General features: G+C 34.7%; 1 protein-coding gene and 1 non-coding gene across 2 annotated transcripts; both read left to right on the top strand.

Moving 5' to 3' along the window:
- The first annotated feature begins 15,932 nt into the window (after nucleotides 1-15,932).
- LOC124365720 lies at nucleotides 15,933-31,485 on the top strand. The gene is made up of 2 exons (XM_046821670.1): nucleotides 15,933-16,103; nucleotides 29,784-31,485. The coding sequence occupies exons 1-2, from the start codon at nucleotides 16,099-16,101 to the stop codon at nucleotides 30,835-30,837; spliced, it is 1,059 nt and encodes a 352-aa protein (XP_046677626.1). The 5' UTR covers nucleotides 15,933-16,098; the 3' UTR covers nucleotides 30,838-31,485.
- Nucleotides 31,486-68,365: 36,880 nt separating this feature from the next.
- Nucleotides 68,366-68,468, top strand: LOC124367034. Its single transcript, XR_006922854.1, has one exon. It is a non-coding gene; the product is annotated as a U6atac minor spliceosomal RNA (small nuclear RNA).
- Nucleotides 68,469-72,089: the final 3,621 nt, after the last annotated feature.

Genomic DNA, 72,089 nt, shown 5'->3' with positions numbered 1-72,089 from the left:
AAACAAATTTAAATGAATATTGGAAGATATATTTTTATTTTAAGTGATAGTTTTAGGTACAAAACAGAAGTCAGACCTAGTTTTTAAGATTTATAAAAAAAGGAAACATTTTAAATTAATTAGTCTTATATTTATGTAAAGATTTTGTTGTTAAATTTCAAATCTCGACAAAGCAATTTTTTGTAAAGAAAGAACATTTTGGTCTTATAAACAGATCTGGAGTTTGGTATAAACTTTTCAAGTTGGTAAGAGTGCAATAACAATATATTAGGCTACTTATAATGACACCACCAAATGGGATGAATGAATGATTTAAAAATAAAAATTTTGAATTGATTGCTAAAGTATACTTTAATATAAAACAATATTTGAGGTCAAAAATATAATGTTAAAACTTTATTTTATGTGTTAAATTTTTTATGAATGTGTGATATTATGTACATTGTGTCAATCACTGTGTACAGAAGTTACGTTCCACATCTGGCAATTGTGATTTTAATTGGAGATCACATAGCTTTCAATAGCCCAGTATGTTTTTATGAATACTGCCCTTAATCCACCCACAACAGTTCTCTCCAAAAGTAATCAATCCATTTTTGAAATTCTATGAAAAGTTACAAATAATGTAAAGTTTCCTATCATGTGGTAACCAATTGTCTTGCCGATGTTTACAGATGACCTGGTCAACCAGAAGGAACGGTACAAACAGATCTCCGACGAAATGGTGGAAACATTTGCAGACCTTTCCAGTTATTAAATTTCCTTTCAAAACTCATTTTCACGCCACTCCTGTGATCGCAATTTGCATTAGGTATATGAATATTTATTTTCATTTGAGTTACCGTACTGTAACACATAATTTAAATTATTTTCCAACATTAATGTAATTGTGATGAGAGCATTTTATAGAATGAGTGATTTTATATTTTAGTACATCATTGTTATTTTTGGGTAGATTGTTAGACGATGCCCCTTCTCCTTCCCTCTTTTACTAAATCAATAATGACTTAATCAAACTAAATCATGTAATGATAAGATTTTTAGATTTTGAATTTTATTTAACGGATTTTTGAAGTGCCCAACCTGTTAGAGGTGTTTATTACATACACTTCAAAGTGTAAGTATGTTGACAAAGTCAACTCGTTTTTAAAAATTTCTCAAAAAGTGTTACGTTGAAGAATGTTTGAGAGCAAATTTGAAATTCACACTGTAAAATAAGTTTTTCTGAAACAGTGCAAATAGTACATTCAATACATATAAATTAGTCAATATATTTACAGACAATAAAGTATTGATGTTCAAATTAACAAAAACAATATTTATTTTTATTTATGTTTTAGCGTTTTCATGCTTTTTTTGCAGTTTGGAATACATTACCCAACTGTTGACTTGGTTGCTAAATTCACGTTAATAAGACAAATGATACACCACTGCCTTGACTAGTTGTCAAATAAAATTTAAGTGCTGTTTCTTTGAACTTGAAAATCTTTGCTTTATAAAGAGATTATATGCTTGTGTGATAAATATATTATTAAAATAAGCTTCTTATAAACCGTCTTGTTCATTTATTCACCTTTTCTGCAGTGTCCTTGATAGAATTATTGTGTAATAAATTGCAAACATACTGTAGTTTTTTATATATATATAAATATATTTCATAGATGTCTGCCTATTTCAATTGCCTTCATGACGGAATTTCCGAGAAAGTTTTTTATTTTCTCCGATCATGACTCACAGAATTTTAAAACCACTATAATCTAAAAATGTATGGGCTTATGAAAAATTACACGAGTTTTTGAACACGATAACTGCCGTAATTTTTTTAATATACTCGTACTTACAAATTGGTACAAAGGCAGTACTTGCAAATAGCTTGGATGAGTTTGTTAGTCTCAACCAATGAAAAGTTTAAAGGTGGTGGCCATTCAGACTCAAGCAAAATCTTAGCTTAACTAATTCCCAATGTAGACCCAAACCGATACATTTTTACATATACATAATCACAACAAGGAGTTTTCCCAGCTCAATTTAAAATCGCCAAAGTATATCAAGTACAAAAAGGGGCTGGAAACTAATGTTTCCGACCTATTTCTCTTATACCTACTTTCTCGTAAGTTATTGAAAAGATTGTCTTGGAACAGCTTCTACACTACTTTGAGCAACATAACCTGCTACTCATCAACAGCATGGATTTTTGAAAGGCAGATCAACTGCAACTGCTCTAGTACAACTTGTAGAACATATCATAGACAAACTAGAAGAGAGCTGTGTTGTTACCAGTCTGTTTTTAGACCTCAGTAAAGCATTTGACTGCCTCAATCACAGCTGTTTAATAGAAAAACTGAAAGCACTAGGTATAGTAGGAGAATCAGCAAAGTGGTTTCATAGCTATTTGAGTGATAGAGAACAACTCGTAGAGCTGCAGCACCCAACCAATAACATAACACAAAATGTACAATCAAAGCCACTCCATGTAAAATGAGGAGTACCACAAGAATCAGTGTTGGGACCAGTATTATTCCATCTCTACCAACTCATATACAAGGAATCTGTCAAACAATAATGTATGCAGATGACACTATCATTACAACCGCAGGAAAAAATAAAGAGCAAACATTAATTGACACAGACAAAGCCTTAACTGCTACTAAAGAATACTGTGTTCCTAATCACTTGGTTCTTAACAAAGAAAAAACTGTCCAAGTAATCTTTAAAACCAAAGGCAAGGATGTAGATATAGGAATAACTGGTATTGACCTTAAAACTAACACAAAGTACCTTGGCATTGTGATTGACTCCAATCTATCTTGGAAGCCACATGTAGACCAGCTGAGCAGGAAACTCTGTTCGGGAACCTATCTTCTGCGTAGACTCAATGAAGTATGTACTCCAGGGGTAACAAGAACTGCCTACTTTGCCTTTTTTGAGTCTCACATAAGATATGGTATAACATCTTGGGGTGGAACGACTTCTGCAAATTTAGAAAGAGTCCTCATATAACAAAAGCGTGCTGTTAGATGTCTTGCGAGTCTTGGATACAGAGAAAGCTGCCGAACAGCATTTACCGAACTTACAATTCTAACAGTGGTGGCACTGTACATATATACAAGAAGTTATCCTACACACATCCTTTACTTGTCTACAACAAGACATCAAGATATACACCACCATAACACGAGACATGCCTCCAATTTCCAGGAAAGGGTCAGGGTGGGTAAGGTAAAATGCCCTCACAAAATTCAAAAAATTCTTCTACACTGTAGAAACAATTTAAGACTAAAAAGTTCTTTAGCTCACGCTTGAATTTTTTTATAGAATTTAAATCTTTTACACTAGAAGGCAGAACTTGAAAAATTTTGTTTCCAGAATAATAAGGGTTTTTTTTTAAAATAGTAAGCCTATGGTATACAGCAAAATTGTTTCTATGCCTAGTGTTATACGAGTGAACATCATTTTGGTATTCAAGGTTTTGTGTTTTAATATACACTGCACACTCATAGACATACAAACATGGTACTGTTAGGATATTTAAATCAATAAAAAGATTTCTACAGTGAGTCAGAGGCGGTAAACCCAGCATAGCTCTGACTGCTCTTTTTTGCAAGGTAAAAATCTGTTTGATATTTGTTGTTTTGCCACCCCAGAGGATGATTGAATAGGATATGTGTGACTCAAGCAGGCAGTGGTATACGCTTTTGACTAGGTCTAAGTTATTGAGTCCTAAATATATAAAGAAATAAATAAAGAACTCGTCTGTTGTCTATAATATATTATGTAATTACATACAAAATATTCTTTGAATATCTCTTAAAGTTTCTAGATCATGGTATAATACATGAAGTCATACTCGATATAGTATAACAAGCAACAAATTACCAATATTTACTTTGGTTATACTGCTAAGCCATCTCTCGAGGTACTTTATTATCTAAATGTTGCTAACAGTTCTGGGAAGGCAAGGCAAAAGTTACATTTATTTAAAAGATTTTCATAGGTAAACTATATTTTTTTTAAACTTTATGTACAAATAAGAAATGTTTTCTTGATTTGAATGCAAAATTCATTTTTTTAGAATAAGATTATCAACAATTGTAAATCTTTAATTAAGAGAAATTATCATAATCCAGTCTGCTATACACTGACAAAAATTACAAAAAGCAGAAATTCTTTATATGGACAAAGCCCTTTTAGTTGTAAAAATGTATTATTTATATCACGATGCATATCATAATTGATTTGTTTTTGAATATATGTATGTAACAATAACTTAACTGTCGATTTATAATAATCCCCAAGCAATTAAAACTTTCTCAAGGGCAGCCCAAGATAGAAATTTTACTCTTGCAAAACGTTACTTACTTCGGCAGCCTCCCTCCAGATCTGCTACCCCCGCCACTGCTAGATTGATTTTTGCAATTTTTTACTTCTACAAATTCTTATGATACTTGCAGAATTTACTTATGATACGTTTATAACAAACAGAAATTGGGTTCTAGTCGAGTAACTAAATTTAAGTGCGCAAGTTGAGTTCCAAATATCACAATACGACCAAGAGCGTGTCTGCCTTACCGTATCTGTGACGTCGCTGAAGTTTCATTCTCTAGAACGGGAGAGGAAAGTAAAGTAGTGCTTGTAACACAGGAGCTGTCCAGAATCTATTTGATAGTAACACTATAAATGGTATAAACTTTTTTATAGATTCAATTTAAAGTGGAATCAGCAGTATATATGTTGGTATTTCTTTCGAATAAGCACCCTACTCTAAACAGTGCCCTGTGCAGGATCATGGATCCTGCTCATATTTAATTTCTCATACAATTTTACTGAAGAACTCTGTATACTTATATCTCACTGATTTTTTCAAGGGAATGAGACGGTTGTCTCCGCAAGGTAGTCCTGAAAGGACCTTTACTCTCCTCCCTTACTTAAGTTTTAGACCCTCAGAATCTTTTTTAGAGAAACTTATGAGATTTGAAGGCTCCTGTTCTCTGATATCCTTTGAGCTGAGGAGATAATAGCAGAGTCTACATTCATCAGTTTGGCTTAGACCCACCTTCATCAGATGCTTCCTAAGAGGACCATGTCCTGTCAGCATCTCAAGTACTAGTCGTGTATCTTCCTTGCTTAGGATGTAGGAGGTTTTACCGTCTTTTGCATATGGAGAGATAAACATTTTTGATTGCCTGAGACCTTTTCCAAGTCTTAGATTTTATCCTCTTTTCCCAATCATTTACTAGAGCTTTGCTGTAGGAAAAGGCTACCCCACAGCCCGGCTCTGGTCCTGCCATAAGGTTGACAAAAGTGTTTATATTATAACAAAGTACAAAATAATTTTCAATTAAACACCAATTTCTGCTACTAGATGAACAATTTCAGTCCAAAATTCAACAACCTCTGTTCAATATTCCTACAGCCAGAGAGATTGGACATCTTGAACCATATCAGTAAAGTGTGTCCCAAATTGAAGTTTCTTCTTTTTTATTAAAAATCTTAAGGATTTATTAGCAGCTTTATTTAAATACAGTTATTTTTTAGATTATAAACATTTTTATCTTCTTGTGTTTTAATCAATAGAAACCTAAATGCTGCATTAGTTCAGGATATTATGACCATATTTCAACAATGTAATGTTATAATCAGCTGATTGGAGCAGCTAAAATTAAAACAGCTGATTGCTGTGGCTCACAAACAGTGTTGTCACATAATAACAGTGGATATTGTTTGGTACTGGTTTTTTTTAAAACACTAATATGGGAGGCTTTTAAATTTAAAAAAATACAACTCTGTTATTTATGGACCTAGAGAAAGTAAAAAGAGTGCTTTGGAATGCATATAAATTTCCTAAACTTTTTGTTGTAAACAATTTCTTGTGTCTCAAAAGATTTTTGAAAACAATATTAAGTACATGTAAATCCTTTGAGAAATAAATTATTAATATTTCAGTTGTCACAAAATCTACCTACTTCTGACTGAGCTTATTTTCATAGTTGTGTATAATATTTACAGTTTAGATCTATTTCACTGCTGATTATAAAGCTAAACACAGTTGTAAAGAAATTAAATTCCCCTTAAGAAGGTTTATTGTAATGCTGATAGATTGTTAGATACAATTAAATACTTTGGAATTACGTATATTTTTCGAATGAACTCAATTTTAAAGGTTTTATCTCAGACAAATAATGAGGAAGTATTTGTGTAAAATTCCTTGAGATAACAAGTATTACTCCATCAATTTGATAGACAGCGCTTTTTCTATTACGCCTTCCGAATCTAAATGCAATACTCTGTGAAAAATACGCTGACCAGCAACTTACACGATCTATTAATATTGTCCTGTATAAAATAATTCAAGATTATTACAAATATGACTGAAATATTATTTGATATTAACTAACCTTTGTTACTTTTCCTCCTAAATAAAAATAACAGTGTTGGTATGACCATTTATTGTGTGGTAGCATATTTACATTTTACATCCTGTAATGTTGTACAAAGCAAAATACATCCGTATCGTTTCCCTATACACATTAGTAACAAAATGTTGTTTTATTTAGTTAGAAAATTTTGTTTTTAAATTCCCTTAAATATGAAAAAAATCATTAAGCCGATTTTGTGAAATGCTACCACATGGGTATTTCTAATTGTGTACATAACTTAACTCTGAGCTCAAGCGTATAAAAAGGTCCTTCCTCAGACAGGGTTTTTCAGACAATTTTACCAGACCCCACCACAAGTCTACTCGTGACGACGGACGAGATGGCTCAATAGATGTTTTCACTGATAAAATGTCTCAGGTGTTGGATAGTATCTCTAGTTTGTCTAAAATGGTGAACTGCAAGATAATAATTTCTAGTGATCTGAATCTTGATCCTAGACACTCTGACCGTAAGACTGTCAATTTTTTAAACATGCTTAGGTCATATGACTGTTACTGTTTAAACTTAGAGCCAACTAGATTTAACTCTTGTATAGATAATTTTATCTCTAATATTGGAAATAATGCAGTAGTTTGTCAGGTTGATCACCACCATTTGTCTGACCACTCTGGTCTTATTTTAAATGTTGACTTAAACAAATTGTATTTAATTACTGACCTTCCAAATTTTACTGATGCTACCACATCAAATATTAGCTACACTTATAGGGTGCTCAATGAAAAAGCTGTATCTGCCCTACTTAATGGTCTGGGTAGTTCTGATTGGGAAACATTTTTCTCATACTGTAAAAATACAAATGAAGCATTTGAACTTTTTATTAACGATTTAGTGGTTAAGTTTAATGACTGTTGTCCTTTAAGGAAAAAAAAAATTGTAAAAATAAGGAAAAACCTTCAGTAGCCCAAAAAAACTGGTACACTCCGTACTTAGGAAAAATTAAATCTTTTCTTGTAAAATGTCATGAAAAATACAAAGCTAGACCCTGTTCTAAATATAAGGAATATTATTCTAGGCTAAAAAAATTGTACAGATCAGAAATAGTAAAAGCCAAGAAACAATCTAATGCAGATTTCATTCTGAAATCTCAAAATAAATGTAAAGCAGCCTGGAAGATAATCAATAAGGAAACTGGTCGTTTAATTAAACAAAGCACTCCAAATTTACCCATCAGTGCTACTGAGTTTAACAATTATTTTGTTAATATTGGTAATAACAACCAACAAGGTTTTCCTATTGATAAAATTGCAACCCCACTTGAAATTTTACTGTCTGTTAAACCTGTAAAGGATCCTAAACTGTATTTTAAATTTAACTTTGTAGATTGTGTAACTGTGAATAAATGTATAAGTAGTCTAAGTAATTCAAAGGTAGAAGATGTTTATGGGCTTTCAAATTACGTTCTCAAGAAGTTAGGTTTAGTTTTGCTCATTCCTTTAATGATTCTAGTCAACTGGAGTTTTTCGGAAGGTATTTTCCCCAATTGTTTAAAGGTAACAGCTGTAAGTCCCATTTTCAAAAAAGGTGACAGGCTCAGTGTAAATAATTACCGTCCGATTGCTCTTGTGCCAGTAATATCCAAGCTGATAGAGTCCATTGTTAAGGATTAGTTAGAAACCTATTTTGAAACAAACCATTTTCTCACTTCCGCTCAGTTTGGATTTAGAAGAGGATTATCTACTATTAAGGCGGTAGAAAATCTGGTTTTCAATGTTATGGAGGGTTTTGAACACAACGAAGAAACTAGAACATTACTTTTAGACCTTAGTAAAGCTTTTGACCTTGTTCCGCATAAAGAACTTCTAGAAAAGCTTAATTTCTATGGCTTGGAGAATGTTGAATTATCTTTTATGAAATCTTATTTGGTATACAGGTCACAATTTGTAAAACTTGGAGACCAAAGATCGGACCTGAGGATGATGACAAGGGGGGTTCCACAGGGCTCTGTCCTTGGTCCCTTCCTTTTCATAATTTTTGTAAATGATTTACCTAATTTTCTTCCAGAAAAGTGCTTTCTTTATGCCGATGGCACCACACTTTATACATCTAGTCCTGATCGAGAACGTAATGAATTGGTCATTAATTATATGAAGGAGCGTTGTGATCTTTGGTTTTCATCCAATAAGCTTATCTTAAGGGGAGCACTTCGCCCTATCTTCGTAATGTTAACATAGGTACACTTATCTCAAGAACTACTTGAGGTATCTTCATAATTCTTTTTTTTTCATTTAAAGAGGGCTTCTAGGGGAACACGTGGAACCAAAAAAAAAAATTTTTTTCTTTTTTGGCATATACCCCTAAAAGTTATATATTTTTGTTTTAACGCTTGTCAAAAACCTATATAAATATGTGTATATGTATGTATATAAATATTGAACTCAGTGAAATGTGATGTTTTTAGTGGTTCCACATATGTAAAAACAGTGCTACAAACATACAAAAAAAATTTCATATTCCTACCATTTGTAGTTTTTGAGAAACATGTACTTTTGTATTGAAAACCGCAACTTTCGGAAAAAAACACAAAAAACGGAAAAAATACTGCTTTATTACCTTTTTCAGTACATTCCAGGTGCATAGGCTGGCTGATCTCCTTCCTGCTCCTCATATTCATCCTCCAGACTTCTTTTTAGTAAGTTTTTCTTCTGTCTAATTTTTTTCTCTATATCTTCTTGAGCTTTCTCTGCCTTCCCAAATTCGCCGCCGGTCAAGCTTTTTTCATTGCTGTAATAAAATGCTGCCCTGGTGACACTCCTATTTCTTGAAATACTTTTGCATTTGCCAATGTAGCCATCATTAAAAGCTGTAACAGCTTCATATATGCCAAATTTCAAAGTTTTAATCTCCACAAATGTTCTTTTAGGTATGTAGGTCCAAATGACATTGTTGAGGGACTCATTGGGATTTTGAGTTTTTCCCTTAGTACATTTGCCCAGTAGAGTTGGATTGGCTAGATCTTGAAAATAGGTTTAATAAATGTCATTAGGTTTTCAGGCAAGTGAAAATGGCTGCCATGATCATAGTTTTTCATTGGATTTTACGGCTTTGCGGTACTTACACCAGGTTTCTTCATCATCTGGACATAGTCCATGTTGAGGCCTTTCATTAGAAGACATCACATGGAAAAACTCTGCCCAAATGGCTTTTTTCATGTCTTCAACAGAGTTTGTGTTGCGTCTAATTGCCAATCCGTAGTATTTTTTTGGAGCTGAATAATGGCAGAATCTGTTAGCTTGTTCTTGCCGCCAAGTCGTGAGCCGTTCAGGGAGTGTGTTTTAGTCTTAGCTTTTAGATTTTTTAATCTCGATCCCATCCGTTTCTGGACATGGCCTATGCATTCTATCTTTGTTATGGCAGTATCACCATAGGGCTTGGCTTCGCATACACTGGAGTACGCCTTGCTGTCTCCATCACCAAGGTATTCAAGGTAACGAGCCTCATACAATGCCTGCGAGCGCTGAAAAAATTGCGACTGCTCCAGCAACTTCCATGGCTCCACTAGAACCTTCAAAGTTTGCGATACAGCCATCACCATGCGTGTTGTTTAGTCTATTAGTGCATCTGCAATATTTAGATAAAATCTCGATGTCTAGGACCTTACCGGTTGATAAAGATGTCACTGATACCACTCCATTTAGTGAAAGGTGACCCCGCTTCTGCCATGAGCCATCAGCAGCTATAGCGAGGTCTCTGCAACCATCATTATCCGATACAGCTTCTTGCACAGCACTTTGCATTGACTTCTTACACACTAACTCAGCAATTGAACCCAAGTAATGCTCATGTTCATGATATCTCAAAGGCGGAGGTGTAAGATTCATAAAAGCGCAAATTTTCTCCGCAGCCACTCTACCTTTGCCTATGTTACGCATAGCATAAACCAAACGAAGATTTAGGTCATAAAATGTGTTAGGCCTATCAGACTTTGCTTCATTCTGATTAGTGTTAGGCCTGACTAATTCAGAGTTTGTCACAGTAATAGTGTTTTCACAATCAGAACAGCTGACTATAATATTTTTTGATGCTAGGCCTACAATGTGTTTTACTTTGTAAACAAGTTGGCCATGGCAATTTTTACACACTGAAACGTTACTAAGAGCCTCATTCAACAATCCTATATTAACTATACAGTTTTCAGACTCATCATTTTCATTCAATTGGTACTGTTTCAAAAAAGGACTGACCTTCTTAGAAGATGCACTTTGAGGTCTTGGCCTATCCACATTTGGAGTATTGGTACCTCGATTGTTACTTGATCCTGAGAAACTAGGCCTAGGACTAGTTGGAGGGTTATGTTGATTTCCTTTGAAAACGCGTTTCTTGAAAGCAGGCTTTGAACGTGGCATTATAAAATTCACTACACTTATAAACAAAAAATACTCAGAACTCTCCACTAAACTCACAAAAAAACCATAATCATTTACGTAATTTTTCACTCTCTAAAACAGAAATGTCAGTAACCAAAACATGTATGCTACCCTAGGTTATAAGCAATGGTTATTAAAACAGATGTTTTGTTGGTTAGTGTAAGTTGTTGACATAACAAACTGTCACTGCCAACCAAATCATGAACATGACTGCAACGAAGTAGTACTATAACAGCACCATTCAAAGTGTGACTGCTACAGGCCCGAAACTGCCTGCAGGCCTATTTAAAAAAAAATATTTTCGGACACTTCTAGTCATCATAAAAAAAAATTTAATACCACCATTGTTTATCGGGAAATTCCAAACTTTAATAAAAAAAAAAAAAAAAAAAATTTGTAATTTTTGAGATTTTTTACGAAGTGCTCCCCTTAAATAATGATAAAAATTGAAGAAATCATCTTTAGTTTAAGTAAATCTACTCTTCATAAGACAGTTAAACTTCTTGGAATTAATTTGGATTCTAAATTGATGTGGGACATTCATACAAAGCATTTATGTACTTGCCTTTTCTAGAGTTTTATTTCTGATCCGTAAATTAAAAATGTGTACTCATTTAGATTTAGTGACCCAAACTTATTATGCATTTTTTCATTCACGTTTACTTTATGGTATTACTCTTTGGGGTAATTCCAGTGGAGCTCAAGAAGTTTTCACGTGGCAAAAAAAAGTGGTCAGGTGTATAAAAGGTCTGGGGGATAGAGATTCATGTCGAACTATATTTCCTGAGCTTAAAATACTCACATTACCTAGTCTATTTATCTTCTACAGTCTCACCCATGTCAAGGAAAACTTAATAGTTTTGTTTCAAGAGGTTCAATCCACTGTTACAATACCAGAGGTCAAGATCTATTGGATGTAAGATATGCTAGGCTGTGTAAAACCCAAAAGTCTTTTAGCTTTGTTTGTATAAAACTTTTTAATAAATTGCACTTGAATATTAGAAATCTTCCAATTAACGCTTTTAAAACAAAAATTAAAAATTGGCTGATTAATCAAGCATTTTATAGTGTAGCTGAATTTGAAAATAGGAATTTCTATTCTATAAAATTTTAATCCAAGATATTATGTAAATATGTGTTTTTTACTTGAATCTTTGTATTTATTTGTGTGTTTAATTTATTTATAGGTTTTATTCATTTATATGTTTTTAACTTATTACACTTATTGTTATACATTTTAAATGTAGATTTACCATATCTTATTCACTTTTGTTGACTATAGATGTATTCTATTTGACCCATATAATTTGACATGTAACCTTTAATATCTAAGATTAAGGAAGGCTACACTAAGGCTTATAAGTTTGACTATGTCTATTGCAACTATTGTTGATTAATGACAATAAACATATTTCATTTCATTTCAAATATTAATGTTTAACTGTAAGTTAAGTAAGAGTTTAACTGTAACGCAATCAATTTCTAAGAAACTGTGACTATTATTTTTGAAATAATATTACTTTTGATTTAACAATCTCGATAGCGTTTATTTATATCGTGCATTGAAGTGGATAAGTCAATAATGGTTACTGCGATAAAACAACATTTGTTTGACCCGATGAATCATAACTGAAATGTTTATACAAATGAATTATCTTAAACTGTGAATAAAAATAAAATTAAAAACACACATCTTTTAAAGATTTGTCACTAACATTAATGTATAAAAATAATTTGATTCGGACAACTAATAGATACGTTATTATACATGTTTAGAGTTCACTAAATGAATTAAAAACCATATTTAAAATGGTCCGATAGTAAGATTTTTTCGTACTTACTTTTAACAATATACCAATATAAATATATATATATATATATATATTTATATATATATATATATATATATATATATATATATATATATATATATATATATATTGAATCTTACTGTGATTAACAAAATAATAAAATGTTGTCAATAGGATAATGTAGGAGGGGGGGATCGGCCGAATATTTCTTTCCGGGGCTCGCCAAAGCTGAGTACGGCCCTGAGTATAAAGTCATACAGTATTTATAATCATACTCGTACATACAAAGATATACCACAGTTTTAACAATGTTATTATATTCTTGCGTTCCTTTTTAAAAACGCCTTTGCTTCTTTTAGAGACACTAAAATTAGAGACAAAGGCAATTTTGCAACATAATTGGTTCTAAAATCTATAGGCTTACAAGAAACAGGCATTTGATGTAAAAATGTTTGGTTATAGAATGAAACTAATTTTCTTTTCGAGTTTCTCTGTGAATTATTTAGAAATTTATAGGACTATAAGTACGATTTTACTATCCAAAGTTATACATTTCTGGGTTATAGGCTAAGAAACTTAGATAAAACATTCACATGTTCATGCCTCAAATAGAACCTGAGTACATACACACTGCAAATCTAACAGAAAACATAGACATAACTTAATCCCTTAATCTAAATACTTATTTCGTTTTTGTACTTAGTTCTTATGTAATTTTATATTCTTATTTACACAGGTTAAGGGTAAGGACGAGCCTTAGGTCTAAATTTGTTAGGAAATAAAACATTTTCGTTTTTATCTTAAACAGGTTGTTCATTAAAAGTGTTCCAATACTTTGGGATTTTTGTCTACACATAAAAACAAGCAAAAAAGTTCACATGAAGGTATGTCCTAAAGCCATTTTGTGTAATTTTCAAAGCCGGAAGGACAGGAGGGCAATCATTAAAAAGAAGGACATGTCCTCCTAAAACTGGACGTCTGGCCACCATAGCCGGGAGCAACTAAGATTTTATCTTATGACAGGCATCAGCTGTTTTAAATAGGTTATACAAATTTTACAAGATACCGACTATTTAGAAAATTTTATATGACAATTCCAACGGTACTTTTTCCAAGGAAATCCGTCAACGCATAAGCGAGCACGGCCACTTTAAAGATACGCTTGAAGTATCAGTTGTTTGTTGCTCCTGGCTTGTGCAAGCGTATCTTTGTGGTTGTGCTCGCTTTTGCGTTGACGGATTTCTTTGAAAAATGTATCGTTGGAATTGGTATAAAAATGACTAAATTGTTGGCATTCTATGCATTTTTTTATAACTATATAGGGCCTACCGTTTTTTTTTGTTGTTTTTTTTTTGCCATTTTGAAACGAGTATAAGCATTTTGTTAATATTTTATTTTCAATAAGGTCATCCAAAGCTTAATACGATTCTCAAGTTTCATAACTTCATCTTTACTGGTTCAAAAGAAATATTTGTTAAAGAAAAACACATGTAGACGGAAAACTAAAGGTTTTAGGATATACTTTCGTATGAACTTTTTGCTCATTTTTATGTGTAGAACAAAATCCCAAAGTATTGGAACACTTGTACTGAACACTTTGTTTATTTGGGAAGCATAAATGAGAATTAGTGCTCACAAAATAAAACTTCGTTGACAACCAAAGAATTTCAATAACAGTTTACTCTTATATTTCGACCAAATTATTTGGATGGTGGAGTACTGTTAGGTCAGGGATCTGAGCGCGTGGCGAGGCTGTACTAGCCATCCAGGAAACATTGACCTTATCTACGCGAGGCTGTACTAGCCATCCATGAAACATTGACCTTATCTACGCGAGGCTGTACTAGCCATCCATGAAACATTGACCTTATCTACGCGAGGCTGTACTAGCCATCCATGAAACATTGACCTTATCTACGCGCTGTCATTCTGTGATTGATTTAAAAGAACTGAACTGTCGGAACACCTGTTATATGAATATAACGACAAGACAACTGAATAAATCAGTAAATATCCCAGTTCTTGCCTCTTGGGTTACAAGAAATTCCAAAGGATGGACTTAAAGGAAAACCCTAAGTTTTCCATTCTCAGCCGTATTGATTTCCGCTGCTCTTCTGTAACAAGATCAAGGGAACTTTTTGTTAGGAGATCTACTACTAGCAGGAACTATGAATTTTACAGTGCTCTGAATAGAATCCAAAGCCTTGGAAATTTAGCTGTAAGATTTAGACTTTTTGCAGCAAATCTTAACGTATTTAAGGGAAATCTCATAAGTTGCCTGTGTGATGAGGATCTGCCTTGTTAAGTGGTGGCATGTGTTACATATGTACACAAACACACACACACAATATCTCATACAAACCTGTAGTATTTTTAATCTTGTTTCATTGTTTGTTATCTGGCCTTCTTGAATAACTTACTGTTTTCTTGTTAAACCTATTTTATATGTATACATATATTTTTGTATTTATTATTGTTGTTATTGATCTAAAGTATTTATTAGTATATAAAGAATTACAATTTAATTTCCCACTCTATACCTACATGTTACGTTATCACTAACTTGTTATTATAAGTTATTACTGCGTTTTTATTAATTCTCACATATTTATTAATTATTTATTACTATATTTATGCTTTTTCGCTAAGTTTTAAGTTTTTTGTACTGTTTAAGTAGTAACAATAAACCACCTGTTTACTATTCCAATTTTACACAATACGATTATGTTTATATTAACAGATCTTTTTTACTATTATTGTACATTGTGTTTGCCGTTGGAAGTGAACTTGTTAAACCTATTTTATATGTATGCATATATTTTTGTATTTATTTACTATTATTTTTGTTGATTTAAAGTATTTATTACATAAGGAATTACACTGTAATTTCACACTTATACAAATATTTTACCTATATAACTTATTACTGTGTTATTATTAATCGTCACATATTTATTAATTTATTACCATATTTATGCTTTTTTTTACTGTTTAAGTAGTAAACATAAATCACCTGTTTACTATTCTAATTGATCACAAAATTATTATGTTTATATTAATAGATATGTTTTACTACTATTGTACAATGGGTTTACCGTTGGAAGTGAAATAAAGAAATGTTTTTGGAAAATATGTCAATTTTCCCCGCCCGCCAATCAGGCGGGCGCAAAGGCGCCCGCGCGCGCAGATTGCTTGACCCATCTATAATTTTGTAACGTCTCCAAGGCGAATCCCAAGAATTGAAGCGCTCTAGGACGGGCGTGGCGCGCTCTAGCAGACAAGTGAAGCGCGACTGAAAGGCAGGAGACCTTGAGAGCGGAGCGTCCAGCAACAATTACCTGACAGTTCAACTGCTCTTCTCGGGCCCGGCGTTTGAACCGTGTCTTCGGAGGTGAGGCTGCTGTGGGGGGGGGGGGGCACACCGTCCATCGGCCGCGGCACCCCCACATTCGCCGTCAGCAACCAGCCGCGTCACCTGCTCCAGCCATGAGGTAAGCGCAATTTGTTGTACATTCGTTACTGTCAAAATGCTGAGTAACAACCCAGCGTGTACTTTACAACTAGAAAACTAGAAGTACTTACAATAAACCTTTTTTGAGATTTGTATTAATACCATGAAGCCAACTGTTATTTAAAAAATTAAATTATTAAGTTTAGCTAGTTGCTAAAAATTTTTCACTGAATTTTTAGTCCATAAACTATTTTTTAAGAAGCATTTTTTTAGTCCATTTAAATTTATATATTATACAGGGTGTCCCGTAACTCTCTGGACAAAGGTAGGCCTATACCACTTTATTGCTCATGTCAAGACAAACATATTTCACCATATGAACATCGGTATCCAATGTTTAGTTTCCCATCTGTCTGTCTGTATGTGTTGATTACTACAAAAAAAATATCTTAAAAAGTAATAAATTAAATTCAGTTTGGAATATTTTGATTGTGTGTTTTAACAAAAACGCCGTATTTCGTGGATAACGTTTGATAAAGTAGGATTTGATAACAACTCATAGGCTCAGCACGTGTGAGCACTTGTGGTTTGAGTCAGCTATATTCCCGACACCAATGATGTTAGCCTTGTATCCTCAATTAAACAAAAAGAATAAAACACACACACACATACACATACACAGGTCTGAGAAGCGTACAGCTTTGCTGTCTTGAAACAATGTTTACACAGCACAGTTGATTACATCTTACAGGCTCTCTCAACTAATAACGTTTGTTTAATGTAATGTAACTTAAGTGACCAAGATGGGATTTTCACAACTTTGGAGACCACACATAACGTAGCTATGGTAGAGAACGGTTTGACTTAATTCGAATGTTGGGTTTAGCTCCAGTTCACCTTCCTCTTATTGCAGCATCTGGTATCTGACGCTGTCTCAGACTTGACTCTTGGAATCTGGAGTCATTTTCGTCAGAAGAGATCCTGAAAAGGTCGGCTTCGAAGAAGCTCAGAATGAACCTTTACGTTGTTTTGACATCAGAGACACTGGAATCCAAGAGTCGAGTCTGAGACAGCGTCAGATACCAGACGCTGCAATAAGAGGATGGTGAACTGGAGCTAAACTCAAAAATCAAATTTAGAGACTAGTGGGGCGTAGCCTGAAGGAATTTTCGAAATAGGAATAGGCCTATATGTTGACCAGAGACCTTAAGACTATCCATGTCAAATTTCAATACAATCGGTCCAGCAGTTAGTACGTGATTAAATAAAAAAAACACACACACACATACACAGATATCGTTAGATTTATATACCATTGTCTATATATCAAATAATAAGAGATGGTCATACATATATCAAACAAAATTGTTGGACTCTTCTATACTACTTATGCCAATGTTTGTTTCACGTTGTGTTACTAACCTGATAAAGTTGGTTTTTGCCGTCATCCTTATAGATTAATAATAAACCAAGTGATATTGTTCAAGAACCTGTGTTATTGATCAAGTCGACCTAACGAGGCGTACGACAAAGGAATTGGATCTAAACATACCGTACATGGATTATATACATAGGAAATTCTGCTTCTTTCCGCAAGATAATAAAACGGAACTATTCCAGGTAGCAATCCTCGATGCCAAAATATAATTTGAAATGTTCTATGTACAACGATTTATATTTCTGTACATAACAAAATGTGCAGTGCGCGTTTGATCAATTAATTGGTGATTTTGGAAGTTAATTAGTCCGTAACAATTAATTAACATTAATTAATTCTCCCATGTTATTATTGCAAACGTTTATGACATGTTGCTGTTAATGTAGATTAGTGTTTAATTTAGGCCTACACACGTTTTATTGTTAACTATTGCCTAATTATCATGTTGTTGTTAATTAAATGATTAGTTGGCAAAGTCTTTTATTCCAAGAGCAGGGAATAGAGACTGGAAGAGTAATGGGAAAATTATCAGAATTAATACAAATTTAAGACGGTTTTAAGATTTTAAAATTCTAGTTCTAATCACATTTCACACTCTTGCAGATTTTGTGTTCCCATTGCCAAGAGCGTTGCAATGCCTCCGTCTCATAAACGGACCCCTGCGTTCTTTCAAATAACTTTAAACAAGTAATCATATACGCCCACAAATTATGCAACACCATTCGAAAAGTTCGAGACGAACATGGACGAACCTGCCGCATAATGCCGACCTGAAATTCTAATGGAACACAAAGTTCACCCCTACCGTTGAGACATTTACGTCTGTATTCCATCTTAGTTTCAAACCGTCCAGAGATTTATGGAAACCTCTGTTCGAACTCCTCTCGTGGGTTTCGTAGTTGATCGTCACCATTAAAGGTTTCGGAGCCCAAGCAATTTGCTCTCAACTCGGCACAGAAGTTGTACAGGAAACATTCGCTGAGAATGGCGATTTATATAAACTTTATAACTTTATAACTTGCGAAGTATCAAACCCAGGGATGGTGAACGACCGAGAAGGAGTTTTTCGATCATCATCAAGAACGTGAGGGAAAACATGGAGACTAATTCTTGGATAAGTTCACCCACCGCCGAACTATTCATTGGTATAAAGATCATAATCAATATTTAGTTGGTACGAGGTCCACCGTTAACGATATAAAACCACATTTACACTACTACCTAAGGATGCAATCTTGAATAATAAGTAGGGAAAACATGGAGACTAACTCTTGGATAAGATCAGCCAACGCCGAACTGAAGAACGGTTGCTCTCAACCGTTCATTGGTATAAAGATCATAATCAATATTTAGTTGGTAGGAGGTCCACCGTTAACGATATAAAACCACATTTACACTACTAATAAGGACGTAAACTTTAATAACAAGTAGGAAAAAACATGGAGACTAATTCTTGGATAAGATCAGCCGACGCCGAACTGAAGAAACAGATCCTGTCAACCTTTTCATTGTTATAAAGATCAATAATCAATATTTAGTTGGTAGGAGTTCCACCATCGTTAACGATATAAAACCACATTTACACTACTAATAAGGACGTAAACTTTAATAATAAGTTGGGGAAAGACATGGAGACTAATTCTTGGATAACCTCAGAAGAAGGAATGCAGTAATCTCGCAATGCCAACTTTCCCAATGTCACTCTACGTCATATCCTTCGCGCCAAAACAAAATTTAGTTGAACAGAATTAATCCTTTCAGGTTCGGGAAGAAACGAAAATAAACGTGAAAAGATACCGCTTATTCCTAAAGAGTTAATTACGTTTCTCTGTAGAACATGCAGTATCTGAAATCTGCTGTTGCCAGTTTCCAAACAATAACTCTTTGTTATCGACACTCCAAGTCACGTGACTGCAGGAGTCCAGTCGGCTGTAGAGCCGCATTGTGGCAGCTGGGCCGGTATGTAAATATGGCCACGGAACCATAATATTGCCCAACACTCATAACCAAAGTGGCAAGTGCAATGTCCTGTCTACACGGTCCTTCTGTCTTTTACCGTTTGGGCTCAAGGGGCCTTGTCTTCCTTTCAGCATGTCTGACGGGTTGGTGCCAGTATGTCGTCCAAATATGGAAAGAATGACCCTTTTATTATTGTTTTCTTTGGAATCACTGTCCGTACTGCCTGAATCACATGTGATCAGGTCCTCTGGAATTTTAAGAATTGTATATATCTGGAGGGATGTTTTTGCCGATCATCAGCAATGTGGTGTAGCACCGAAGGTGTTGCCGTAGCACGAACTGATACTACGTTTCGAAATCTGCAATCTGATCTCTTCTTCAGGTAAATTTACGATGGCATGTGTCCGGAAAAAATCCTGTTTCCCTCACAATCCTTCCATCGTCAAAAATAACCTTCAAACAAAGGCAAACGAACTGATAGCCGGAAGAATTCGTGATCAGATCCTCTGAAATTTGTATATTGACATATAAAAATTCCAAGGGTCAGATCATGACCCAGAGGTACCCTGGTATTTTTATTTTCTTCTGGCGCTGAAATTCGTAATGTTATTTAATGCTTACATCGATCGGAATATTTGAAAGGTTATTTTAGATCGTTAGATGGAGCCCCTAAACCTTATATATCCCCAGAGTGCGTCACATTGAAGCTGGCCATTCATGCTATAGAACGCAACTCCAGATCAGAATGCTCAAACTTAAACGTTCTAATAATTACTTCCACTGTGTTCTAAGTAAATTTCTAGTGAAGTGTCAATTGTCCTGTATCCGAGACCGGTGCACGGTGCACGACAAAGCTTGCACAGAACCTTGAAGATCGCGTTGAACATCTCATGGCGCTGCCAGAATACAAAACGGTTGCGGTGGCTTTATACGTTGTTGCTTGGATGGCACAAAAGCACGTCCTGCATTAATGACCGATGATGCCTGGTCTGAATAAGAGACGACGGCCACACAAGTGGATGGTGTTCTCACATTGAGTAGTTTGCACACCAAAAGGTTGGTAAAATCAGGTTGGATAATCAGTCAACTGTTCTGAAAGTATGGTACTGTCGGTCATTACACATTTTCTTCGTGCACAATCGCTTGTGTGGAACTTCGTTTACATTTAACAAGTGGCTTCAATTATAAAACACAACCAAAGTTTACTATACAATTTTTCTGGACTACATAACATTAACAGTATTATGAAAAATGGCCATAATGTCTTACTTTCCTCTCCAGATACCCAAAATTGTATGGCTAAAGCACCTAGAGTTTTCACAAACTCAAAATTTGAAAACCGAACTTTTCCAACCTAAATTACCTAAAACACAACAACCCTTTACTAATGGATGCGAACCGTGCTACAAACCACGTTGCGGTTCTTGCAAAATTATGAAAACCTCTAGGGAATTCAAAAACAGCGTTATTGGTTTGATATATCCCATTATTATGTAAGTAAATTGTGAGTCTAAGAATGTAATTTATGAAATTAATTGTAAATTTTGTTGAAAAAAAAAACAATGTTTTGGACACAGATTTGATATTTATTATAAAAACAATGAGAAGCCATTGGCCAAACATGCTGCTGAGCACAAAAAGGACAAAATAGAAGAGGAATTAATGAGGTCTTCCCTTGTTCTGAAGAATTAGGTTTAAACTTTAAAATTTCGAAGAAGTCCATCAGTTAATTCTAAATTTAAGATAATTAATTGTAACTTTTCAAAATTTCTTTCTGTGCCAATAACAGCTGGGTCTTTGCATGTTTCAGTTGCGTATTTACATTTTGTATTTATTTCCTTATTTGTTGTGTTTTTTTTTGTATTCTTATTTTATGCTTCCTGAAGATGTACAAAATCCCAAGAAATATAGAAGCTTTTTATCTGTTGTTTTTATTCCAATTAGTGAAATACTATATATATATATATATATATATATATATATATATATATATATATATATATATATATATATAAATAAACGATGTCATCGGTTGAAGTAGCAACGACAAAGTGACGATCACAACCGGAAGTTAGAGATGGGTCGGTAATTAACCTAACCTGGAAAACCACAGTCACGCGTGCAAATGTGGAGTACTTACTGTACACAAGAGCCAGCGGAGGGTAAAATTATCTCGAGATTGCTGCAAGATTGTAATACATAATATGTGCAGCATCGTTAAAAGCTATATTTAAACACTGTCCAATAACTAGAAGTTTCCCAAACTGGCTCCAAAAACATCAACCTTGCAAAGTTTCTATAAGAATAAGAATAATTATTCACTCAATAGAACACAAAGTTTTTTTGTTCAAGTCAAAACATCAGTATCAAAAGTAATTATAGAAAAGCAGCAGAACAGAACTGTTTACAATAGAGCATACAATCTAAAGGTAAAACACAATAAAGTCTTGTAACAATTTTTAAATTATTCCTACTAAAAACAATCGGTCTAATCAAGACATGGGTATCACGAGAGCCTCGTGGAGAATTTTGAGAAAGCCTTCCCGATCAAGTAAGCCTTTAAATGGTTTTTGAAATTGTTTACATTTGTTTGAATTTTGACTACATTTTGAAGTGAATTGTAGAGTTAGGACCAAAATAAAACATTGAGTTTTTGAAAAGGTTGCGTCTGAAACGGTCTGAAATTAGGTAATTTCTGTGCTTTGTGTTATGATCATGATTTAAATGTGGAAAAAGATTTTATTTTGAAAAACAAACATTGTCGAATAAAAAATTGAGAAGAGAGACCAACGTTAGGATCTCGCTGGATCGGAAACGCTCTCTACAGCTCTCATCTGGTCTCATTCCACAGACGACCCTCAACGCTCTCTTTTGAAGAGTGAATACTCTATTAAAGTTGATGACATTAGAAAATCCCCAAAATATTATTCCGTACCTCAACTTTGACTCATTCTTAAAATACTCATTCGTGAGTTTCTTTAAAATAAGCGTGCTTCAGTGTATAAAAGAAAACCTATGAATTTATCACTTTGGTTTGATGGTCTGTGGCTATGTTTAAAACATATATTTTCTTTTAAAGAAGTGTATTCCGTTTATTTTTAAATTCACGAAGGGTGAGTTTAAGTTTCGTTAATTCTATTAGGTACGCCATAAAGAGTGTAACAATAAATGAATTCATGGTATTAGTAGTTATAAATACTACTTATAGTGTCTGCAACCGCAAATGAACTATTTATCTAAATGATGAACTTATCTTATGGAATCTCTAATCAGGCTTTGCCTTTGGGACCCTATTTTCCTATTAAAATTATATTTGTTTTGTAACAGAATTTTATTTTATGTTAGTATAGATTTTTAATACTCATATGATTTTGTCTTGGTACACATTATACTCGTATGTGTTTATTTTTAGGAAATAAATAATTTTTTTTATTCTATGGATCGATTAATCTTTAATCGGTAACTTTAATCTTTAACTCCTATATTTCTCCAGTTCAATATCTGCGTGTTCAATACAGATATATCGAGTGTCAGCCATCCCGACTAGCGATCTGCTAGGCCGTGGGACCAAGTCCGGTTAAACTGTTACATCAGTGCCTCCGGTGGTCCGGATAATCGGTGCTGCTGGTGGGAACTACCGGAGTGCTGTTTCTGGTCCAACAGCACGTCCCCACGGCTAGCAGAACCTCACCGTACACCGGGCACTCGCTTAGGAGCATCATTGAACTTTTTTGGTCTTTCTCGAAGATTTAGGAAAATTTAGGATCTTCTGTTGGAAAGCTAAAATTTGTTTCTCCGAACTTTATTAATGGTATCCATTAAAACAGTTTGCTCTCTCTAAAAATTAGCTCGTGTACTGAATGTACGCCTAACCTTAAAATACAGTATATTGGAACTTGGAACAACGCTTTGCAGCCAATCCGAGCATTTGGTTGGTATACCGTGAGGAATTAAAGAACGCACCTTCACCACAGGTCTTCTGGGACACACATCACTATTAACTTTGAGAAATATGATCTTTTCTATATTCCTCTAAAAAAACCAAACGTTATTTCTGTGGCAAGTATTATATATCAATAACACCACTGTTCGAAAAAAATGAATTTCTAATATTAAAGGTTTCTTTGTAAGGTATTACGTAAGGCAATGCAAGAAGCATTGGATTTCGGAGTAACCCATTAGTACAATAATTTTTTTTAAATTTAATTTGTTTTATGATTAAATATAGCGAATTAGAAACAAAACCCATGAGAAAATAGTCAAATTATAACTACTATTAGTTGTACTTTAATAGTGTTGTAATTAAAAACTTACGTACTAGGGGGCGTCCGATAACTCAGACGCAATGCATGCGGAGAATTTTATTTTCTGATTGTGTAGCACCTTGATTATACACTATAATAATAATCAAGTATAGGGGTTATTAACTGAGTATTTTTTCTGAACAATATTTTATTATAATTAAAATTAAGGGATACAATTTTGAAAAATGGCCTCAGACATCGAAATTCAACTAAAATAAATTTTAACTGAGCATAACCTATATAGTTGTCCTGGAACTATACAACAATGGTAAGTTACCAAATCTTAAAAATCTGTTTCATTGATTGAGGTTTGCATAAATCACTGTGGATGACGTTAAGTATATGACGTTTAGTAGGCTACATATGAACGTGGCTTTTCCTGGGCAATTTGCACGTTTTTTGGTGGCATTGTGTGTTGTAATGGTTTAGATAATGGTCTTATATATGGTGGCTGTTCGTACTTCTTTAGTAAGATAATGTGTCAGTAGTAAATAGAGTAAATACGATAACGACATATTTTTGAAATTGGCTAGTACAAGGAATTCGCTCGATCTTACCCCCCACCCCTCCACCACCCCACACTACACCACCAGTGAGTTACTCCCTATAGTAACTTATTTAGTTATAATATACACAAATATTTTATCCAGGTCAATAGAACTCACTGAAACAGAATGTGTACAGAGAAATGGCTCTTTCTATAAGGGTTGGACTAAGACAACATTATCAACTTCTAGTTATGTTTTAAATTACTATTGTTCAAAATAATAATCATTATTCTAGTGTGTAATAACCCATTCCACAGTCAAAATTAAAATCAAATGTAAAGATAAAGAATACAATCATGCCATACGTCTGTACACAGCCGCTATGCTTATACAGATCATTAGAACCAATCAAGTGTCTGATTTAAGTCTGAGATAAGTTATAAAATGTATATGTTGTATTGTTACAAGACATACTACAAATATTGATAATGAAAAATGCATTATAAGTTTTAATTGTAAACAGAACTTACCTTTCAAGCGTGGCTGTAACTAAAAAGGTATCGACATAATGAATCTGAGAAATTGAGGTTATGTCAACAAAAGCTAATCTTGTAGTCACTGAGTTCATTGAACTGTCAGGGTACCAGGAATGCCAACTTAACATTTTAAAAACTAAAATAACCAGTTCTATCAATAAAATACCCCGCGTCTGATTAATCAGATGTTACGCACTAATGGGTGAATATTTCAAGATGTGCCATTCATTCTTCTCAGAAGCCATTAGATTTGCATAAGTCTACAATACAACAGCCCACGGCTTCATCCTCTCACTTCTCCACTTCCTGGCGGGAACCTTCTCTTCCGGTCAAGATCCTTGCGTCATTCTGGGCTGAGGAAGGAAGACGAGAGATAACCATCCCTGCCGTTTAGCCTTAGCCTCGGCCGAGGTGTCCGTGTTTTCTTGGCGTTAATTGGTGAAGGCTACATGTCTGTCGTTCGTTCTACATGCTCGTGGACCTTAGCTTCCCTGGGGCCTAGACCTGGTGAACTCATTACTCACGAACCAGATGTCAAAATTACGGTACCAACGTCGGCACTCGACACGCCGAAATACCCAAGTAAGACTTTGTAAGTTAATTGTGGACGAAGGATGAATGCAAAGAATGAATGATGATGGATAGTCTAATCAATATTACAGAGTCTAAAGTGACTACTTCTTTTGAGTAGTATGGGCGTATGTTTTGCACGGGGGAAAACTTCCGTTTCGCGTCACGGAACGTCACGCATGTTTATGTTTCTCACGTGTTTTCAAAGTATAGTGACAGCTTTACCGAAACGTAAAAAAACCCTTATATAAACATTTGATCTGAACAAACATGCCATTTAAAGCATGTTTTACTGAAACTACCAGCAGTCAACAGCCAGGCAATGAGAAAGGTGTCTGTAATCAGCTGGGATGGAGCGTATATATTATTAGGATTCACAGGTAATGAACATTTGTGTATTTCCTTTTTAGCTAATAATTGTAATGGAGGAAAACTAAGATAATTATTCCGATTCATTCACATACCAAATAAAAAAAGTAGCGACGAAAGCTCTGAAAATAGTGAAGCAGAATTTGTAGTTTACAAAAGGCAGAATACAGAATTAAGTGTAAATGTAAATGAAGATATGACTGATAAAGTGAAGCAAGCAACGGAAAAAATAATAATTGGCTAAATTACGTTCAAAAAAACTTTCAAGACAACGTTCGCAAAGATAAAGAGACAATAAAGGATCAGATCGTCTGAAAAATGTTGGCATTACTCAAGCAAGGCAAAAATGATTGGCTAGATAACGTAAAATGAGATATTTAGAAAAGGTACTTCTCAAGATATACATTTACAGCCCGTTATAAGAAGTATAGTTGTCACTTAAGTCCGTTAGTCCCGTGACTGCCTTATTTTTTGTAAGGGTTTTTACTGCCATTGACCAAAAAAGAAATCAGAAAATTTCTGGTTGCACTTCAAGATAAAAACGTAACTGGAACAAACCGGATTGTTCATCCTGTTGAAGGAGAATGAATATTGTAGAGAAATAAAACGCGGAAAGATTTGAAATTTTGATTCACCTCAAGCGTCGGTTTGTTTTGTCAACAAAACATTTGAATTTTTTCTGGCACAGTACGTCTTAGGGAAATCCGAAATATGTATATTTTTTGCATTATATTATGGAATACATTCCAATATTCATTCAAATATAGCTTTTACTAGTGTTACGGTTTAATTTAATTGTTCTCTTAGACAGTTTATAATATCAATACAGGGAAATAGGAATGATCGGTCCCAGAATTATCTACAGTAGGCCCTTGCATAATTTAGAAAACCTAATGTAATGCTAAATTCAAATCGGTTGCATGCGCTAATTTGATCCATAAGAGCTTAATGTTCCAAGGTTTTGTGATCTCGAACAGCTGTGTGGCCCCAAGCGCAAGGTAGGATATTACATAGTTTTTACTGTCCTAAACGTGTTTGGAAACACGTCCCTGTTTACTGGAGAGATAAAATTCTTTTCGTTCCGAGAAGTGATCGGGCGGCGATAAGGTGTTGGGAAACTTCCGTAGTTGCGTTCCTAGTCAGAGTTGAACAGTTCCGAGAGTGGCCGCAGTTACATTCTGGTATGATGCTGAGAGTGGCCGCAGTTACATTCTGTATGATGCTGAGAGTGGTCGCAATTACATTCTAGTATGATGCTGAGAGTCAAACTTATCTTGTGCTCAAGAGGTACTGACAACTGACAAAAACGCAACAAGAGATGCCTCTCTATGCACGCAATTTACTTTCAGAGTGAAAGCTTCTGTAAACCCGGTCGTTGTAGTCTCCCGGCGAAATCAACTGAGTACCCGTAATACCGAGGGATTGTCGAGGTTATTCAATTCCTAGATGTATTATAGATTTGCACCCATAGATAGTGAGTGCTTTGTTATCGCTTATGGTTCGTCGGTAATTTTAAAGACCTAGACTATATGGCTGTGTAAACGAAGGAAGCGTATGCATAATAGTGTAAGTACTCATATATCGAGGCATGGATTCTGTTGATATTTATTAAAACAAAATATTTCGTACTATGGTCAAAATATCAAAATGTATTCTGTAATAAGCTGTATTCTGATTGCTAAGTTTTGTTTGCAGAAATAAACAAATATGAAATTTATTTGGGATTATAACCACTGTAAAAGTAACTGTGAGCTGAGACAAGACAATGAGCTCCTAGGGTACTTGGGAATTTTGGCTGGAGGTGAGCTCAGAACCTAATCTGACTCGAAAGGAACAAAGTACAATTTTGACTGATTCTTTACAGAGCAATGCTACCTCCAGCTCTATGGAGATTTATGATAGCTTCGTTCCTGAGAGAATGGAATTGAAAATTATGCCGAGACAGGAAATACCATTTCACTTCATGGTAAAATGTGGTGAACTAGTGAAGAGAAGAGCAACATCATAATTGTCAGGTTGGATAAAGAGAGCTATTCAGTCTTAACTCCATTTTAGTGTTTAGATCCCTTGAAGAGGCAAGCCTGGTAGAACTAGTGTAACTGAAATGTTCGCCGATAAGTTGGGAGTAGGAACTTGGTGATGTCACGTTGGACAACATGATGAACAAAATGCTCGAGGGCTCAGGTTATTGGGAGGCATTGAAAGAGATGGTGAGGGAGATTCTCAGAAGGAAGAAAGAAGATAGAAGGCTGGAGCTAGCTTAGCCAGACATGAAGAGGATTGACAAGCCAGAAGAAGAATAATGACCCTACTGGACTGAAGCAATGCCTTTGGTGATACCAGCTCCAGTAGAGAGAAATGCAGGAGGGTTTAGTGGGTAACCCTAGGTAGACAATTATAGAAACAAACACAACAAATAACTAGGGAGTCCCACACACGGGGAGCTTGCAGATTTCATACAGCCCCTATGGTGCGTAAAGCATTTCCTCCCGAAAAAAGCTGGGAGTAGGAAGAGCATAATAAACATTTTATGCCGCACCGTACTTATTTCTCCCCCAAGTCAGTACAATTTGAACAGCAATGTAGTAATAATAAGAATGAATGAAATTCTCAGCTTGGTATAAGGCCTCGATTATCTTTTCCACGAAATAATTCTATTTCCAATTAAGAGTGTCTTGTAGCAAACTCGTTCCAAACTTTATGTGCTATTTATTGACAGATTTATACAAATTTGATAGTGAAAATTAAATGCTTTCCCCACAACCAAGACAAGAGACTATCCCGAGTTGTATTTCCATGTTTCCAACACCAGTCTATCCAACATGCAGGTGTGGCAACAATGCGGCGGTAGAAATGCATAAATTCCCTTGTGTTCGCCAGACGCCCGGCACCGCCGCAGAGGTCAATGCATCCTGCGGTAGATGGGAGAGGGCGACCTTGTGTGTAGCAAGTGGCTCGTCACGGCACGGCAGACAGAGCAGCCGGGCCGTCACTATTATACGAACACCCCTCATTCCATTCATTGATTAAAGTAACAAAAATACAAGTCAACGAACTTTCTTCCAAAATAATTGTTTTAAGAACTAATTACGTCATGTTAGGCCTATTAATTATGAATACGTAAGAGACACGGTAATCATAATTTTCGTCTACTATACTTTAATTATCCCTCCATATAATTCGAAACAGAAGCTGATTTACTCTATTTATTAGTTACCCATAGTTTGTTCCTTATAGCATATACAAATGTTGAACATATACAGGTATATATTCAAGCGCAGGAGTTTCTATTCAATAGCAATTTAATTAAGAAACTTTATGTGGGTTTTAGAGAAAACTTAAAATTATCAAAGAAGTGTGCCCTTGTGGCTTGGAATCTACGGCTGCATTACGTTTTAATTAAACGAGTATTTGTGGTGTAAGTACACCTTATGAATATTATTTTTTTATTAGTGTAAAACTATTTGGAAAATGAGGAAGCGACGGATGCTTTACTGATTGCACAAAACGCGAACTTATTTACGGCAGGGCAATTACTTACCTACTAAAGCCATTACAGATCTCTTTGGTGACCAAACCTCCCCATCACTTGCTCAGCAGTGTTTGTTAGGCAAGAAAAGTTTCGGCCGCTTGAAAGGTCGGCCGCCTGAAATATCGGCCGCTTGACATCATCCCTTACTGACTAACAATATATAGTATTTCTTGATTACTTACGTTGACCTATATAATTTTCACGTTTTCTGTCTATATTCTGGACAATTATGTAGTATTTGTGGTTTATCGCTGTATTAATATATAAATTAAGTTTACGAAATTTAAAAGGAAACAAATTTAGACAGCACAGTTTATAATTGATGAGTGTTGGTGACAAAGATGCTCTTAGTAATTCTGACAGACACATTTAACCTCGCAAATCATATCCCACTTCACCACTTGTGATCAAATAAGTGCTCCACAGTATTTCAAATTGAGTAGATGAAGTAAAAGTTTGTTGATATTGATGTTGTTCCCAAAACTTTTTGTTTATGATACTAAATAACTTTAATTGTCCAACAGGGCTTCTCTATTGGTGTTATTGACGGCCTGGACGAGCTTCTGCCTGGGACAGAATGTCCTCCTCCACCCGGCGCCTCCGACCCACTCTAGGCCGAGGAGAGCGGAGCAGGACTTCTGGAGTGGGCGCAGCGTAGACTTCAGCAGCAGTTTTCCTTTAGGCCAGCCATTCATGGAAATACCCGTCAACGATGTCCAGCTGGGGTCAGACGGCAGCCTGGACAAGATCCAGGTAGTGAGCTCTGCCATCAGAGTGTTGCCCAGGAAGGGAAAGAAGACCAAGAGGGATGTTTCGGAAAGGCCTTGGAGGACAGATTCCCCTCGGGCGAAGAGGGAGACTGTGCAGTCCTGGAGGAAACCTCGGCAGCACCAGTTCGTGACCAATAAGTCCGACCGTCTCCCCCCTCCCCCCATCGTGCGTGTGCGTGTCTACCCCCCTGCCGACAGGAACGAGAGGTTCTACGACAGAGACTACAGGAAGAGCCAAAGGAGAATCATCTACTACGCGAATCTCCCGGAGATCGTCAGGCCTCCAGTGCAGTGGTACAATACCAGAGACTACTACGATTCCCCACGACAAGCCTACCCTTCAGCCTTCCCCATGGGGTACTCTTCTAACTCCTTTCCGTCCCCGAGTGAGAACGAAGTGACTCGTGTACAGTCGAACATTATCGATGTGACCCCTTCGAGGCGCCCGGGGTACTCGTCGACCCCTAAGTTCACCATAATCGATGTAGAACCTCCTTATAGCTACAACAACCCTTCTTACAACCGCCGCCCCTCCCTTCCATCCCCCACCCGGTACGATCTCTACCCCTTCCCTTCCCCACAGTACACCCCTAACAGATATTATAATGACGTCCGTACGCCACCCTACCGCGACCATTCCCACTTTCCCAGTCAGAACTTCCGACCCGACTCTTCCCTGGAACCTGTCAAACTCCAGATCCCCACTACTGACTCCCCCTCTACCCCCAACTCCACTGAACTTCCCACCAACACCACCAGGTTTCTACCGGATACCATCCCCGTGTCTCTATCAAAGTTCGTTACATAGTTGTATTTGAATCGATTCTGAATAACCCACCTGCAATCCTTCTTTGAAGAATAGCGTCAGTTTTAAGATATTATTATTATTTTGTACTTCAATACATGTGTGATTTAGTTGTAAATAAATAACGATGTCCTCTTAGGAGTGATGAAATTTGTCATCAATATCACCAGAAATAAGCTTGATTTGCTAAGTAGGAAGCTAATGTCATCAAAGCAGAATTGCGAATTGCAATTTTTAAAAGTAATTATGTAACTGACTAATTAAAAATCTGTTAATAATTATTAAAAGTTGTAATTTTTGTTTATTTACATTGTTTGATAAAAATTCCATTTCAACTTAAAATCAAACGAAAGTTTTGCATTAGTGTCGGGTTTTGGTAGGATGTTTTACATTTTAACTTTTCTAATTTCTACTACAGTGTCTATACGACGAGTTATGAGGGATATGAAGTAGTGAAATACTACCCTCATTCATGATTTAAAACATATGGAATCTCTGTATTTTGTTAATAATTAAATTGGTAGTGATTTCAAAGTTTGTAGAAAACCTAAGCCAGTTTTACAGGTTCAAAGTACGTATTTACAAACTGTTTAGTAATACTAAAAGTCGGAAAAGTATCATTAAGGTTTGAATAAATCTTTTTTGACTGTATTAACCGATTTCATTTATTAAACGTAAAAACCTATTTTCTATTGCACTATGATGTCGTGGAAGGAAGGAAGCTGTATGTGATGTGACAACTGCAGTAACAGGATGCCACATCGCCATAATGCTGTGAACGGGAAGCTAAGGTAAGCACAAAGTAAATAAGTAGGGAACACAAATAACTTTGGAGAAATCATTGAATCTGCCTTGCTGCATTTATCATTTATAGTGAACTCTTCCTCAGTAAATATTTAAATGTATATATCTATATATATATATATATATATATATATATATATATATATATATATATATATATATCTATATATATAAAAATGAATGTTTGTATGTTTGTCCTTTATGGAATCGTGAACTATTGGACCGATCATGATGAAAATTTGTACGTATAATGTATTTTTCCACGGAGAAGGTTTATAAGCTATGCCCATCCCTTTCCCGATTCAGGATTCCGCCCCACTGGTTACAGAAATACCCATAAGAAATGCATTGCAGCAAACATATGTTAACGTCTTTTTCAAATTTTTAATCAGCTGTTCTTTGTAAACATATATTACACTTATAGTTTTTAAAGCATTAGAGTAAGCTTAAGAGAAACGACAAATTTTGTTTAAACTGTTTTTTTGCAATCACTGTTAAACATAGACTTTACTATCCAGATAATACAATTCAAATTTGACGTAAAAATTCACCTAAACTGCAATATTTATTTAATATAAACCATGCTCATGCTTGATCAGAAGAGTAATGCAGATATCATAATTACTATCTTACGTTGGCTACAAATATAAAGAATGTTATAAAATCAACCTTAGTTGTTTTTTTTTGACAGAAGTATGGTTCTCAAAACTCCGTGTGTACATATTCTCTCGATCGAGACAACAAAGCAAGCTCAATCGTGGCATCGGAGATATAACTAATTTAATCTAAAAATTTATTATAGTAAAAAAAAAAAATTTACTAAGTAATATAAGGACTTCGGTTCTTAAGATTTGCGTGCGAAGCCGTGGGTAACAGCTAGATAGAGGCAGGAATATGGTACATACCTTCATAATACGCCCAAGAGGCTCACGATGGAACGACTATCAATTATCTCAGCAATGTTTAGAATGTGATAGAAAAAAGAATAAGTGAATATAGTGTACTGTTTTCAACGGGAAATTGCGTGCGAAGCCGCGGGCAACTTTTGCAAAAAATTATTGAAATGCGCAGCAAAGCGCGCCGGGCCCGCTAGCCCGCTAGTCTATATCTATATATATAAAAAATGAATGTTTGTATGTTTGTCCTTTATGGAATCGTGAACTATTGGACCGATCATGATGAAAATTTGTACGTATATGTATTTTTCCACGGAGAAGGTTTATAAGCTATGCCCATCCCTTTCCCGATTCAGGATTTCCGCCCACTGGTTACAGAAAATACCCATAAGAAATGCATTGCAGCAAACATATGTTAACGTCTTTTCAAATTTTTAATCAGCTGTTCTTTGTAAACATATATTACACTTATAGTTTTAAAAGCATAGAGTAAGCTTAAGAGAAACGACAAATTTTGTTTAAACTGTTTTTTGCAATCACTGTTTAAACATAGACTTTACTATCCAGATAATACAATTCAAATTTGACGTAAAATTCACCTTTAACTGCAATATTTATTTAATATAAACCATGCTCATGCTTGATCAGAAGAGTAATGCAGATATCATAATTACTATCTTACGTTGGCTACAAATATAAAGAATGTTATAAAAATCAACCTTAGTTGTTTTTTTTTGACAGAAGTATGGTTCTCAAAACTCCGTGTGTACATATTCTCTCGATCGAGACAACAAAGCAAGCTCAATCGTGGCATCGGAGATATAACTAATTTAATCTAAAATTTATTATAGTAAAAAAAAAATTTACTAAGTAATATAAGGACTTCGGTTCTTAAAGATTTGCGTGCGAAGCCGTGGGTAACAGCTAGATAGAGGCAGGAATATGGTACATACCTTCATAATACGCCCAAGAGGCTCACGATGGAACGACTATCAATTATCTCAGCAATGTTTAGAATGTGATAGAAAAAGAATAAGTGAATATAGTGTACTGTTTTCAACGGAAAATTGCGTGCGAAGCCGCGGGGCAAACTTTTGCAAAAAAATTATTGAAATGCGCAGCAAAGCGCGCCGGGCCGCTAGTCTATATCTATATATAAAAAATGAATGTTTGTATGTTGTCCTTTATGGAATCGTGAACTATTGGACCGATCATGATGAAAATTTGTACGTATATGTATTTTTCCACGGAGAAGGTTTATAAGCTATGCCCATCCCTTTCCCGATTCAGGGATTCCGCCCCACTGGTTACAGAAAATACCCATAAGAAATGCATTGCAGCAAACATATGTTAACGTCTTTTCAAATTTTTAATCAGCTGTTCTTTGTAAACATATATTACACTTATAGTTTTAAGCATAGAGTAAGCTTAAGAGAAACGACAAATTTTGTTTAAACTGTTTTTGCAATCACTGTTAAACATAGACTTTACTATCCAGATAATACAATTCAAATTTGACGTAAAAATTCACCTTTAACTGCAATATTTATTTAATATAAACCATGCTCATGCTTGATCAGAAGAGTAATGCAGATATCATAATTACTATCTTACGTTGGCTACAAATATAAAGAATGTTATAAAATCAACCTTAGTTGTTTTTTTTTGACAGAAGTATGGTTCTCAAAACTCCGTGTGTACATTAATATTCTCTCGATCGAGACAACAAAGCAAGCTCAATCGTGGCATCGGAGATATAACTAATTTAATCTAAAATTTATTATAGTAAAAAAAAAAATTTACTAAGTTATATAAGGACTTCGGTTCTTAAGATTTGCGTGCGAAAGCCGTGGGTAACAGCTAGATAGAGGCAGGAATATGGTACATACCTTCATAATACGCCCAAGAGGCTCACGATGGAACGACTATCAATTATCTCAGCAATGTTTAGAATGTGATAGAAAAAGAATAAGTGAATATAGTGTACTGTTTTCAACGGGAAATTGCGTGCGAAGCCGCGGGCAACTTTTGCAAAAAATTATTGAAATGCGCAGCAAAGCGCGCCGGGCCCGCTAGTATATATATATAAAATGAATGTTTGTGTGTTTGTCCTTTATAGACTCAGAAACTATTGGACCGATCACTATGAAAATTTGTATTTATTTGTATTTTTACATGTAGAAGGTTTATATGCTATGCCCATTAATGTAACTCACCATCAGGCTGTACTGCAAGATATAAAAGTTATCAAAGCGCCTGCACATTATAAACTGCAATTACGACACAGTTACGTATATTAAATAGCCAAACACTATTTGAAGCCAAATAAATACACGGGCAAAGCTTAAGAGAAGCGTGCGAAGCCGCGGGAAACAGCTAGTTTTACATAAATGTTACCAAACTTTTAGAATTTGTATCCTCTACTCCAAGTACTCTGTCAATATGTTATCCTTAGAATATATCGAAAACGAAATGAGCTGTGGACTTAAAATCTTGCACAATACATATTTACTACGTTGTAAAGGCGTAGTTCAGACGGGGTAAACGCCCCTCCATGGGGTTTGGCTGAGCGTTAATGAAGTTTACTGCTCTACGATGTTATAAGAATTAACCTATGAACATGACATTTTGGCATGTTACTTTATACGTTAACAAATAATAGTTCAATGATGATCGACATCCCACGTCCGGGAATCAGCTGAGCGTTAGCGAAGCGTCAATAGTAGATAGGGACATAGTGTTTTTGAATTGATTTTTACCAAGCAGTGATTTATGCTCACATATCTTTAGAATATGTTCCTTACCCATTATTTGGTATCAACATTACGGACAGAGGACAATAAAATTTTGTTGACCAAACATTCTCATAATTCAAATCCCCTTATGAGCATAACCCTATGGTCAAAATGTGACAGATGAGACATTAGTAGATCAAGGTTTAAGCATATTAATCCGTAAAGCTTCCACCTTAATTACATCACATCCAATGTTTTTATTTTAAACAGTTCTTTAAGCAATTCATAGTCGCTGAGCAGTACAGATTTTTGTCCCAAACTCTCTAGCGGTCTTAGCTGAAATGCGACATAAGAATTGTTATGGAGACATTTTGTTAATGATCGAGAGCAGCCAAACGAGAGATGATATATCAAATCTGAGGGCGAAATCGAATACTGGAATTAAATTTTCAACAGAGGTCCAATCACTTTTGTTGTACTTCCAACGGTTAAGCCACAAAATGCATTTTGCTAAATCCAGAAAATAAGTAAACACTACTGACTACATTTAACTCCATGGGAAACCTCATCGCAGAATTCAACTAATCACCAGATTCCCCTTATCCCTGAATTTGCAAACCCCCTGTTAATGGCCTGGGGACGTGGTTCCCAGTGGGGCGAAGGCGAGTATTTATTATAAAACCAAATCCACGTGGGAGATTAGGAAACTCATTTACAAGCCGGCAATAATACATATCCACTTCCTCGAAGTGTACAGTTAATTGTGATAAATACATACTCTAATAAAACCTGAAGTTTACGATGCGCTTCAAATTATTTCTCCTTCACTTTAATTCAAATAGCTATGATCCATGTGTGGGAACGCATGTAAAAATATCTCTAAATTCAGGAACACTGTTTAATAAAATTAGAGTTTCGTAGAGAAGAAGAAGTTACTCAAGACCGTTAACTCAGATAACAATTTGAATTGTGATGAGACTTCTGAAGTCGGATAACTTACGTTAAAAGGATTAAGGGGAATAAATTCAGTTTAAATGCACCACAAAATAAGGATTTAAAGCAATGAAAATACCGGATGATGTATGTGACCTTGGCGTTCTTTTTATCCGGTTACGTGTATAGTAAGAACCTATCAGGTGTTAAAAATTATCAACAACTTTTTTAATTGTGAACGAAATTTAATAACAGTATTGGAAGAGCCTGCAGGATATTAACAATCAGCCATTGAAAGAGCAAATCAATTTCGATGTGTTTCTTATGGGGGAGAAGTAGTTACAGTGTTTTTGAATAATAATTATCTGTTTCAACGTCATTTATTATTAGGTTATATTGCTATTGGGAAGAACCACAAATATCAAAAAACTTTGAGCGGACCAACCACAATTATATTCATTAATCGGAACGTGTTATTGACGAAACTCTTAGACAATTTGGAATTCTCATTTACAGTATCTTCTTAAACACAGCCGATTTTTTACACCATACACTTACATGAAGGTGATTGCATAGTACTTCATACATTAGATGATGCAAAAACAGAGACAGTTTCAAACTACTACTGCTAAAAAAGAATCAAGCTATTATAATTGGAAATGATAAGAGTTATTGTTATCGTTGATTGTTCAAGTCCCAAGAAACTGGTAATTACTGATTACAACATCCATAAAGGCGACCAAAAAAGGGTTCTTTATATTGAAAACATACATCTAAGTAATGAGAAGAGGTTCTCTTGTGAGTGTATACAGTTGAAGCAGGAAATGATTTATTCCTTTTATTATACATAGTTAAAGTATACAAAAGCAGACGAAATATGACGGTATATGATGAATACGTTGCTTGTGATGCGACATCGGTGTGTACTTCCCCTCACCCTTAACAGCTGCACAACAACGCATATAGAATTTTATCAAGTGCAGCAATGATTGCAGAAGCAGCAAGTATAAAAGTGATCCACTAAAATGGGTTTGATGAAACATTGGTGAACATCTGCTCCTTAGTGAACTCCCTCCTGAGTAGTTACTCCCTCTCATTGGACGCATTTACATACTTTGATATACTCGTGCCTAAGAGTATCGTACCAAATACAAAATAAACATAATTCATCCTAAATTAGTATTAATGCTGTAAAAGCGGCATGAAATGCTCGAATCTGTAGAATTGCTCAGGACATGGGTGCACCAATCCTGATCTGGTCACCAATACGACTCTTAGCTTGGCGATGTGCATGAAGATAAATTTCAATATGAGGAGAACCTTATAGATTTCTTTTCTGTTATAGACTTAGAAGAAATGCTAAAGGATATATCGAATTGGTATTATTCTCTCAGAAGTGATACGTGAGTTATTCTTTCTATACGTGAGATTCACTTTAAAAAGTACTCAGACAAATTTAGCCCTTCCAGTCCAAACGTGAGGAGACTGCGAACTATACTCACTATAACCATATGTGACTCTGAAATGATTAATGATTCTTATTTCGTATTTACTATTTCCATAAATGAACTTCTACCCCTTGTTTCGAGTAGATTAGTTTTAAATTAATCAATCAATGTTTATACTTAATCTCAAGGTTTTCCAGATAATTGAAAACAACTGTTAAAACACTTACTATTTTACCTTTCTTTTCACTCCCTCCTACACTCTATTCGAGCAAACGTTTACCACTTATTGGATGACACAGAATCATGGATGACACTCTATTAGGTGTTCTATACCACAATGGATGACATAGAACATTGCCACCATGCAGAACCTTTCTCGGATGTTAGTGTTAAACTCTAATTTTACTAGACTATAAACTAAGTAAAAGTTATCTTTGGTATCGCAGTTTCTGATCATATTCCAGGAATTATTAATGTAGATAATGAAACATTAATGATTCAGTAAACTAAAATTAGGCTATATTAATCTACTCGTACGTTACAAGTTACTTCAAACCATTGTACAATAATTTAAAAGAAGAAATCTCGAGGAAAATACGGCTTAAGGCTGAGTTTGTGCTAACTGATTAATAACTAATACATCATATCATGTTATTTAGATTTAATTGTTTGTTGTATGATTTGGAAATTGATAGTCTATTTGTACATTGATTATAATTGTATCAAATAAAAAAGATAACATTATTTTTAGTCAGCAGTATTAAGGGCCTAAGTTTATTACTTTTTTAGAAAGATTAATTAAGAATTATTACTCTCTTATTAGATAAGATGATAAGATGCTTTATGATAAGGCTGAACTCTTGAGTGAATAAGTAAGTTTACTGGTTAAATGTGGAAATCCTTTTAAAGAACATACGAGAGTGAGGATAATACAAAGAAATGTCTTATCCTGAAATGTGTTGCTTTTTTTAAAACATACCTTTACCTTTTCATAATGGTTTTGAGAACTGAAATAATCTTGGCATTATCAGTTTGAAATTATAAACTTAACGCCACTCAGAGCAGTGAAACTTGAGTGATGAAATCTAGAGCAGCTTTTCGTAGCTTAGTAATGATGAAATATCTTATGCAAACAGCAAAGTTGCAATATACAGACCAACCAATAGACGACTATTTTGACATACATTTTTATATATACATTAATACATACCCGGAGTTTCGCCAGCAATTTCTATGCAACATACTGAGTGTGTATTTGATTGAATAGCTCTTACGATTTCAGTAACACTTGAACTATTTTAGACCAATGTAGAGGAACTCCAAGTCGAAGTTCAGAGTTTTCTTAGTGAAAGCACTTATGATGCAATTAGATAGGGTCCTATGAAATATTTTAAATGAAATTAATCATATATCATGCACGGTTCCCTTTCTTCAGCGTTTATTGTTAAGCGAAATTGTAATTCTTATTGCAGAATTTTACGCTTTTAACAGCATTTCTTGTTAGAATTAATAATATTTCCGACGATTAATATTATATTATTAATTATATTACAATACTTATCTTTATAGATATATTTCTTGTGTTCGTGTGTATGTGACTGAAACTCCTTCTAAACGACTGGACCGATTTTGATGAAATTTTGTGTGTGTGTGTTGAAGGGGATTCAAGTATAGGTTCAGATTCACAATTTGGTCCAATTTAAATCGTTTATTTAATTAATTTTTTAATTATAAATTGTTGTTGATGTTGGAGTGTTTTATATTGGATCCGACAGACTGCGCTAAGACATGTAATACAAAGCGAACTGATACTTAACAGCTGTTAATACTTTCAACTAAAGTTCATCAAAGAGGCAGAAACATTTGTTTACATTTAAAATTTAGAAAATTGTTATTGTAAAGTGCTTGATCAGTAGTGTAAATGCAGGTTGCATAGAAGACGTCATTGCCTAAATTTTAATTTAGATTGCACCAATGATCAATAAACTATCTAATGCAATGAAAATACTATTAAACGCTATTATGAAAACAACCTCATTGTACAAATCCGTGAATGTTTGCACATAAGGTAATCGAATTTGGTTGGATCGAAGGTAAATGAAAAAAGCCGAATGAAGACGCTTTATGATCGAAATTGGTTTCTTGAAGGCACACTCCTCAATAAATACTGGAAATACTCGTATCTTAGACAGAAAATTAATTATTTTAACAGACCGAATTTGATTCTTTATAACCTAATTAGTTTATCGAGATTCATCCATATAAATTAATTGTTCTGAATAACTTATCAACACCTAGCAAAAACCACGAAAGATAGAGGCAGGAAATGTGGTACATACCTTCATAATGCGCCCAAGAGGCTCACGAAGGAACGACAATCAATTATCTCTGCAATGTTTAGAATGTGATAGAAAAAGAATAAGTGAATATAGTGTACTGTTTTCAACGGGAAATTGCGTGCGAAGCCGCGGGCAACTTTTGCAAAAAAATATTGAAATGCGCAGCAAAGCGCGCCGGGCCCGCTAGTCTATTTATATAAAAATGAATGTTTGTATGTTTGTCCTTTATGGAATCGTGAACTATTGGACCGATCATGATGAAAATTTTGTACGTATATGTATTTTTCCACGGAGAAGGTTTATAAGCTATGCCCATCCCTTTCCCGATTCAGGATTCCGCCCACTGGTTACAGAAATACCCATAAGAAATGCATTGCAGCAAACATATGTTAAACGTCTTTTCAAATTTTTAATCAGCTGTTCTTTGTAAACATATATTACACTTATAGTTTTAAAGCATAGAGTAAGCATAAGAGAAACGACAAATTTTGTTTTAAACTGTTTTTGCAATCACTGTTAAACATAGACTTTACTATCCAGATAATACAATTCAAATTTGACGTAAAAATTCACCTTTAACTGCAATATTTTATTTAATATAAACCATGCTCATGCTTGATCAGAAGAGTAATGCAGATATCATAATTACTATCTTACGTTGGCTACAAATATAAAGAATGTTATAAAATCAACCTTAGTTGTTTTTTTTGATAGAAGTATGGTTCTCAAAACTCCGTGTGTACATATTCTCTCGATCGAGACAACAAAGCAAGCTCAATCGTGGCATCGGAGATATAACTAATTTAATTTAAAATTTATTATAGTAAAAAAAAAAATTTACTAAGTAATATAAGGACTTCGGTTCTTAAGATTTGCGTGCGAAGCCGTGGGTAACAGCTAGATAGAGGCAGGAATATGGTACATACCTTCAAAATACGCCCAAGAGGCTCACGATGGAACGACTATCAATTATCTCAGCAATGTTTAGAATGTGATAGAAAAAAGAATAAGTGAATATAGTGTACTGTTTTCAACGGGAAATTGCGTGCGAAGCCGCGGGCAACTTTTGCAAAAAATTATTGAAATGCGCAGCAAAGCGCGCCGGGCCCGCTAGTAATATATACAAATGAATGTTTGTGTGTTTGTCCTTTATAGACTCAGAAACTATTGGACCGATCACTATGAAAATTTGTATTTATTTGTATTTTTCTATGTAGAAGGTTTATATGCAATGCTCATTGATGTAACTCACCACCAGGCTGTACTGCAAGATATAAAAGTTATCAAAGCGCCTGCACATTATAAACTGCAATTACGACACAGTTACGTATATTAAATAGCCAAACACTATTTGAAGGCAAAGAAATATACGGGCAAAGCTTAAGAGACGCGTGCGAAGCCGCGGGAAACAGCTAGTAGTAAATATAATCAACTAAGAATAGGACATGTCACAGTGAACAAGACTCTTCATCTAATGAAACTTTATTTCTCTCCTCTGTGCTTAAATTGCACTGCAGGAGTAAATTAGACTGCGGATCATCTTATAATGAAATGTTCACAATTTGACTATGCAAGGAGCTCATGTTTCCAACAAATTAGAACAATACCTGATGACGATACCTCAGAAAAACTACAAAAAATGTATCTAGTTTTGATACAAGATTATATAAGGAAATAAGTCGATTTCTGACAATCATAAAAAGAAACATATAGTATAATAGTAGAATAATGACCGAAGGCAATCGCAGATAAAACCAGTGCAAAACATGTTTTAAAGTGAAAATTGACTTCGTGGTGTAATTCCAAATCAGCCGTAAGGCATTTAGATTAAAAAACCAATTCTTATCCTTTTCTGCAACCGCTATAGAGCACAGAGTAAAAAAGTATCCAGATAAATAAAAGACAAAGTTACTATTAACCGTTACTATACATTTAAAGACTGTTTTAAAACTCATCTTAGTTGTCTTTTGACATAAGTAGGCTTCTCAGACCTGTGTATTTATATTTATTTTCTTGATCAGGAAACGAGGCAAAATCAACTATATCCCAATAAATAATAAGACTGGAGTAAATTACAATGGCCATAAATATATAGTTTTGACAGGCCAACTCAACATTGGCGTTAGAAATATCATTCACTAGAACCATAAGTGCTCATACCCGTGCAAAGCATACGAAATTGCGTGCGAAGCCGCGGGTAACTGCAAGTGAAATTACAGAGCAGCACACCAGACACTAATTTAAATAAAATCTTTGAAGGTCATTACACAAATTTTGCAATTCATCATATTATATATTAAATGTTTTCACTAAGAAAATTAAGAACTTCGACTTTGAGGTTTCTTCACATTGGTCTAAAATAGTTCCAATGTTAGGTACTGAAAGAATTGGAACTATTCGACTAAATACATGGAATGTTATACGAAATGCAATTCAGAGGAATTGTGGGCAGCCGCGGGTAATTCAAATATATTGTATTTTTGTATTTACGCATTTTATATATATATATATATATATATATATATATATATATATATATATATATATATCGTGTACAAAGAAATAAACACAGGCTGAATAGTATAACCTCTTCCTAGTTCTAAATAGGTACAACAATAATAATTTGAACCTCGCCGTCGGATGACCCTGTGATGTAGTTTAATAGATAACATGTGCATACTTTCATAGCTTTATATTTTCTTCTGGACTCTAATATTTGATGCCGCTGCAGCTATATTTATCTCCAGCACATTTGTTTACACTGTCAGCTTTACAGTACAATTTTAATCGGGTTTACAATCGATCATGTCCTTGTTCACTATAATACTGTAAGGCTAATAATTCCAACATGTTGGTACTTGAAATGTCTATAATCTCTCGTGAAGTGACCAAAACCATTCTTTTGTCCCTTTTCTGTCTTCAGGGAGGGTATGTTGAAGGATTGTGACTATGACGTTTAAAAAGTTTACTCGACCCAAAATAGATTGCACCGCTTTTGGTCCCCAGGTTAAGTGTTTCAGAGAGCTTATTAGCATTAATTTCTGCCTGGTAAAATTCAAAGACATTCTTTGACTTTCAAAAGCATAATACATGTATGTATATAAGTATAATAATGGTTTCCAACCGCTGTTCGCTACATCACGTTATTATATATCATATCTTTCAACAATACAAAACATACCTACTGCCTTATCATTGTTTTTTGGTCCTCAGAGAAGTACTGTACATTTTGTTGCTTGTTTGTGATTCTATTTGTAATGGTTACGGGCTCGCTGCGCTCGCTTGTTCTCTCAAATTGTAGCCATTGAGGAAATGGCTCGTTGAGCCACGGCTCGGTCCTTCAGTTCTTTTTCCTCCAACTACTGTAAATATACTGGCCCACAATGTTGAAGAAGGCCAATTTGAAACGCCTTAAGTAGTTTTGTTCAAAAAATGGAATGTTATAACAATGACTCGCCCTCGGCTCGCTGGGGGCTACGCCCCCAGGCCCCCTTTCGGGTATTGGCCAAATTCGGGGATAAGCGGAATTTGGAATTAAATTAGACCTATTTTATTGAATTTTCCAGTCTTAATCAAAGTTTTGACTTTAAGGACATTTTGCGGCTTAACCGTTCGAGATACAACAAAAAGTGACTGGACCTTTCTTGTCGGAAATTTAATTTTATCTTCGATTCTGACCTCAGGTTTGAGCTACGACCTCTGGTAGTAGTCGGTACAGACTGGTGTAAATATAATAAAAAACCGAATATAAGTCATTATTTTTAAGTTTTGTAGGGGGTTTAATTTGTTCAGGAGTTTATATAGTCAACCCAGGAAATTCCCTGGAGGGGGTTAATGTTACCGGGGGTTTAATTTACTCTGGAGATTATCTGGTCATACCAGGAAATTCTGGGGGGGGTTAATGTTTCTGGGGGTTAAGACAACAGGGGGTTTAATTTACTCTGGAGATTATCTGGTCATACCAGGAAATTCCGGTGGGGGGGTAATGTTTCTGGGGGTTAATGACACACGTGGGTCTCTTAAATTTCACTCTGTCCCTATCTACTACTGACGCTTAGCTAACGCTCAGCCAATTTCCAATGTGGGGTTGTATTCATTCGTTAACCTAGCAAAGCAAGTGCAATCTGAATCTGGAATAAATTCAGACAACATGCCCGAGGTTAAAAGAGGCCATTAATTTAAACTCTTTTATGAATAAGGTTTAAAAAGTTCTAATTCTAAAAGAATACTACAGTATACTGTACATGGGTTTTTAATTGATAAAAACTTTTAGACTTAAGGAATTGTATTTAGTTATAGCAATTTTATGTACGGTATTGGCGATTGTTATGTAATTTACATTATCAACAACAGTAAAGAATTTTGAGTTTGAGTTAAAAACGTACGAGTTGTTTTCTTGGCATATTCTCTAAGTTGTTGCTACAATGTTGACTATGTGTCTGTTAACTCCCCCAAGGCGCGGGACAGCGCTACAAGTCTGGGTGTGACCGAGGGAAGGGACTAGGAGGACAGTGTCACTGTCACGCCTCCGTCCGTGGCGGATCTCCCTCATTACACCGTGACCGTGAACGTCTTCGCGACCGCAAGAACCGCTCCACCGGGATGTGTTATTTACCCAGGTCACCGGTCACGGTTACATTTTTGAAGTCAGAAGAAAATAATCAAGTCACTCCAGGAACTTAGCAGATATCTGCTACAAACTTTGGATGATTGAATACTTGTCTAAGATTCGTCATCAGGATAACGAGGATAGGTGCCTAACAAATATAGCAATAGCGTTAGTCTATTAGGGTCGGTGGCAAACATGCTCCAAGAAATTAATAAAAAGGTGCACATCCCATCGCATCTAGGAAGATAACCATAATAACGCTTAAAGTCGGAAAATTATCATTAAACTTTGAATAAATAATTGCTTACTGTATTAATCTATTTCATTCATTACACGTAAATACTGACTCACTCACTGATAATTCTAACAACTTTGAATAAATAATTGCTTACTGTATTAATCTATTTCATTCATTACACGTAAATACTGACTCGCTCACTGATAATTCTAACAACTTTGAATAAATAATTGCTTACTGTATTAATCTATTTCATTCATTAAACGTAAATACTGACTCACTCACTGATAATTCTAACAACTTTGAATAAATAATTGCTTACTGTATTAATCTATTTCATTCATTACACGTAAATACTGACTCACTCACTGATAATTCTAACAACTTTGAATAAATAATTGCTTACTGTATTAATCTATTTCATTCATTACACGTAAATACTGACTCACTCACTGATAATTCTAACAACTTTGAATAAATAATTGCTTACTGTATTAACCTATTTCATTCATTAAACGTAAATACTGACTCACTCACTGATAATTCTAACAACTTTGAATAAATAATTGCTTACTGTATTAATCTATTTCATTCATTACACGTAAATACTGACTCACTCACTGATAATTCTAACAACTTTGAATAAATAATTGCTTACTGTATTAATCTATTTCATTCATTAAACGTAAATACTGACTCACTCACTGATAATTCTAACAACTTTGAATAAATAATTGCTTACTGTATTAATCTATTTCATTCATTAAACGTAAATACTGGCTCACTGGTAATTCTAACATACTTGTAGAAGTGATAGAAACCGGAAATTTGGAACGCAGGTAGTTTTTGTCGTATAAAAAACAGGAAAAGTACTAAAATCGGAATTTTTTATTTGAAACCACTGAAAAAAACACAAAACTTTGCACCTATGCAGGTCCTTTTTGAAGCTCGATAGCGGGCGAAGCGTATCAGGTACCTCGAGTCTGCCGAATAATCTGTAGTGAGGAATGAAGTGGACCAGTGACAAAAAAGGACCAGTAATTTTTGTCCTTTCTCTGGTTGTTAAGCGACAAAAAACTTTCAGAGTAGAAATTCCAGTAATGATTTTACCCATATGGCGCCTGAACGATTAGTAGTTGCTCAATTAAAGTGTCTGTGAGAGAATCGAGCGTTCTAAAAATAAGATCAAATGTATGTTTCATGTATCTTTGGTGGTTAATCGAAATAATAAAAATATTAATTTAATTAGTAGATAGGAACAGGGTGATTTTTGAATACCAAGCATTCCGAAAGTATAAAAGTGATAAATTAATACTTCTATTGGTCGAAATTTACTTTTTACAATACTAGTACATACTACAGACAGTGAGACGTAACTCCGTAGTAGATAGGGACAGAATAGGCTATTCCTCGGTAACAATAAATCCCCCATCTCCGGAACCTCACAGGTGAATTGGGTAAATTAAACCCCCTGATCAACTTATTCTGCGGATAAAGATTACCTACATAACAATATATAATATTTTCAAAACACAGAAACGACTCCCTACAAAATAGCCCCCCTCTCCAGCCAGTAACATACACCTCCCCCCGGAAGACCCTGGTATGGTCAGGTAATATCCTAGGTAAATTTAAACCCCTGGTTAACTTATTCTGCTGAGATAGATTACTGTCTCTGGATAAATATCCTCTTTCTGTGGTACTAACTTAGGGTATACCAAGTCAAGCCCACTTCCTGGTATACTTACTATAAACTTGAAATTTGGCACAGTTCTTAGTTCATGCTTAGTTCAGCTTAGTTCACACAATCATACTTCGGAGTGCCGATGGCCGAGCGGTCTAAGTCGTTGGAATTTGAGTCTGAGTTAGAGGTAGCGCAGGTTCGAATCCTGTCTGTGACCGTTGCAATTTTTATCAGTACAATCAAACTCGTACTGTACCGACTCTTCCCTTTATTCTGTTTGATAAGATCCTCGCACAGGCCAGTGGCCCATGAGGACGGGCAGAATAAGGTTTAAAAGGGGATCGGCCTCTCCTTAAAAAAAAAACCTCTAGAAAACACCTGAAAGCTGGCACTTTCTAAATTTAGATTACTTTATAAAATTCAGAAGGGCTGACCGGTGCTGTGCAGTGTTTTCTCTCAAGCTGTGTACCGGGTAAATTTGGGCTTAACTCAAATTTGAGGGCATAAACGTTTAATAGTTTAAAGAAAAGGTAAGTCACTTTTTTGTCATATCTTCAACGACTAACTGAAAACAACCATTACAAACTAACTATTTTACCCTCCTTTCACTCCCTCTTAAAAAATACCCTACAATCTATTCGTGCAATATTTTACCACTTATTACTAGGATGGCATAGACCATTGTAACCATGTAGAACCTTATTTGGATGTTATGGTTTAACTCTAATTTTACTAGACTTTAACATAAATAAGTCAAATAAATGTTTTTTTAAGAATCGCAGTTTCATATTTCATATTTCAAAATATATTAATTAAGATAATGAAACATTGATGATCCAGTAAACTAGTAATTATATCAATCTACTCGTACATTACAAATTACTTAAAATCATTGTCAAATAAATTTGTAACATGAAATTCCGAGGAAAATGTGGTTCAAAGCTGAATTTGTGGTAACTGGTTACTACCTAATACTGACGTTATATAGATTATGGTGTTAGTTATATTTAATTGTTTGTTGTATAATTAATGGAAATTGATATGCACGTTATGAACAGTATTGCACCAAGTACAAAATAAAGATTAAAAAGATTTCTACTCAACAGTTTATGCAATATTATATAACTAAAAGTTATTATTTTTAGAGAGAGAAATAACTTATCTCTGAGTGAAAAAGTAAATAAGTAAGTTTATTGGTTAAATGTAAAAATCCTTTGAGAGGACATAACGAGGGTGAGGATAATACAGAAAAATGTTTTATCCAGAAAATCGTTGCTACTTCCAACAAATGCCTTAAATTTCCATAAAGTGTTTAAGAACTAAATTAATCTTCCCACTATCAATTAGAAATGATAACTTTATCGCCACTCAGAGCAGTGAAACTTGAGTGGTGAAATTCTATAACAGCTTTTCGTAGCTTGGTAATGATGAAAAAACATATGACATGAACTAACAAAGTCGTTTATTCCGACACACGTTTTACATATACATTGGCACATACCCGCGTTTTCGATCGCGATCTCACCAATTTGAAGGCACTCCAAAGTCGAACTTCAGTTGCGCTTAAACTGGTGGGATGATGCTTATAAATCTGTGACTAGAACCTTTTTAATGTAAAAGTGAAGTCATTGAAAACATTCCGAGATGGTTTTCGTGCTTCGGTATCGCAGCTTTTGGGTGTGTTGAACCCTTTTCTTTCCCTTCCTTAGTTCTTTCTGTTCGTTATTTTTGTATGTATTGATACCTCCCCCACCTGATGAAGAAGATAGATTCCAATCCTCGAAACGTTGTGTTATACCTTTCAGAACCAATAACAATATCAAATGTCCGAAATCCTGTTATCCTTCCAAACGTCAATAACAACCTTTAAACAAAGAATATTGTAATGTAAGTTGGGACATACTGCGCTTAAACTGGTAGGATGATGCTTATAAATCTGTTACTAGAATCTTTTTAATGTAACAGTGAAGTCAATGAAAACATTCCAAGATGATTTTCGTGCCTCTCGGTATCGATATCAGTATCGCAGCTTTTGGGTATGTTGAACCCTTTTCTTTCCCTTCCTTAGTTCTTTCTGTTCGTTATTTTTGTATGTATTAATACCTCCCCCACCTGACGAAGAAGATAGATTCCAATCCTCGAAACGTTGTGTTATACCTTTCAGAACCTATCTTTTTAATGTAACAGTGAAGTCAATGAAAACATTCCAAGATGATTTTCGTGCCTCTCGGTATCGTGAAGCGGTCAGAAGACACCTCACAGTTATAAGGCGTGGGAGTAATTTCACAATGGAGTTATTAAACACATCTATCACATGGCATGGATGTCAGATGGCTCCCACGATTCACGATACAGCGGTTGTGATACACACAGCCTACCTCATTCCAGCCATTGCCCTTGCGGCATGTTTCTAATTAATTTTGAAATCACCATACGACTTAATTTAATTGATTGTGAAATGCTATCTTTGTTTGACAGTTGAAATGTATTTTTTAAACGTATTCAGGAATTTTAAAACGATCTCTGTGAGATTTATGAGCTACTAGCTGTTTCCCGCGGCTTTGCACGTTTTTCGTAAGCTTTGCCCATGTATGTGCACTTCTGGTTCAAGTGAATTATATTTCCAACACCGATGTAGAGTTTGCCTTGAGGTCACGATCTGGGTATTGTACACGTGCATGTACTTTATTATAAAGTGATGTAACACTCAAGCATTAATTTCAACCAGAAGTTAGGGCCTTCAAATAGTGTTTGGCTGTTTAATATACGTAACTGTGTCGTAATTGCAGTTTATAATGTGCAGGCGCTTTGAAAACTATATTAATGTTCGTATTTAATTAATATATTTCTATTACAATAAATAGGCCTAAAAATGTTTTTCGTAAGCTTTGCCCATGTATGTGCACTTCTAGTTCAAGTGAATTATATTTCCAACACCGATGTAGAGTTTGCCTTGGTGTCACGATCTGGGTATTGTACACGAACATGTACTTTATTATAAAGTGGTGTAACACTCAAGGTTTAATTTCAACCAGAAGTTAGCGCCTTCAAATAGTGTTTGGCTGTTTAATATACGTAACTGTGTCGTAATTGCAGTTTATAATGTGCAGGCGCTTTGAAAACTCTATTAATGTTCGTATTTAATTAATATATTTCTATTACAATAAATAGTCCTAAATGAGCAGTGAATTATCTGCCACCTTGGTTAAAATAAAATAGAAGTAACCAATTATTTTTCGTTTCTTTTGTTTTACAAATATAGGGGCCATGTCGTAAATTACAACCCCCTCTTCCAGGATGTGACTTTTCTTACATCCATTTTTTACGTCAGGTGCCTGTTACTGACCTCACGCCGCCGGTAGAATTTCGAAATGAAACTTGCACAATGATTTAATACGTGATATGTATAAAAGTATTTGAATCATTTGGGAACACGAATATGCCGCTTTCAGTTCTGCAAATCCAGCGACGCACTAGTTCGGAATGTTGGTTCAGAATTGATACAAATTCAATATATCATTCAATTCTGAGAAATGCACTATCTACAGTTATACAGGCACACGTGGAATTTCGAGGTGAAAATTGCACACCAATTAGTAGCTAATTGTACCAATTATTTCCCAAGCGTTAGAAATGGTTCTCATCAGAAGTAGGAGTTTCAGAGCATTGAATTCAACAAGGTCAACGACTTAAAACTTCATTTTGGCCACTTTGAATGGGTATTGAGAATGAAAAAAGTGGTAGATATCTAATTTTTGCCAATGTTATCAAAACTCTTAGAATTGTGATTTATCAAGAATAACACTGTTAGCCCATTCAATTCTGCTGGGCCAGCAACTCGTTATCATGTGAATTGTGTAGTTCAAATTTACACACCACTTAGTACCTATTTGAATCAAAATATTAGGAATTTACACCGTACAGGAACACCATTTATAAAAGCATTTTAGAACAAGGGTGTCCTGAATTTCGAAAGGATTCAATAAATGGCATGCTGCCGTCTGTTCTGCAACAATCGGAAGACGTGAAAACAGAATTTGACAGCGGATATCGCTCCCTCATCAAAAACAGTTAAATCTATAAATAGCTCCGCTTTTACTTCAAACTGTGCAACTGTAATCATGCAAGATGATAATCCTAGTAATAAAAGATAAGTTTCTAAGTACGCGCTTTTTTTACAGAGAGATAACAAGTTTATCTTGAGTTTGTGTAGATAATGAGATAACGTATTTGTGTTGAAAGATATGCAACTTGCAGTGTTACACGTTTCGTAGTTGGACTCTGAAGCAGGTTCTGTAGTGAATCATTTTTTGATTTTCTTGAGGTAATGAAACCTTTACTTTTGATATGATTACTTTTATACTTAAATACTAAAACAAGTTATAAATTAAACAATTAGATTACTTATTTATTTAGTTTTAAACTATTTTTAAAAGCAAAGCCTCTCCATTGGTTAAGTGCTTACATACAACTAATTGTTAAATCTGTAAATCAATTAAAATATGACTTAAGCACATCAATTTAATTGTTGAAGTAGGCTAACTTTTTCTTTTGGCGGGCTATATATGTATGTTTAACAAGAGGAAAACTTTTCGTTTCGCGTCATAGAACTTACGCTTTTAAAGTAGAATGCGTATAACTTTAACAAACCGTTATATAAACAACATGCAATGTAAAGCATACTACTGAAACTTAACAGCAGTAAAACTAGGAAATGAGGATTGTGTCTGTAATCAGCTGTGGTGGAGCGTGTACAGGGTGCTCATTTGAAAACTTCAGACTCGCACTAAAAGACTTATATTCCAAGTATCAAAATTCTGAAAACAGGAGTGCATAGTTCTAAAGTTTTCGATCAATTTTGTGATTGCAGTAGGCGGATTTCTATGACATTTACTTAGTCTAAATATTATTTGTAATATGTACAGTATTTAGTTATGAAATTGTCTTATTTTATTATATGATTACAATATAAATTTTGTTATCCAGCATACATACTTCCTGCATTATAAAAGAACTCAAGATTTGATTACTTTTGAATTAGAGTAGTCTTCAATACTCAATACCTTGTCAATTTACGGTGCTCACACGATAACGTACTTAACACACCTCCACTATGGGTGATAATTTTGTCAGTAAATGTTACTTGACTTTTATCTCAAATACTGTAGATCTATGGATAAAGGGGTCAACAACAACCAATCCAATATAATTTTATAACATGTATAAGTAGAACTAATATGATGTGTTTAATATCGATGCAAATAATGATGTAAGATACGGTATTTCTTTATTGTGACAAAATACGTGTGTGCATTTATTCACATTTTACCTGTAATAAGCTGAAGAATAGTGATGATTTTAACGTAAACTTATAGAGAACTAGCTGTATTCCGCGGCTTCGCACGCTTTTCGTAAGCTGTTAAATGTAACACATCTCACTGTACGTATTTGAATTAGCAACTCTTACGTAGCAATTCGTTGATCATCCATGATTCACAAGAGTGGCTAATGTAATGCTGATTATTGTGTTTCAGGTTTCGGATGTGTGACGATGGCTCTGGTCATTGGTTCTGTACTGATAGATATTCTCTTGGCTCTTATTTCTGCTCTGAGCCTTCTGTACTGGTACATCACAAAACAATGATGACTACTGGGACAAAAGAGGCGTTGCCCAACGTCAAGAAAGGATTGTTTCTCGGTACCTTTTTGGGCAAACAGTCACAAGCCGACGCAGTTAAGGAGATTTACAATCAATTTCCCGACGAAAGATATGTAGGGTTGTTCCAAATCAAAAAGCCCGTACTTATGGTGCGGGATCCAACTTTGATAAACATGATTTTGGTTAAGGATTTCAATCATTTCGAAGACAGAGGGATACCGGTAACTAAAAAAGATCCCTTCTCCAGAAATCTTCTTGGATTGAGAGGAAAAGTGTGGCGAACACTACGTCACAAGTTGACGCCTACCTTTACAACAGGGAAATTGAGAGGTATGTTCGAACAAATCTCTAACAGCAGTGACAATTTGGTTACAAAGATAGAAGAGATAGGATCTGAGAAGAATGAAGTCGTCGATCCTTCAAATGCTCTCTTCGAGTTCACTCTGGACGTGATCGCAAGGCTGTGCTTTTGGATTCCAGTTCCAACCAGACAGCCCTGACTTCAAAAAATTCAAGTCGATTGTAAAAAAACCTGTTTTTCCGGTTCCCCCTCTGCGGTTCTTTAGACTCACATTTGTAAAGTTAGCGCCCAAAATAGCAGATTATTTTAACATAACTGTGTCACCCCAGTGAGATTTACGAGTACTTCATTAATATGACCCGGGCTAACATTCAGTATCGTAAAGGAGAATAATATCCACAGGAACGACTACTTCGAACTGCTGTTACCACTCAAGGAACAAGAAGAGAAAGGTGGAGATCACACCCCATGTGGCTACTTCTGTTCACGAGGATGATGCAATCATTGACCAGATGAAATATACAGAGGAGGATGAGAAAATCAATAGATACATCTGAGAAATGTAAGTTGTTAATTCTTGTCCAAAGTAACCTGTATATGATCATTACTAACCCTCTAGTGGTTACTTGTCTAACAAAACAGGCATTGTTAAGCTAACAGTGCAGTTAGGGGGAAGGACACGGTTTTGAGTGAAAGGTGTAGAATTCCATAAATGAAGACTGTGAAAGAATGGATGGACGGTAACCTAAAGTATATAAATACACACAGGACACATTACAGGGGCGATAGTTGTAAAATACTACCCGCTTTGAGACTAAACAACGTGAATCTGAAGTGGTTCATTGAACAGTTTTATATTAAAACCAACATAAGTTATTAAGTACACTCCATTAACTAAATGAATGGGATTACGTGAATTTTTGGGACACATTTGTAACATAGAATAATATAATATTATGTTTAAAACACTCTTGTAGGATCACATTGGATTGGTTTTACGATTTACTACTTGATATATATATATATATAATATATATATATATATATATATATATATATATATATATATATATACAACTTATTTTATTTTCCCAATAAAAAATATAATAAATATCATCAGTTCCTCGCGGCTTCACAGCCATGTCCTTTTTTACTAGTATTATTAACACTTCTTAAAATAAGTTCACTCCAACAATTTCAGCAATATTTCAACGTTTTAGGTAGCGTGGAGAAATTCTTAGTAATCTTGGCGAGAAGGCTAAACAAACTTGCCACTGGCTCTTAGTTCAAAATTTTGGGCGGGAAGAAGCATTTCTGGTTCAAACCAGTTTTATATTTTACACACTCATAGTAAGGTTTGCCTTGTTGCTACGATCAAAAAACACATAGGCTACATACTGGGTCAGATCACCCTTCCTTAGTCAAAACGTGTCTACTTTCAGCCTTTTTGATTTTCTAATCCAAGCAATTCCTAGTCTCCTGGTAGCATTTATATAGTTTTCTCAATCAAGAAAATGTATAGCGTTGGTCTTAAAAGTCAACTTAGGTCATAAAGTGACTACTTCCAGTCTCAAATTTACTTCCGCTCTAAGGTATTTCCCGTACGGTTGTCTGTAACAGTTGAGAGCATAACACACACCTGTGTCCAATTTCACTTTTCTAGAACAAGCGGGAAGTTGAAAACCAAATACAGTTAGGGATTGTAATCCTATTTCAGCCCCTAGAGATAGTTGATATGGAAAATCTACCTTTCTCTTGAAAGGCACGTGTATCTCAAATTTCATTGTTCTAGGCCATCGGGAAGGTTTACAAACAAAAATATAGTCCTAATAGGGTTGCAACCCAATTAAATTTTTATGGGTGGTAGATCTTCATTAAAATGCTTTTCTTTTTATATATTTAAACGATGAGGCAGTGCGTGTGAAATTTCATTAATCCAGAACAACGGAAAGTTGAATAAAATATGGTTCTTCAAGAGGTTACAATTCTATCTTTTCAGCCCATAAGGATTTTTGAACTTTATGAAAATACGTCAGTTTCTATATTTAAAGTGAGGCATTATGTGCCAAATTCGAGAAGTTCTAGAATTTGTAATTATTGAATTAAGTGGGGACTTTTATACATATAGTACATATAAGAGTTTTTGGCAATGACTAAATAAGAAATTGTAAAATTACAAAATACATCTTTGTGAAGGAAATAGGATTTTTTCGGACTTTTGCCATCGTTAAATTAATACAAAAAACCCAGTTACATTACGATTAGAGATCTGCAATCTGATCTCTTCTTTAGATAAGTAACTAAACACATAATTAAATCTAGGTTAAAATAAATAAACCATACCAAAGGGTTGTGACACCACAACGTTGGGTTTTGGTTGTGTATACTTTTATGCAAAATAAGTATACATATGAATAAGATACATATAAGTGTCACAACGGTTTGGTATGATTTTGGTTATTTTATCCTAGATTTAATTATGTGTTACCTGAAGAAGAGATCAGATTGCAGAACTCAAAACGTAGTATTATTGATTTTTTGTATAAACCGAACAATGACAAATGTCCGAAAAATCCTACTTCCTTGGACAATCCTTCCATCGTCAAAACAATCTTCAAACAATGAACATTCTTCGTGTGTGTTGGTTGAGTATGAAACATTGTGTAATAAAAATTATCGATCGACCAACTTTCTAGTGATAGCGTTGATCTACAAAGTTTCATAACATTCTGATAAATTCCAGAGGCAATTGTATCATGAAGGTACTAGGATATGATATAGACTATAGGTATAAATAGTAGGATAAGATAATTGGAAAATGCAACCTTCTAATTTTAAAAACCGTTTATTTTGCTAGTGGGAAAATGTTTGATTTTTGCGAACGAAACTAAAGTTTTTCCACTTTGTAAAAGGGTTCACAGACGAATGAATCAATCGCTGCAAACACTGTCATCTTCCTGACCGCTGGTTCAGAGTCTGTGGCCCGCACCATAGGCTTTGTTCTGTTCGAGTTATCGAGGCACCTTGAAATTCAACACAGAGTCCAACAGGAGGTGGACTCTGTATTGTCCCAAACATGGGGAGTTGTCCTTCGAGGCTCTCAAGGACATGCCATATCTGGATCAAGTCATCCAAGGTAACTAACTTACTCATAACTAATCACCTTTACCACTGTTTGGTAATCTCTCTTTGCCTAAACTCATTACAAACCTTTTTGCACAGAGGCACAGAGGATCTATCCTATTACCACGCTGTCGCGGGAGTTGTGTTCGGACCCTACAAAGTACCAAGACTCGGACCTCACGATAGAGAAGGGAACGTTGATTCTCATTCCCGTTGTCGGCCTACACAAAGATGAGAAATACTATCCTGATCCTGCCCAGTTCAACCCTGAAAGGTTCAAGGACAACAATTACAAACCCAGCTCTACGTTCTTACCGTTTTGGCGATGGACCAAGGATTTGTATTGGTAAGTCCAGTTTTAACATTTATTTGAGTTTATGTGACGTATTCACTCCAAATTGGAATATTAGAGATTAAATTGACTTATTTATACTACTATAGGTTCTTATCCCCAAGTTTCCACCTATCAATTTGTGTGAACTAGACGAATTCTTACACTTTTTGTAATAAAAATTAAGTTGATTGCTTAAGAGAACGTTTAGAGATATCTCAATTTGCTCGGGCAATGAAACTAGATACTTTTAAGTTTCCACTCCAGCCACGAGGAAGAAATCAATAGGCAACCCCTCACCCTTATCAGAAAGTGATGGAGGTTAAAGATTGATCAGAATCAATTCAAATTGATTAGAGATGAAATTGATTTATTTATATTCTATTGTAGGTTTTAATCCTAAAGTTTCTAACTATCAATTTGTTTTAACTAGACGAATTCTTACATTTATTTTAAGAAAACTTCAGTTGATTGCTTACAGGGGACGTTAGGGATATCTCAATTTGCTCAAAACAATGAAACTAGATACTTTAAGTTTCCATTCCAGCCACGAGGAAGAAATCAATAGGCAAACCTCCACCCGGTCAAAAAGTGATGGAGGTTAAAGATTTATCAGAATCATGCCTTAGTTTCTATTGAAGTCAGTAAGGGAAGACTTTTAATCATGGACCTACACTGGTTATTCGGTTGTTTCTTTCTCGAATGGTTTTTTTTCCGAAGGAATAATTCGATATTATAATTTATTTAACTTAGCATATGATTTCAACTGATTAGTTATAGTTAATTTTTATTTTTATGTAAATAATAAAGAGACAAGAAGTAACTAATATTATAAGACTTTAAAAATGGCGATGAGTATGAGGAAAATATGTGGGACATTTCTTTACAAGTGACGAGATTTGTTTAAGTGATTTCAAACATGTGGGTTTGGCTCCTGGTAACCCATGGGGAGAATTCTTTCCTCCATTTCACAAAAGCGGTTACTCATTGATATCAAGCTGGGCAAGTTATAAATATTGTAAGGTATCTTTGAGATCTAAGTCATCTTTTTGGTGACTTGATAACTAAGTCACCATAGTTGGTTTCGTATTGTTGTTTTGTAATGTTAGTGTTAAATTTATGTTTTAAAAATTGTTATGTACGAGATTCTTCTTGTTACGGTAATTTATTATGACTCTTATCGTGTACGATTTTTACATATCGAAGTTGGATAGATATATCGAATTGTTCGATAAAAAACGAGAGTAAACTGCTTATTAAAGTCTCTCCGTCAGTAAAATTAGACTGTTAATTTTTATTAACAACGATGATAATATTACTTACACTAAATTTCTATTGCAGCCATTAAGGTAATGTGTAGCAATAAGGTAAAGGCTACAAACGTCAAACTAATTGGACAATGACCCAGTGAATTACTACTTTACTAATTGATTGAATAAACTTCATGTGGAGCAGTATCTCAATCAGAACTACAATTACAATGAAACTGATTCTGTGTTACAGCGATGAGGTTTGCTGTGATGGAGATGAGGGCTTGTGTGGCCAAGATCATGTCCCAATACACAGTGAAACTTAGCAACAAAACTCAAGTTCCTCTTCAGTTTCAAGTTCGCTCTTTGATGCCAATAGTCAAAGGCGGAATACATCTCTCTTTTGAAAAGAGATCACGTAAACATAAGTTGTCATAGTCGAGTTAAGATATGGTACCTACTGTTATCTTAATTTTAAAAATGTCATGTTCTTTCTTTATTGAATTGTACATATTAGTTAGTACTATTTTGTATATAGTTTTATACGTGAATTGTTTTATTTTGCATTTTTACAACTTTTTTCAACATACAAAGTAAAAATATAATGTGTGATGTATAAAAAAAATAATTTAAGAATTATAATTAGTTGAATTCAAACAATAAAATGTACTTATTAATTTGTTTGCATGATTTTCCCTTTATGATTAAGTTTAAATAATATTTTAGAAAATATCCTATAAGCGTCTTTAATTGTACAATTAAGATTCAGATATGAAATGTAAAACTATATGACTGAGACTAGTGTTCTCTTAGGAATTATGATTTGCATTTCTAAATTAAACGAGTGAGTGGGGTGCTAAGGTACAAAAAACTGGGAAGCTTAAACAATCATTTAAGTTGCAAGCTTCAATTTCAATATTCCTAATATAGTTTCAAATTATTAAAATATGGAGGGACAGAAAACTATTGTATACATTGAAAGTATGAATGTTGCACTAACTTAAAGTAAAGAAACCAACAGGAAACGGTTATAATAACAAAAATATATGGTGCACGACAACACATGTCCCACCATTTCTTTTTAGATTTCGAGAGTACCACTTACCTTTTTTTATATCGGTACACGGCAAATAATACAGATTTACGGTACCGAAAAGAAATATAGAAAAATTGATCTAGGTACAAGCAAATTACAAAATAGTAAATAAATGCTTGAAATAAGTGTTTGAATGTGGTCTGTCTCTATATAATGTCAGAATTTTGGGTGTTTTATATAACGGTCTTCCACCCGGTTGAAACTCTCTCTTCTAACCAATATCCTTCATTATGAAACCTTCCCAGAAGGCCAATACTGAAGAACAATGCTGAGAACGCGATGTTTGGGGAGGTTTTGTCACCGAAAGGGCAATAAAAAATATGCCTCTCGCAAAAGGTTAGAAGAAGAGCTTGTGGAACTGGTGAGGGTGGAATGTTGTGGTTGTTGAAACTGTTTTATGGCAGGCCGGAAGGGTTTCCTCCATCTTTCCAGCACACTTGACCGCATGCAGTGCTGCCACTTTCTGAAAGTAAAAATCTTTTCCGGTTGCCTAAGTGGGGAAATGTTCTAAATAAGCCGTAAATTAACTTCGCGTGTTTTACAACTTACAAGGGTTTCATTGTTTTCGTATTTACCGAATCTGGTTAAACTACCGGAAAAGTAATATTAATAAGGGTGTTTATTACCACAACTTCATACAAAACACATGCCAATGGCCCCTTGAGGCTTCAATCTTATATTTTTACGTTAATACCCGTCGTTTCCTGATAAAGTTGTAGATACAGTATATTTAATCTATCCCAATAAGTGGGAGAAGAGTTTTAGAAAATAGTATCGAAATGGAATCTCAGACTTGACTCCTGGAATGTTCGTCTGAAGAGATCCAAAAAAGTCGATACCGAAAAAGCTCAAAACGAAACATTTACATCGTTTCGACATCAGAGACACTTATAAATAGGTGAAGTGGCAGTCTTTTGTCTCAGGACTTCGTCAGATAACCAGATGCTGCAATAAAAGGAAGGTGGACTGGAGCTAAACTCAAAATTCAATTGAATCAACTCTTCCTACTAAAGTTACGTTATGTGTAGAAAACTCAGTTGCTCCCATAGTGCTTAGAGATCGTGTCTATCACATTGTTGTAGTGCTCTCAATTATGTACCTGATGTGAGAGATGAGATAAGACTACCAATATTTATTGGTATATTTAAGATTACTGGTTTAAGATTATTGGTATATATATATACTTATATATATATATATATATATATATACAGGGTGGAAAAAAAGTATGGAAACGCTTTCACTAATTTTGTATGGCTTCACCTATACAAATTAAATTTTGTACATTACCACTTGTATTAAGAACCTAGTTTTTGAGACCAGTGGGGGACATTTTATCTTTTCAGGGGGACGGCCCGTGAGCAGTCGGACGAAAATCTGAAATATAAGCATAGGCCGAGTTTGGTATCAAATTAAAGGTCTAGTAAAGAGAAACTCATTACCGCAAAACCGCACGTAAAAAGGTTGACCCTATCCAGAGTACGGGCCGTTTGAAGTTCATAAGTAACGTTTGATTAATTATTATTTATCCGCAATTTCACAGTCTCAAATAAACTGTTCTGACTGAAAATGACACTTTATGGAACACAATTATCCAAAAGAATTAAATTAAAAAATTATCTATGTATTACAAAAAATAACCATACCTTTTTAAATGAGGTGCTCAAAACCGCTCTCGAACACTTGTTGGCAATGGAGCTAGTCTATTATAAAAAACCTACTGCAGTCACATTTAGAAGCATCTCGGGTATAATTCTTCTTGCTTCTTCTAATAACGATTTGTCAGCTCCTCAATGTTGGCTGGTTTAGTTTTATACACATTATCTTTTAAGATAGACCAATCCAACGGTTTAGGAAACACTTAATCTAATAGATTGCGCACCCGCAAATAGTAATGGGGCTGTGCTCCATCTTGCTGAAACCATACTGCATTAAAATTTGCCCCAAGAAGAGCACGCACTGCTGGCAAAATGTTATTTGTCAACATATTGAAATAAATTTCGCCTGTTAGATTTCCATCTATCACAAACGGTCCTACAATGTTATTGTTTATTATTCCAGCCCACATATTCACTTTCTGAGGCCTTTGTGTGTGGCCTTCTATCATCCAGTGTGTGGATTATGGTCGGCCCAGGTAACGGCAATTATGCCTATTAACTTGTTCATTAACAAAAGAATGTAGCTTCATCTGAAAACAATATCGAACTTAAACAATTTTAAATTTCGTCACACTTTCTCATCATTATTTCGCAAAATTCAGTCCTTCGATCAAAATCATCCTCTGCAAGTTCTTGGGTTAGGGATTACCTTAAAAGGGTGATACTTGTTTTTGTGTAAAACATTCAACACTGAGGTATGGCTCATATCAAGATCTTCGGCAGCCACTCTGGCCGAGGTGCTGGGATTTTCAACAAATGTTTGGAGTACATCCAAAGATTTTTGTTCATTTGTTGCCGAGTTAGGCCTGCCACTCTTTCGCGATCTTTGACTGTTCTAGTTTCTTCAAATATTTTACTGTCTTAAACACTTTTGACTTACTAATTGGGGGTCTATCAAGAAAAGTGTCATTAAACAAAATGCGCTGTTTCTTCATAGGGACGAACTAGATATCCATACCACGCATCGCATAAGCAGCGTGATTCTCTCAAACTCACTAAGTGACATTGCTTTTTAAAACTAGTAGAATAAAAAATGTAAACAATTAAGTAAAAAAATTTGTAACTATCGCAGTACCTTCTAGTGAAGACTTTCAACTTTATCTTACGTGGACGAAAGTATAACGTAGACTAAAAACCAAGCTGATATTAAAAATACAAAACTGTGGAGTTTTGCTGTGACAGTACTGTTTGTATTGCCTAAACAGTTTATGTTTGCCTGAGATAAAAGGGCTGGAGGGACTGGACCTTGACCTCATGTTGATAAGGAGGTACGGTGGGTATTATTGAATACTCTCAGTTTCTTGAAGATAAGACAGGAAAACCCCTATTTACTGTTATCCAACAAATGTAGAGGTAAAAAAAATAATTTTTTGTTGGAAATTGTTTTTCAAATTTATATAACCGACATAAACATACTACTGAAAGTAAATTAATTACTTCACAAGACAAAATTACTAAATTTCTTTGTCATGAAATTCATACGGCCCGTACTCTGGATAGAGTCAACCTTTTTAAGTGCGGTTTGCGGTAATGAGTTTCTCTTTACTAGACCTTTTAATTTGATACCAAACTCGGCCTATGCTTACCTTTAAGATTTTCCGTCCGACTCCTCACGGGCCGTCCCCCTGAAAAGATAAAATGTCCCCACTGGTCTCAAAAACTAGGTTCTTAATACAAGTGGTGATGTACAAATTTAATTTGTATAAGTGAAGCCATACAAAATTAGTGAAAGCGTTTCCATACTTTTTTTCCACCCTGTATATATATATATATATATATACGTTAAATTGTATAAATGGCAATAGCCTTATTTTTTAATTTCAATAAACATTGAATCACAAAAAAGTACTTGCTCCGCCGGGAGTCGAACCCGGATCTCTCACTTGCCGGGTGAATGTGCTACCATTACACCACAGAGCGCTTACTTTTTCCGATTCAATTATTTTGTATTTGGCCGTACCTGTCACATATGCGTTTAATAAGCAAACTAACATATAATCAGAAGACCAAATACCTGTCAAACGACTTTTATTTACGTTTAAATTGTATAAATGGCAATATCCTTATATAATTTCAATATATTAAATTGTATATTGTATATATAAATTATATATATAAGACTACAAATAGTATATTTTCCGTTATTTTTCCGTCCGTCGTTCCCTGATAAAGTTTAGAAAATAAATAACATAGCAATAGGAACTGGATGCAGTTTTGTGCGACAACCTTAAATTATTTAATTATAAATAGACAGATAGAATTCTTTTACTGTAGGAAACAATAACAAGTAGTGCACAATTTTCTTCACTCAAACTTACAACGTTACAAGTCCTCCTCCGTAGACTGGAGGATACAGTCACGCCTCTCTAACTGAGAAATCACGGGTTCAAATCCCGGGAGGTTTCATCAACAGGAATAACAGCAAAAGTGGCCCAAATAAGCTAGAATAGCCAAGAGCTGAGGCTTAAAAGAGATCAAAAAGTTACAAATGTTTGTACATTCATTCGACTCAACCATTTTCCAATTCCCACTCCCAGCTCCGATATCAGTCAGCCAAACGGATGGTCTCCCTGCTATATGCCAGAAACTCGCCAACATTGCTAAACAGCGGTTTAGGCGAGTATTACAGCTTTAAGCGTCGGGGCAGTTTTGATAGAAGCTGCAACCTGTATTTGAAGTGAACACCCGTTTGTGAGGGAAGTGTTCAAAAATTACCGTACTCAGTACTGTGTCTCCCAGTCCGGTAGTTTTCTATGCCCCTAGTATCATAGTGTTATGAATGCCTTGGCCTCTTTTCAAGGCGCATTTAGTCATACAAGTCAATGTTATTTCCAAGTTAATGGGAAGCGACAACGGTTGCAGGAAGCTTCTTTGCACGATTCTCTGGGTTTTGACTATACAATATTTCGTGATTTTTTTATACGTTATACGTTAAGTGATTTTTTTTTACCTTGTCCATTGAAGTTTGAGAGGATCCATATATATACTGGGTGTCCCAAAATTACAGGACCAAACTTCACCAAATTGTTCAGGAGGTCAAACTGAATGAAAAATGTCATATAATGTATAGTCCTATCTTGCTTCGTTTACCTTAGATCGGCCATTTTGTTTTTTTTACATACAATTAATTTTATTTTTAATACGGGTTTACCGATTTTGTTGAAACTTGGCACAAATATTATAAACATGAACATAAGTTGTAAAAAAAATATTTTTTTTAAATCTTATGTGTATTTTCAAAATGGCGGCCATTAAAAGAACGGTTGGTTTTCAAGTTATTTAGGTTTTAATATTTTAAATGGCCGCCATTTTGAAAATACACATAAGATTTTTTTTAAATATTTTTTTTATATATATATATCTTTTCATTCATACATATCCTGCGGACAGATACATACAACCATACAGAAAAGAAATGTTTACATCCCACGGGTACACAAAATGAAATTGTGTCGGCCTACTGAATGATTGGCTTCAATTACGCTCAGCCAATACCCATAGTTGGACACGGTCTAAGTGTCGCCTATATAGAGATAAACACTCATACAAATATTTCTCTCTATATTTCAGATAGTTTTCGAGATATCTTGCAGACAGTCGGACATACAGAACTGATTTTTCCGCCCCTCGAGTAATAGGCTTCGCTAACGCTCAGCCAATAACAATTTACGAGTAATTCAGTTTTTAGAATGTTTTTATTGATTCCCAAAACTTATTAAATGTGTGTTTCAATTAGAACTACATTCATGCATTTCCTGTTGTGACATTCTTTTCAACATTGTGGTATTCTGAGACTGATCTATAACTCGAAACTTGAGTCATTTTCGCCGTAACGAAGCAAAGTTAATAACATAATGACACTTATTTTAGTTTAGCAACTCTCATTTTATAGTTACATTAAATTAATGAATTGTGTGGAAAAAATTCTATCATAACGATTCTCGAAGTAAATTAAGTTTATCTTTCTTTATCGTTCCTGACTTCCCTATGAAGAGATAACGTGGTAGAGATACAAAGGTACACGGCACAATACGCGTCGTAACAGGATTCGCTAAGGTTGCATGCAAAACTTCAAATCTACAGCTCATATAATTATCAAGATTTCCTGCAGACAATTAGACAGACAAACAGAAAATCGCACAAAAAGGAAGTTGGGACTAAAATGACGCACATAAAACTCACTCATTCATGCAGAAGTGAAGTTGCACGCAAAATTTAAAGTCCACATGTGAAATTGTTCTCGATATATCTTGTCACATGATACATTCACATTTTTTTTTATTAAATTGGGATTTACATAAGTATTTGAATAATAAAATTCTGCAACAAAGGCACCATAAAGTGATGTATATGTTGGAACAGGTAGGCTAGGTGTGTTAACATATTACATGATCGAATCTCTTATGGGTGTATTGAGTTTATTTACAACTTTATTATCCTGCTATTTTTTCGTTGCCATCATGGTTACCCATAAGATCAATGTAAAAATATTCGCTAACGCTCATCCAAATCCCATGGAATGACATGGGCAATTATCCCCAATTATGGAATGACATGGGCAAATTAGGAATGACATCATCCAACTCAGCATTCCTCATATGGAAATAAAGCATCATGCACTATTTCAAGCCTATAGCAATAACGTACCCAGGAAAGATTTTGGGGTACTCCAGACAACTGATATTTTTCCTTAGTGGGCAGAGAAAAGGCACAATTTTTTTCCTTAACCCTTTTAGCCCCGGCGTCCGACATATCGGACAGAGGTGGTCTAGCTAAAAATGCCCAACGTCCGATATACCGGACGTCTCGAGAATTTAATGTAGCTGGCTAATAATATGTCCAAATGCCATCAGTTTCGGTATAGTAGTCGGTGAAGAAACGGGCTACATGCAAAAACAATAAACCTTCCAATTGGCATCGTATTTCGTCGTCATTGAGCGTAGTTTATTTGTCGATGTAAGTTGTCAGACGACTTCAGTTGCATTGTTGTTGTATGCTAACTTATAACCTCAATTAGTTTGCGTGATTGAAAGCGGTTGTTTTTTCGTGTGATTTATTGTATTATTAGTAAAAAAACATGAGTAAACGTCGTAGAGAAAAGTTACCAGTGAGTGAAAACACTTTGATAAACACTGGTACTTTGGGATTATACCGACCACACCCATACATGAATCGTTATTTGACATTTTGCTTCTACTGATTACTAGATTAGCGTAGAACAATATATCGTCAATATAAAACAGGAATTGTCTTATCGCAAACCCCTCCCCATCCTCAGACAGAGGTCAAAGTCGAGCGGTCTAGTAGATAAGTGATTGCAGAGTCCCGCCGCGCGGCCTGCCGTAATCGGGATTCTCAAGAAAGATAAGATAACAGCGACAAAAATACCGATCACAATACCTGGAAATGCTTGTTGATTAATGGAATGTTAGTTCTGTTACTCAACTACATTGTTTTATAACGTTCTAAGTTCATTGAAAAAGGTTTAAGCGTTGGGGGCATATAACGGAATCTGACCCCATTCCCAAAGTACCATAAAATGTATATATTGTAAATATTATTTCTTTTACTTTTTTGAAAAATTAAACAAGTTTTAGTCTTACAAACCATTACAATCAGTTTGTGTTATTTTACAATTGTTATTATTTCAAAAGTGCAAAAACAAGTAAACATATCTGTATACTTCTACTGACGTGTATGTGGAAATATATGAAGAAGTGCTTATGCAGCAATACAATTAATTGGATATATCTCCTGCATTTATCAAGGAAAGTTCTTAAAATTTTGTGTGTGTAGTAAGAAATATGTGTACAACAAAATTGCTTCATTTTTCAGGGGCTACAATTTTTTTTTTCTACCGTTTATGTATGTCCAAACTATAAAAAATTGAAAAAAAATAAAAAAAATTTTATGTATAAATACGCTAAAAAAACAAATCATTCTGTAAAAGTACTTTTTAACTATTACATCTAAGAGTACACTTATTTGTGAACAATTTAAAACAAAAACCTAAAAATTATCTTCAAAAATAAGAAAACTAGATGAATTTTCCCTCAATTCTGCACTACGGTCCCTTATCGCCATGGGCTTTCTGGCAAGTCCATGGAAAAATGGCTGGGGTTAAAAGGGTTAAAAAGGTCTTGACCCGTTTCTTTGTTGAGAATGATCTTTCAGTAGTACATGTAATTAATAATGAATTATTTAAATAATAATAATCGTTTGCTGAAAAAGTAATTGAAAAAATGAAAATTTGGGGGGGGTCCGGGCCCCTTGAACCCCTCGCTGGCTACGTTCTTGGTCTATTATAGGTCAGATTGTTTTCGAAATATCGTGTGGACAGTTAGACAGACAGACAGACAGACAGAAATGAAATTATTTAGGCAATAGGCTGTAGAAGCGAGTTCACCTCACGAGGCATTATACTATAACCATTAGCTATTCTGGCTTAGTCGGAAGAAGTAGGTAGATTTTGTGACAGCTGAAATAGTATTAATTTATTCACATGGGATTTACATATAATCAATATCTCGAAAACTGATGCAAAGAGATTGTTTATAACACAATGTTCAAGAAATGTTATAAAACATTCCAGAACACTTTAATTTTTAACTAGCTTAATATTTGTGAATGTTTTAAAGTTTTGAACAGCTGGCCGCTATATTGGAACAAAATGGCGTACCGAGCTGGCCATTGAACTTTGCCGAGATATTTATAAGATCGAGTTTGTTCAAGTTCCATTCTGTTTGTTTCGGTTTATTTGAGACAGTTTTCATTTCCATAAGTCGTAATTTAGATAGCCTATATTGTCACCGCTCTGTTACAGCTTGAAGAGGGACTAAACTGAAATATTTTTAGAGCTATACAGACAACCGAACAGATAAAGCAAATAACAGCTGATGTTAGCGGAATGTCATTGTATTTGCGCTTTGAACGTTCTTGTTACCATCGTGTTATTTATTAAACATTTCAAGTGTACAATGGTGGGCAAAATCTTGAGGAAATCACTTTGGAATCACTTATTATACATAAAAATATACACTTGTTATATATACATAAAAATGTTTATATAATAAAGGTACATATTATGTCTTAAAATGTCAATTTGTCTTATTACAACAAAATTGGTCTACTTATATTTTCCTTAAGATACAACATAAATTATTACCTACGATTTAAGAGCTGGTTGTATTAGTGGTCATATAAATTGTAGCCTCATAAGGACAATTTTAAAGGTCTTATTAATAAAAGGGATGTTTCTATTTAATGACATAATACACGCCTGAATTCTTTTTGGTAAATTTTATACTATTATTGCACGTTTCAGAGAGAAAATAAAAAAACTTTTCCTACTTTATGATTTTAATATACAAAAAATATAATCTCTGTTAGAAAATCTCTAAAAGCATTTTGAAGATTTGTAATAATTTAAAACGAAATATATTTCATAATACTGTGATGAAAATCAAAAGCAATAGTAAAGCTGAAGGTTAATTCATAACAGCTGGTTGTATACAAAGTTAGTTTATATAGTTATGTATTTATATGACATTTATGTTTTCATAATACACCACATACAATCAAAATAAGGCTCGGAACAGCATGTACGAAGTATCTAATAATTTAAAATTAGTTATTTTTCATGCGTAGTAAAGATTCTTTAAAACCAGGATATACTTTCTGAAGACGCTGCACAAAATACTTGGTTGGGTACGCCTTAACCTAAAGTAAAACAATCAAAATTTAAAACATTGCAACAGTTAAAACATATAAAAAATAGTTTTATGAAAACTATTATTTATATTCGAGTTGTGTTATAATTTATTGGAAAATTTTGCCAATTTTTTGGATTTCACTAGTATTGTTTTTTATGGTTGATTTTATTTCTGATTTTATTTAGTTGGTCATTTTAAACAACTATTATATGTAAAGATTTCTTAAAAACAAGTTCACTTCAAATTTTTAACATAGTTCGTAATAGCTTACTTACTGTATTTTGAAATTAAGCTGTCCTTTTTCTCTTAATGTTGTGAGATTAACAGTATTACATTACTTGTCAAAAGTTTAGAAGGGGGCATGGAACTGCAATCGTATTACGGAGGCATCAACACACCGCTCAATGTCTGGATATATCAAATCCTTCACATGTTGTCGAAAGTTCCCGCGGGAAGCGCCACTGTGCAGCTACTACAGACAATCTTCCTTACCGACGTATTCAACGTATTCAGATAAAATTATCTTTTATCGTGAGATTGTATTCTAATAGAGCATTAATAAACTATAAATGTACATCAATCGTAAATTATAACAGTTTCAAAGAGGTATATAACCTGAAAGTGAATTATATATGATGTCAAAGTTGGAAGTTCTCGGTGTCATGCTGTATTGTGACGCTGTAGTTATATACCCGGCAGTTGCCAGTGTTCTCTCGTGTTGTATGAAAGGAGAGACGTTTAGCACTCCCCTTGACAAGGATGGAACACATATACTGGTTAAGGCACTGCTGTAATACAGCACTTAACCACATTTTTTTGATACGTCTATATTAATTTTTTATGTGCTGTGACTGACACAATTTATTTTTATTTCAAACAGAAACTAAATTGTTCAGAATCATTAATTGAATAAACATTTATCAAAAATAATTTGGGTGTGTATTATGCCACTAAATAGAAACAGCTCTTATGTCAATAAGACATTTTAAGTTTTGCTTATGAAGGTTTATGTTGTATTTTATGGGAAAAAATCTAAAATGGATTTAAATATCTTTCAGTGACTATCACTTAGCCTACCTTTGGAGTGTTTGGTCGAATGTCACTAAAAGAATACGGTATATCCGTAGTTTCCCTGTTTTTCAGCAGTAATTTGTGTGTGAAACCGTGGATGATTGCTAGTAAGATTTTGAAGTGAAGTTAGTGAAAACTAACAATTACCCACGGCTTCGCACGCAATTTCGTACCTGTATGAGCACCTGTGATTTTTATTTTTGACATTAATGTTGACTTTGCCTTGTTGCCACAATCCAGAAAATATATATCACAGATCAGAGAAGCCCACTTCTGTATGAAGTGAACTAAGATGAGAGTTATATAAGTCTTTAATTTATAGTAAAAGTTAGATAGTATCATTGTCATTTATACTTAATATTTGATAAAAATGTACAGTTAAAACTAACAAAATCCTTTATTACAAACACCATGCCTTTATTTCTTTATAAACTAAAAATGTTTAATATTTTAGAGTTGAAATTGGTACATTGGTTCCAAAGCACAGTTCAGTGAACTTTCCTATAGCACAGTTCTTACTAACTGCTTCAGAGGGAGTCTGTCTTCGGAGTCAAATTCTGACCACAGGTATCTTATTTTTTACGACATTTTCTAAGGTAGATGGGTACTTACCTAATCGCTGAAACCTAAAACAGCTTTAAAAATAATGGTTATTCCAACCATTATTAGAAATTACTTATACTAGAATTAACTCACTATACATGTAAACAAATTGTAAATAACAAACAATGTTCACACAGAACAGTTGATTACATTTTACATGCTCTTTTAAATAATATTTCACAACTTTCGAGACCAAGACGGGATTTTTCGCTAATTTAAACACCAGTGGGACGTCCCAGAAGCATTTTTGAAATAAGAATAGGCTTATATTCCTCCCAAGGATCGTAAGAATGTTCGTGTAAAATTTCAGTGCAATCGGTTGAGTAGTTTACGTGTGAAAGCAAAACAAAGAAACAAAGGCACTTTCGCATTTATAATATTATAAGGTTACAATATAATTTATATAATTGTTTCTCGAAGTATTATTCATTATAGTTGATACAAGCGATCTGAATTCTCAAGCATGCATATTTACAGAGTGGCCTATTAGACTTTATGTCCTCAAAAACATTACAAATAAATCACAGTATTACAAATCCTCAATTGTTTCATAATCCTACTTTATTAAATTACATCCTCCAGCAGGACCTCCAAGAGGATACATGTTCAAACCTGATGAATTATGTATTATTATGTGAGATGAATATTCCCAAAGGTCTGATCACGAACTCTCCCGGCCAGCATTGTGGGTCTCGGCTGCGCTTTATGCTACTGTCTCCTACAATGTGGCAACAACAACTCGTTTTTTTGTTTTCTCAATATAAAAAATGTACAAGGTAACGTTACAATAATTTATTATTTGCAAAATATAGAGGTGCACTCTTAAAACGTTTTCATATAATTACCCACAACAAATTAGCCAACCTGATCGTTGAAAAAATATACTCCTTTGGGAAATTTATTGAGCATTTCACAATGTTAATTGTTATGTAATAAAACATGCTGCATTTCCAAGGCATCTTTTTTCTTCCTAATTCCTCTTATGTCTTTTTGCATAACTTAAAATTTGTCCAATGTAATTTTATATAATGTAAATTCAGGTCTAAGACATTCTTAGGGTGATTGTTAATAAAGGTAAATATTCCAACTAAGAATCTGTATACACAACAGAGCTATGGTGGGAAGGGTTGGTTCAAGGTGAGTGTTGTGCTCTTTTACACCTTCAGCTTAATGCAACGTCTGGAATCTGACGATGTCACAAACTTGACTCCTGGAATTTAAATCCATGTTCGTCTGAAGAGATCCAAAAAAAGTTCTGACCTTGAGGAAGGTGAACTGAAGAATACAGAATACAGAAAGCTTTATTCATAAACGTCAAGTTTAGAACAGGTGTCAAATACAAAATAATATAAAATGAAAATCAATACAATGTAATGGAAATCAATTGCCTTTAGTTCCTTGCGACAATTTGCATGTTCAAGGAATTCACTGATTGTGTAAATTGATTTCTTCACAAGCCAGGAATACAGTCCTTTTTTTAGATTTTTTTTTTCAATTGTCTTGAGCTCGATAGGTAGAGCATTATATAGTCTAGCTCCAGCATATGAGGGTTTCTTTGCGAACAGAGCGTGGGTCCTGTGAGCAGGTAAGTTGTAGTCAAGTCCATGTCTTGTGGTTTCGACCATGACGATTGTTTTTTTGGCAAGTTTAACTTAGCAGCAAGCATGATGACTTCAAGTATGTAAAGAGATGTGATGGTCAGTAAATCTAGGTTTTTTTGTATGCATCTCTGCAGCTGTCCCGTGGTGCAATGTCAGCCATTATTCTTACTGCCCGTTTTCTGAAGAACCATGAACTCGTTGAAGGTTTGTTGTTTGAGGATGCTCCCCATAGTACAATTCCATATCGGGCCCTGCTCTCAAATATTGCATGATAAGCTGTTCGGGGTGGCTCAGGGGTACTTACAGATTTTATTCTTCTTAGGGCAAACACTGTTGTGCTCAGCTGATGACACAAAGAATCAATATGAAAGCTCCAGGAGAGAGAGTTATCTAACGTCAGTCCAAGATGTTTTGTGTAGCAAGAAATTTCAAAGTCATGTGGGATTGTAATTTTGTCCTTGTTTTTTTTCCAAATATGATGTGTTGAGTTTTTGATTCATTGAAAACTAGGTCGTTTTCTAAGCAATACTGATGGCCATGCTAACGGAAATGAAGGTGTCAATTTCAAGAAGCTCTGTCGATTGTGAGAGGTGGTCAGAACAGTGTCATCTGCATACATACTGTGTAGCAGTATGTGTCAATATAATTTGGTAAGTCACTGGTAAACAAGATAAACAAAACAGGGCCCAGCACCGAACCTTGAGGAACACCCGAGTCATGGTTAGTGGTGGGGACGTTGCTGTTTTGGTTATTCCATTAGTTTGTGTGCTGTATTGTCACTATTTGTTTCCGGTCACTTAAGTACTCTTAAACCATTGTAGTGCCGTCACCTTAATGCCAAAAGAACTTATTTTAGCCAAGACCAAATGATGATCCAAACAGTCAAACGCTTTACTTAAGTCAAGAAAAGTAGTGGTGACATTGTTTCCTTCTTCAATGTTATTGATTATGTGCTCTATTAAATCAATAAGGGCAGTGTTGGTGGATCTTCCAGCTAGAAAACCATGTTGTCTTTCTGTAAGAAGATTGTTGGTTAGTAAATGGTTTAGGAGCCTTTTCAGTACAATTTTTTCTAATACTTTTGAAAATGTTGACACAAGGGATATAGGCCTGAAGTTCTGTAGCTCATGTTTGCTACCTTTTTTTATGTAAAGGGTAGACTTT

This window comes from Homalodisca vitripennis, chromosome 7 (assembly GCF_021130785.1).
Source record: "Homalodisca vitripennis isolate AUS2020 chromosome 7, UT_GWSS_2.1, whole genome shotgun sequence".
Classification (NCBI taxonomy): Eukaryota; Metazoa; Arthropoda; class Insecta; order Hemiptera; family Cicadellidae; genus Homalodisca; species Homalodisca vitripennis.
This window is presented reverse-complemented; position numbering and strand designations above follow the sequence as displayed.